The sequence below is a fragment of the Puma concolor genome, chromosome C2 (assembly GCF_028749965.1).
Source record: "Puma concolor isolate L17-30 chromosome C2, mPumCon1.1.hap2, whole genome shotgun sequence".
NCBI lineage: Eukaryota > Metazoa > Chordata > Mammalia > Carnivora > Felidae > Puma > Puma concolor.
The window spans coordinates 45529101-45601189 of NC_141675.1; the positions used below are offsets into that span (position 1 = coordinate 45529101).

General features: G+C 44.2%; 1 protein-coding gene across 1 annotated transcript; it reads right to left on the bottom strand.

Annotated features, from left to right (window-relative positions):
• Positions 1-34959: 34959 nt before the first annotated feature.
• Positions 34960-56100, bottom strand: SIAH2 (siah E3 ubiquitin protein ligase 2). Its single transcript, XM_086674524.1, has 2 exons — positions 55167-56100; positions 34960-36541 (listed from the first exon to the last, which is right to left on the bottom strand). The coding sequence occupies exons 1-2, from the start codon at positions 55581-55583 to the stop codon at positions 35984-35986; spliced, it is 975 nt and encodes a 324-aa protein (XP_086530650.1). The 5' UTR covers positions 55584-56100; the 3' UTR covers positions 34960-35983.
• Between the last annotated feature and the right edge of the window lie 15989 nt (positions 56101-72089).

Below are 72089 nucleotides of genomic sequence, written 5' to 3' on the forward strand. Positions count from 1 at the left end.
AGCAGGGGCTGTGGAGGAAAAAAAACATGGCTAAGTAGAGAGGAAAATATAGGTCATTGAAGTTCTTTACTAGGGATGAGTTTAATTTGGAAACTTCCTGAAAGTTTACATGTCCCCTTATTTAATTTTATTAGCTATCCACTTTCTGTCACTGTCATTATAAAGCTTTCGGGTGGGCAATGATTGTTATTGGTGACCCGACATTCCTTGTCTCTACTCGTCTTTCTTGAGGAGAACCCATGTCCTGGGATTTCGGTGGGGATGACCTCAAAATCTCTCTCCATGATCAGGAGTCAGCCCACAGTTTCCTAATCCTAGGACATCCCGAATTCTTTTTGGAAACTCTAGAATTCTAGAAATTCTAGGAAAAAAGAAACAGACTCTGCTGTGTCCTTTTTTATATTTTCAGATCCCCTGTTGAAATTCAGCCTGCCTCTGGTCTCTGTTAACCTTGTGAGCATAGTTATTTTTAAGCTTATGTCCAGTAGCTCCAATATTCAGAACCCTCCAGGTTTGTTTCTGTTGTTTCTTTCTCTCCTCATTTTGTTGTTATCGGTCATATAGTCTTGTCTCTTTAAGTACCTGGGTTTTTTTTTTCTTTTTTTACATAGTTCACACACATTACATTAGTTTTAGGCGTACGATATTACTATATGTTCAATATACTATATTCAATATACTATATATTCAATATACTATATGTTATGTTATGCTCCCCACAAGTGTAGCCACCATCTGTCACCATAATACCCGGTTATTTTTTTTTTTTATCATGTGCCAGACATTGTTATTTGACAACATCGAAGTAATGTGAGGTTTTTATATAATACAATCTTTCTCTGGAGAGGAATTCCGTTTGCTCCAAGAGGGAACCTAGGAATGCTCATAATCCAGGATTACCTTAATCCAATTTCAGTGATTATGGTGATTCAAAGCTAGATTGCATCGCTAATGAGGAGTCTTCTTTTTTTTTTTTTTTAATGTTTATTTTTGAGAGAGAGAGGAGGAGGAGGGGCAGAGAGAGGGGGAGAGAGGATCTGAAGCAGGCTTGCACTGACGGCAGAGAGTCCAATGGGGGGCTTGAACTCACGTACCATGAAATCATGCCCTGAGCCGAAGTTGAGGTTTAACCGACTGAGCCACAGAGGCACCCTTTAACAAGGATTATTCTACTTCCATTTCATCCTATGCTTGGAATGCAGCCTTCAGCGTCCCAGTCTCAAGTGTAGGAGTTACCAGCACCTCTCTCCCATACTTGATGGGCTCTCTCACTTTTTAAAATTTCCTTAGTCCATTCAAGGCTATCAGAAATCTTTAAAAAAAATTTTTTTTAATGTTTATTTATATCTGAGAAAGAGACAGTGCCAGCAGGGAAGGGGCAGAGAGAGAGGGAGACAGAATCTGAAGCAGGCTCCAGGCTCTGAGCTGTCAGCATAGAGTCCGACACGGGGCTCAAACTCACGAGCTATGAGCTGAACTCTGAGCTAAAGTTGGATGCTTAACCGAATGAGCCACCCAGGTGCCCCCAAGGCTGTCAGAAATCTTTCTCATCCTCTCAGTCACCTCTCCTAGAATTGGCAAATGCTCAGGGAAAAAGCAAGCCCAAAAGTACTACTTTGGATTTCCCCCTTCTCCATTAACTTAGTTATTAAACTGCCTTGTTATTGTTACCTCTTTGGTGACTTTAAGTAGACTTTTAAAAAATTATATGGACATGTCTGGCTTTTGTAGAGGTCCTCAGTGGGCAAGTTGGTCCAAATTACCAAGCCCGTCATTACTAGAGGAGGAAGTCCTTTGTGTAAAGTGTCAGCTGTCTTGGGTGGGAATATATATGTGGAAGGTGGATTTATGGGATTGAGTGCATGAAGTCTCAGCCTTAGGAAAGGAAATAAGATTAAAGCTCTGGGAAGGAAGCCCTACCCACTGAGGAAGTGCAGACTAGGTTGTAACAGAGAGAAATACAGCAGTTCAAATAAAAATCACAGTGTATTTATTTCTCTCTCACACAATAGTCCAAAAGAAGGCAGTTAAGGTTCTTGAGGCAGCTCTGATCCGGAAGCATTCAAGGACCCAGGTGTTGGGTACCTTGTTGCTTCACCAGAGCAATGTGGTCCTCACCCTCAGAGCCAAAGAACCATATTAGCATTCTGATTGGGGATGGGGGTGGGCAAGAGAAAGAGGAGGGCAACCAGGTAGTTGGGGATTTTTTAAAAAGATAGAATCTGGAAGTTGACTGCATCACTTCCATCCATGTGTTCTTGATCCAAACTAATTATCTGCCTAGTCCTATCTAGAGGTAAGAGAGGATTAGATATGTAAGTTCTTGTTGGAAAGCCCTTTGGCTGGTTAAAAGTTGTGGTGGAATGGGGTGGGCGATGATTGTAATAGTAAGAGGGATAAGGAAGGAATGGATCCTGAGGAACTGTTAGCAATTTCTGTCATGGTCCTAGTTAAGAGAGGCAGAGAATGACATCTCATACCCAGGTAGGGCTAATGGGACAAGGAGGAGATATACCAGTATGACTTCACACAAAAGTAGGGGTACCTGGTGTTTCTGTGTGTTAGGGGAAAATGAATTCAAGTCAAACTTGAGTATGCATCAGAATTACCTAGAAAGCTTGTCAAAATCTAGATTGTTGGACATTACCCCTAGAGCTTTGATTCTGTGGGTCCGAGGTGGTTCCAAGAATTTTTATTTCTAACAATTTGCTGGATGATGCTGATGTTACTGGTCCAGGAATTAAACATTGAGAACGCTCTATCTGTGCCAACACGCTTGGATTGGTTTTGTTTGTAAGAATTGACAAAGACAAGTGTGTATAGCAATAATAATATAATTGAGCCCTACGTTTTCAGTTGTCAAGTTCTGGAATCCTTCACCATTGTATTACTTTGGAGATAATTGTAGTTTCGACTCGTTCAACTCCTTAACAAAGATGAGCGTAACCCCTTTACTTTTGATTTCCTAATACTCTTTTTCTTTCTCCAGGCTAATTCCAATAGAATATCTTGGAAAGCCATTTAAACCCCTTCACTTGAAGTATCTCTGATACGCAGATTTCACTGTTTATTTCACAAATATACGTGCAGTGTGTTATTTTTATAGCTGTTTATCTATATTTTAATGAGAATTTTATGAATAGAGGACTGGGTTCTTCAGGACAAAAAGGAACACGATTGATTTATTTGCTTCCTCCCTTTCTTGAGGTAGCTGAATTTCTACATACCAATTTATAGAATGAAATAAAAAACAAAGGCAGATCAATTTGGAAATAATTATGTTTCCTGAGGAAATTACCAAAAACTGGAAGGAACCTATTTATAGGCTTTATTTTTTATTTTATTTTTTTTAAGTTTATTTATTTTGAGAAAGAGAGAGAGAAAGCACAAGTAAGGGAGGGGAAGAGAGAAGTAGAGACAGAATCCCAAGCAGACTCTGCAGTATCAGCACAGAGCCTGATGTGGGGCTTGAACTCACGAACTGTGAGACCATTACCTGAGCTGAGATCAAGAGTTGGATGCTTAACCAACTGCACCACCCAGGCGCCCCTTAGCGGCTTTGTTTTTGATGATTGATAGGTAGGTGCAGCTTAGCTGAGTGTGGATTGTTTTCTTTCCAGTTCCAAGTGGCATTTAGCAGGCACGCAGGGGAAAGAGAGAGGGGACATTTTTAACCCTGTAGTGTCACAGTCGGCCCCAAGCAGGACGTGAGAAGACGTACCTCGGAAAATGGGAAGGAGAGCAAATATTAAGAGTACAAGAAGTGAGGGATCAGGAGAGACAGAATCAAGACCCAGGGAGGAGGCCACCCCTCAAGTCAAGTCCCAGGCAGCATGTGACTCAGCCAGTGCAGTTTTTTTTTTTTTTTTTTTTTAGTGTTCATTCATTCATTCATTCATTCATTTAGAGACAGAGAGAGAGAAGGTTGGGGGTGGGGGTGGAAGGCCAGAGAAAGGAAGATACAGAATCCCAAACAGGCTTCACACTGTCAGCACAGAGCCCAGTGCAGGGCTCAAACACACAAACCATGAGATCATGACCTGAGCTGAGATCAAGCATCAGACACTTAACCGACCGAGCCACCCAGGCGCCCCCCCCTCACCCCCCCACCCCATGCAGTGCAGTTCTTATTTTCTGAGATCATAGGGGTTCCAGTATGGTGGAAACAAGCTGAAGGAACAATTTGTGAGAAAATTTGGTAAGTATCTTGATATTAGGTTCAGAGCTAGGTCACTCCAATCATTCTGTCAGAAATCCAGGCAAAAGCTCTGAATGAAGAGAAAAATAAGGTCAAGAGACCCGGGCAGGAGAAGGTGAGGTGGGGCTATGACTGCTCCTCAGCTTTGTCTCAGAAACATTCAGGGATTTCCACGAGAGACAAGAAGTGACTGTCAGTCAAGCATGCCATAGTGAGAGGGTCAGCAGTTAGAGGCTGGTTCAAACAAGTAGGTGAGACTGCGGGGCTTCCACTGTGACTCTCCCTGAGGCTGAGTCAGGAAGACGCTTCCTTTAAAGCTACCCATCCAGAATGTCCGGAGTAAATGAAAGACCTCAAATCCTCAGAAAACATGAGAGATTTTCCCTCTGCAAAGTGGCGACTCTTAAACACCTTTCATAGCGTCTGGGGTCATTGCCTTTGTGGGAACAATGCAAAAACTGTTACTGCTTTGCGTTTCAGAATGTACATATTTATTTCACCAACCCGATAAAGGAACTTGAACTTGAAAGATGCCTATAGAGCATATCCAGCAGTATTTTTTCCAAATAGGTCCTTTATTTAATGTTTTCTTAAAAATTAGGATTACAGTACATGTTAGCATCCCCCCAGGAAACCCCCTTTTGTCTAAACCTCCCCCACTTCTGGTCACTACCCACCCCCAGCAGAAATCCCTGTCCTGGTAGCTAACAGTGTTGATTAGTTTTGTCCATTTTTGTCCTTTATATAAATAGAACCATACAACATACATTCTTTTGCACCTGGCTTCATGTTCACTGCTGTGTGTCGTGGTGGATTATGTATTCTCGTTGCCTTACGGTATTCATTGTCTGAATATACCAGCTTATTTATTGGTTATTCTGTTGATGGGTATTTGAGTAGTTTCCAGTCTGAGGCTGTTGTGAATCATGCTTCTCTGAACGTTCTAGTTTGTGACTTCTGGTGAGCATATGCTCACATTCTGTTGGTGCTTTATTTAAAAAAAATTTTTTTTTCAACGTTTATTTATTTTTGGGACAGAGAGAGACAGAGCATGAATGGGGGAGGGGCAGAGAGAGAGGGAGACACAGAATCGGAAACAGGCTCCAGGCTCTGAGCCATCAGCCCAGAGCCTGACGCGGCGCCCCAAGGTGCTTTATTTTTAATTGTAGAAACAGTTTACCATCACCCCCTTTGGATCAGGATTTATCTGGTAGTTGCTGCGGAATTTCTGAGGGAGCAAATGGGGGTCTCTAAGAGCAAAGCTTAGGTGACTGGTGAAGATGGTCAGTGTGGTTCCGACATCCTGCGTTGGCAAAGTGACTCTACCCAAATATCATCCCTCTCCGTAAGTGCTCTTATTTAACCCTCCCAACAGTAGTTCCGTTGTTTCCCCCCTACATTTTAGAAATGAGGAAACTGAGGCACAGAGAAGCCAAAATACCACTCAAAGCCACACAGGCAGCAGATAGAGGAGCCAGAATTGAATTCAAGAGGTCTGGCTTCAGAAACCGAACTCTTCGTCGCTCAGCTTTGTCACCTCTGTGCCATCATCCTCCTGTCTCTGTCAGTAGGGTGGGTCCTTCTCATCCACATTTAAATATGCCTCAGCTTGCCATCTTAAATGCGACCCTCCATGACCACACATCTCCTTTGAGCTGTCCCCTCTCTTCTGCCCTTCACCCCCTTCGTTCTTGAAGGAGTTGCCTGCTTGTCTCCTCTCAGATTCCTCACCTCACTCCAGCCTGACTTCAGCCCCTGCCACTTAACATATTGAATCCTGCTAAGGTCACCGGTGACCTCTGTGTTGCTAAATCCAGTGGTCATTGTGTTGTTTCTAATATTGTTGATCATTCTCTCTTGAAACTCTTATTTCATGACTCAAGTAACTTTCCCAGTTCTCATCCTACCTCTTTAATCTCTCCTGAGCCTCTTCTGCTGGTGAGTCCTCTTCCATGTGACTTTGAATATTGCAGTGACTCTTGCCTCCTCAGTGGGATCCTTCTCTTCTAATTCCACACCTTTCCCCTAAATCAGCTCATCTCCACCCAAGGCTCCACCTTTACCATCTGTACCTTGAGTGTCCCACGTGAGTCTCTCCCTGAGGAGATCTAGCTTGGATCTTTCCTCTGAGTTCAAAACTTGTATATCAGACTGTCCACTCCACCTCTCCACTTAGTACTTCCTGGGCACCTAACTTTAGCTTCTCTGGAATAAACTCTTGAGCTCTCCCATCTGCAACCTGCTCCTTCCCTCAGAATGTCATTATCAAGTCTGTGGCGCCATTATTTATTTATTTATTTTTTTAATTTTTTTTTTTAACATTTATTTATTTTTTTGGGACAGAGAGAGACAGAGCATGAACGGGGGAGGGGCAGAGAGAGAGGGAGACACAGAATCAGAAACAGGCTCCAGGCTCCGAGCCATCAGCCCAGAGCCCGACGCGGGGCTCGAACTCCCGGACCGCGAGATCGTGACCTGGCTGAAGTCGGACGCTTAACCGACTGCGCCATCCAGGCGCCCCTGTGGCGCCATTATTTATCCAACTGCACAGTCATCCTTGACATCTTCCACTTCCTGGCCCCCGAATCTAATCGTTGACTAGGTTTCTTCAAAATTTCTCCTAGTTACTTCTCAAATATCTCCACTGTCCCCAATTCTGGGCTCGAGTTACCTTTATCGCTGACCTGGATTAGTTAAAATCACTTCCTGAAAGGTTTGCTTGCATTCCTTCTTATCTTTGCATTCTTTAAATGGCAGCCAGAGTGATCATTTAAAAGTGCAGATCCAATCCTATCACTCAGCTCCCCAACTTAACACCCTTCAAACAGTGGCTTCTTATTGCTTTCTGGGAGAAAGGTCAAAACCCTGAACACAAGTTGTCATACCTCGTATGATCTGGCTTGTGCCTCTGGCCTCCTTCCTCAGTGTCTATACTGTGGCCACACTGCCAGCTCTCAGTCCCTCACACTTGTTCAGCTTCCTTGCCCCACATGGCCCCCACCTCTTCAGCACCTTCTATGCCAGCACCCTCTCTTGTGACCATGAACTCATCCTGCAGATCTCCACTCAAACTTCACTTCCTCTGAGAAGCCTTCCCTGAGCCCTCAGACGAAGTCAGGACCCTCTGTAATGTCTCAGAGCCTCCCCTACTTGTCTTTCACAGAGCCGTTCATGACTATAATTACTTCATTATGTAAATAGTTGCTTGGCTAGTGTCCCCTGATAGAATGTTAAGCTCCAAAAGGGCAGTAACTATTCTGGGTGTGGCTGCCGACCTTGTTTCCAGCACCCCAAATGGTCTCTTACCTCCAACGGGCTCAAATAAATGAATAAGTAAATGAATGACCTGTCATCTTAAGAATTTTCGACTCCATCTCTCCTGATTGTTCCTTACTCCTATTTTATCAATATGTTTAGGCTGTTCATAAAAATCAGACTAGATTGTGTGAATTTGGCCTGTGTGGCTATTGTACTACCAGTATCAAAACCAGATGGTTTTAGGGGCACCTGCGTGGCTCAGTCGGTTAAGCATCCAACTCTTGATTTCGGCTCAGGTTACGATCTCGCAATTTGTCACTTGGAGCTCCACATCAGGTTCTGTGCTGACAGTGCAGAGCCTGCTTGGGATCCTTGCTCTCCCTCTCTCTCTGTCCTTCCTTTGCTCACGCTCGTGCTCTCTCTCTCAAAAAATAATAAATAAACTTAAAAAAAAAAGAGAGATGGTTTTATACATTCAACATCATTAGCCATCAGAGATATGCAAAACAAAACCACGATGAGATACTATTTCACACTCACTGAGATGGCTGCAGTCACAAAAACACGTGTTGGGAGAATGGAGAAGTTGGAACTCTTCTATACTACCGGTGGGAAAGCAAAATGGTGCTGTCACTTTGGAAAACAGTCCAGCAGTTCCTTGATATGTTAAACACAGACTCACCATACATCCCAGCAATTCCACTTCTAGACATAGGCCTAAGAGAAATGAAAACATGTCCATATGAAAGCTTGTGCATGAATGTCTGTATCAGCATTATTCATAATAGTCGAAAAGTGAAAATAATCCAAATGTTTACTTTTATTTAAAGTTTTTATTTATTGATTTGAAGAGGGAGAGGACACCAGTGGGGTAGGGGCAGGGAGAGCAGGCGAGAGAGGATCCCAAGCAAGCTCCCTGCTGTCAGCGCAGAGCCTGGCACGGGGCTGGAACCCAGGAACTGTGAGATCATGACCTGAGCTGAGATCGAGAGCTGGACGGACACTTAACCAACTAAGCCAGCCAGGCGTCCCAGTAACCCAAATGTTTATAAACTGGTAAATGCGTGATCAATGTGAGGTATATCCATACAATGAAATATTATTTGCCGGCAAAAAGGAATGAAGTACCTACGCAATGCTATGACGTGGATGAACCTTGAAAACGTGCTGAGTGAAAGAAGCCAGTCACAGAAGACCATGTAGTATGTGACTCCACTGTTAGAAAATGCACAATAGGCAATTTTACAGAGACAAAAAGTAGATTAGTGGTTGTCTAGGATCAGCGGGGGCTGGGGAGATGGGGAGTGCCCGCTAATGGGCAGCCCTTGAAGTGGGTGAATTGTACGATATGTGGATCATATATCAATAAGCTGTTAAGAAGAAATAGATGGCTTACTTTTGCGGGTAAACGGAAAGCACATCATCCAGGTAGCATCAGCGACAACGAATGTGACGAGATTATGGAACACAGCCCCGGCCATCTGTATGTGGCTCTTCATTCCTGTACTCTCTCTGCGGGTCCTGGGCCCTTCAGCCTTGTTTGCTTTGTTTTGATGTGACATTTCATGCCTATATCCTCCCTTGAATTGTGAGGTACTGCACAAGCTCAGAGCAGCTAATAGTTTTCCCCTCTTAGGATTGTTGTGAGCATTAAGTGAGTTAATATATGCAGTACACTTAGCATCGTGCCTGGCACATGGTAAGTGCATGCTAAATATTACCTGTTATTATCCGGGTCAAAAACTAAAAGATTTAACATTGTTACAGGAAAAAAAATAGAGCCACGGATTATATTTTGCTTAAATATAAATGGCTGTTATTTGTGTACCTTGGCAAGTCCTATCACATATCCACTACATTCATTTTTCCCCTTCTGGGGAAGTCAAGGGCCCAGACCTCCCTCCACCTCATCCTTGCCCTGTTACAACAGGGTGCAATAATATCAATGAACACGAGGGGGCAACATGTAATTGCAATTAAAAAAAAAAAAAATGGCACACTTGAAAGGCAGACCGGATCTAAACCATCTAGTATAAAGGAAAGTGAAACATCTTTCTTTAATAGAGTGTCTTGTAGTATTCTTCTACAGGAGGGAAATATTACTGTATCAGAAGGGTATTGCCGCTAGAAGGCTGACCGCAGCATTACTCAGATTCCACCTACATGTGTCTGCCATAAAGAAGCTTCTAGACATTTTCTCCCATGCTGTACACTCTATATGCTGGCTGGCCTTCGTGAGAAGACTTAGCTTTTCCTGTGAGCTGGCCCCTCTGAGGGGAGGCTATGACGGGAGGCATTTGGGAGCCTATGTTAGTATAGAGCTGCCTTTCGTATTTCTATTTTTTTTTTTTTAATGTTTATTCATTTTTGACAGAGAGAGAACATGAGCAGGGGAGGGGCAGAGAGAGAGGGAGACACAGAATCCGAAGCAGACTCCAGGCTCCAAGCCATCAGCACAGAGCCTGACGCGGGGCTCGAACCCACAGACCACGAGACCGTGACCTGAGCCGAAGTCGGACGCTCAACCGACTGAGCCAGCCAGGCGCCCCTAGAGCTGCCTTTCAAACACTTTAGTGTAGTATCTGATCTTGGGGGATAGGGACAGTTGTGCTTGAAATCGTAGGCTTCCCTTGGATTTTTGATGACTTCTTGTTAAGGTATGTGTGTTCCCACTTGACACGAGTTCTTCAAGACCCGGAACCATACCGCACCATCACTGCTGTGTGCCCAGAAATTTGTATTTGGCATGTCCTAGGGAAGCTGGATGTCTACTGGACTAAACTATTCCATGAGCGGAGCCTGGAAAAAGAGAGAAATGCTGATCAGCTTGTACATGAGCCATGGGACTCCCCCCCAGTAGGACTATTCTTTAATTATTCTTTCTATAGTACAAAAGCAGTTTGTGCTCAGAATGGGAAAAGGAACCAAAGAGAACATCTAAACTACTCATAATCCCATCTCCCCAAATCTGAGGAATACCACAGATTGTTTAGTTTTCACTTTATGTCCGGGCATGTGTGTGTGTGTGTGTGTGCGCGTGTGCGTGTGTGTATGTGTGTATGTAAACACACAGTGTTTACATTTATGGCAGCATGGAACATAGTATTCCATTGTATGGTGATACTACCTTTAGCTAATCCCCTTCTTTTGGGAATCTATGTTGCTTCTAAATTTTCTTTTAAAGAGCACTCTGGTGAATATCCTTACAGCTAAATCTTACCCCAGATTCTTGATTAGTTCCTCAGGATAAATTCCCAGAAGCAGACTTTCTGGGTGATGGGTAACTTCCACTGTCACCAACGGTGACCGTGCCCTTGATCAGATATAAAGTTTTGATTAAACGTCACACCAGAACTCTATAATCTTGTCTGCATAGTGTCATCACCACTGAAAACATTTGGTGAACTCCAGGCTAGAACTCATGTTCAAAAAAAAAAAAAAAATCTTAATCTTTCCTCTTGCCTTTGATCTTGGACTATTCAAGAGAATCCAATTTATCTCAAAAGAACAAAGAAAGCAACTCTGGAGGAGATTCATATGAATGTGCCACCAGAGTCAGGAGGTAAAATAGAGAAACACCGCGAACACAGAGTGTAAGTGTTATGTGCCCCCCAAAGCCAGCTCTCATTGTCCTGATAGAATTGCTTAAGAAATTGAAAGAGTAGGATCATGGCATTTGCCAGGTGTATTCTGCTTGATTCTTTACCAGTTGGAAGGTGTTTTCTTTTTTCTTTTTTTTCCTTTGACCTAGCATGTTTTTCTAAACCTTTTTGGAAATTAGAATAGAATTACTTCCTCAGTAGCTAAAGACCCTGCTGGGTTGCAACAAGGAAGCCTCTCGTGACTGACTTTTTTCGTAAAGCCTCCCAAGCTTCTCTTTCTTTAGGTCTTAAAGATGCACAACACAAAGAACGAAATATTTAAAAAGTATGTTTATGGGGATTTTGTCATGGGAGGAGGGAGGGAGGGAGAGAGAGATGGCCGTACAAACTGGCGCTTAGTATTTCTGACTCAAGGGGCCTGCCTGGGCTTGGCTATGGATCGACGGGAAGAGGAGTATAGCAGTTGCACTGGTTCTTGCTAAATTCTGTTCATTTGCAGAGGTCTGGGGAGAGGGCTTATTGGTTCATGGAGGGACCAGACCACAGCTAACTCAGGCCACGCCTTGGTGCTGCCATATACATTACTGCGTTGTATAGAAACTCGTAACGGCTCTGGGAAACCTACCTTGTTACACCGTAGGCTGATTTTCCAGACCCTCCGCAGGATAACCTTCGCCCTGCTTTTCTGGCCTTAATATCTACGCCTTCTGTAGACACGCATGGATGCTTGGCATCCTTTTTGGCAGTTGCCACTCTAGCCACTGTTGTGGTCAACAGCTCTGTGCACGTGCGGCCCAACAGCTCTCACTTGAACCGTGCTGGGAATCACACACTTGCTGCCTGACCCTGCAGGGTGGACACGCTTGCCTCCTGGTTGCCCTCTGGGTATGTGAGGGACTCACCATGCTGCGGGGCAAACTTTGGTCAATGGGGGATGGGAACTGAAGGGCGAAGGCCCCCCTCTTCTGTCTGTCAGGTGGGTAATTTTCAGGTCCTTCTACATGACTCAGAAGCCTCCAGTGGGATTAGGCCCCAGATATCCCCACGGTGACCAGCTGATATCACACCCTTGTGCTGGCTTTCTCTCCTTGCCTGTTCCCGCCTCCCCTCTATTCCCTGTGGGAAACAACAGTCACCCTCCTATCTATCTGCTACTTTCTGGTTATGTTCCTAGCTCTTCATCTATTCATTTCTTTAATAGCACTTGGGGACCATCTAATATGTTCCTGGTCTGGGGAAGGGCCCTAAAATATAAAAAGGAATCAGTCACTAGCCTTGTTCGTGAGGAGCTTGTGGTTTAAGAGGAGACAGACAGCTTAAAACTGGCAGTGGGACATGATGAGTATTGTTCCAGAAAACCAAGAAGTCGGGGCACAGGCGAGGGGACAACTGATCCAGTTTGGAGTATCTGGGGAGGTTTTCTTGAGTGGAAAGTAATTTGCTGGAGGAAAGTGGAGAAAAACTTTCTAGGCTGAGGGAAGGTTATGAATGCTTTATGTTTGGAACCTGTGGAAAGTTCAGAGACACCGGAGTGGAGGGCGCATGAGGAATGTTCACAGAAGAGTGTCTCAGAATCTGGGGGCTTGCGACACCCAGAGAGGTCAGAGAAGGTACAGAGAAGAGAAGGTCTGAGTGGCTTCTTGTCTATCGCCAGCCTGGTTTCGTCCTTCTGTACAGCTGGCCATCCACTCTGGCCATAGCTACTGCCTGAGGTGGACTTCTACAGGGATGGACTTGGGACAGGCCTGAGGCCCGAGTCTGCCGCCATGCTCCTGAGAAACTAAGTCTGGCCTCACCTAGCTTGTGGTAGTATACAGGAGTTATTTAGTATCAGCTTCTCATTCTCAAGGAGAGCCAGCACATGACCAGTGTCTCCAGAACTGTTAGAAGTGGTAAGAAGGTCTATCCTTCATCTCCCACGGGAATGCCCATATCTCTGCCCTGGCAGAAGGGCTTGTGTAGGTTTCTGTTTTCTCAGCCACGAAACAATCCCGCAGCGCAGCTGATGGTGGCTTTCCACTGACCCCCATCCCTTTGTGGTGACCATGCAGCTCCTGACCCAGGGCCAGGCCAGTGACTTTCAGAGTGGAACAGACCACCTGATTAGTGGCTGGCCCAATCAAGCAGGCCCCCTCTTGCGGCGGGCAGTGGCAGGGGTGGGGGGGGGGGGTGGGTTGTGTCAGCAGCAGGTGGTGGAGGTTAGAAATTAAAGGGCACGCAGAGAAGGCCCTGGGCAGAAGCGCTGAGGGCAAGAGGAGAGCAGAGAGGGGCAGGGTGCTGGTGACAGGAGGGGCAGAGACAGTGTGGCTGAGTCACGGTGATGTGGCAGTACTGGGAGCTATGAGATAGGGAAGGATCCTCAAAGTGGCCTGGAGGGTCTTTCTGTTTCTGAACGACACTCCAGACTCCAGAAGCCTATGTGTATGGCTGGGCCTGTGCTCTCAGCAAAAACAGACACATATGTTCCTATTCCCTTACATATCCTAACACAGAAGAGCATCAGGAGTTAGACTGCCTGAGTGTGATGCTGGCCCTGCCGCTTACTCCTGGGTGCACTTGGGCAATTAATTGCTCTCTCTGTGCCTCAATTTCCTCTTTTGTGAACCAGGCTAATACTGGTATTGGTATGTACCTCATGGGACTGTGATGATGACTGAATGAGTTAACGGATAGAAAAGGCAGAAAGCAGACAGGCCCATGTTGAACGCTCTCTAACCAGGTAGCAGTCTGGGTCTGGACTGGACCCTCATTTGGCTAATTGAGAGTGTAAGGGACCATTTACAAATGGGCGTGGGTGAGACGCAGGGATACCAACAAAGGATGGTGGAGCAACCTGGGGCTAGTGCCTGCAGGGGGCCTTTACCATTCCTGGCTTGATGGGGTGGGGGAGGGGCAAGACACCCAGCAATCTCTCAAGAGGATGGCGGGACAGGAACTGTGGGCTCCAGACAAGGGTGTGGCTGGGCCAGTTGGCCCTACGGGGAAGAAGCAGAGGGGTCACAGACCCCCAAGCCCTCTCCTCCTTCACTCTGAGCTCCAGCCCATGCCACTCAAAGACCAATCCAATTGGAAGCCAAAGTGCAAGGCATTTCGGCGGATGCACAACGTGGAAATCCACCTGCCAGGGCCCAGAGCAGATGGTGAAGGGTGGGGAGAGGACGGACAGCCCGTGGAGTCTCTTCGGCACAAATGCCCACTGACACAAACACTGCTGTTGTGATGATTGCAGTAAATGCCTGTCGCCTAAGAACTCAACTGATTTCTATTCCTTGCAAGCCAAACAGCCCAGCACCATCAGAAAACAAAGGCGAGGCCTATGGGGCCACCTGGTCTGGTGGCGATCACAACGCACACTGCTGTTGACAGCTGCTCCCCTCACTAGTTGGTCAAAACTCTGCAGGCAAGGCCAGAGGCCTTTCGGCTTTATAACTTCAGCGCATAACACAGGACCAGGCACATGTCACCAAGCACTCTGATGGGCCCTACCTGAAGGAACCTGGGAGAAGCATCAGGACGTTTTTTTTTAAACCACAAGCTCTCTGATTCACCCTCAAAGCCAATACAGAGGGATGAAAACTCTTACAACCAATGTCTGACTGTACTTATCTTTCAAAGTTGATTTTACCCACTCAAAAAGTACCCTTTAATCCCCCACTTTGGGAAGTTAAAAAAAAGGATGAAAAGCAAAAGTCAAACTGTGGCAGTGGGATTTTTATTCTGCTCTGTCGGGGCCTCCGGCAGATAGGAGTGGAGAGGCAGCTTGCACTGGGAACGCTGAGTCACTGCGAGAGGGCGCTGGCTGCTGGGCTGATTTACTGAAGCAAAAATTCCGTGCGTGTGTGTGAATATAGCATTTACATTACACAGGTCGGAGAGAGGAGGTTGAAGGCGTTGCCTGGTTTGGGTGGGGGAGGAGGCCTAGACCAGCCCAGGCTCCTCCCCCGGTCCGCTCTGGAGGCTGCGGCTTTGGTGCCCGGCCCTGGGCTTCCCTAATCTCACTGACTCAGGTCCCTGCCGACACCGAGGCTGTAAATTCAAAAAGCCAGTGGTCATTTGGAATGCCTGAATTGGAGCCCAGGTGCATGTTTTCACAGCCTGTGTTCTTAGTCACTGAGTTAGTGTTGCCCAAAGTGGTTAAGTCACTGCAGCCCACCATTTGGATTTTTGCCCCTTCTGTGTTTTACCTGTATCCTTCACTGAATGGTTTTCTTTTGGAAACTAACCTTTTTGGGGGTACTTCAAACGATTTGTGTTTGAAAAGGAAACTGTATCACTACCATAAATGGAGAGCTAGACTCACCTACCATAAAGTTACCATCCGTAGAAATGCAAAGAAATTCCTGGGGTCCAGCCTGGCTAACTGAATTTTAGAGCAGAATGATTTCAAAATAACTCCATCCCTTTCAGCTGATTGGCTGTCCTGAGAAACCTCTCTCCCTTCTATCTGTCGGTCCCTATGATCCGTAATCACTGATTCGAAGTTGGATTGGAGCCAGAGGGGTGCTGGGAGCTGGTAAATGTTTAACAACCAACTCTCCAAAAATAAATATAAACACACACACACACACACACACACACACACACACACACACACACACTTAGTACACATCTTACTGTTACCAATGACCTGTGGCATACAATTTACAAAGAAAAATGTTTGTAATACTTTTCATTGTAAATTCTATATAGTCCGTTGATTCCCTCAGAATGTTTTCATTGTTCTTTGATGCACTCACTTATCTGTACCAACCTGAGGTTGTAATTGACGAACAAGTGTAGTTACAACACAAACCTTGGTTGATACTAGCAAGGTCAAAGTGAAGAAACAAAGACATTTGGCAGCATTTCACTAGTTTATCAATGTCACAAATGATGTGAGTGACTTCTTTGCCAAATTGTGTAATAGTTTTCAAGTACTGGAAAAATATTTCCTATTTTGCTGTATTTACGATGCAATGATTCCAGATATGACACACTTTTTAGTTAAAGCGGTATGACTAGTATTTTTTCTTCACTTCTTTAAGCCTAGACAAAACAAAACTATAAGTCAAGGGGCAATTTGGAGCTTTTGCCGATTTCTGTGGTGTAAATACTCTGACCATGATCCATTTCAAATTACCTATGCGCCATCACACTGAGCGTGACGTAGAGTTGAGAGACGTACCCCAGCTCACCCTTTCTAGGATTTCCACCATACAGACACAATAGACACAAATAACCTCAGCAACCTGGGTGCTAGTTAATGTAGAAAAATAATTGGAAAGGTGGGGGTATTTAATGCTTTTTTAAAAATTTTTTTTAATTTTTACTTTTACTTTTTTATTTTTTTAAATTTACATCCAAATTAGCATATAGTGAAACAATGATTTCAGGAGTAGATCCTTAGTGCCCCTTACCCATTTAGCCCATCCCCCCTCCACAACCCCTCCAGTAACCCTCAGTTTGTTCTCCATATTTATGAGTCTCTTCTGTTTTGTCCTCCTCCCTGTTTTTATATTATTTTTGTTTCCCTTCCCTTAGGTTCATCTGTTTTGTCTCTTAAACTCCTCATATGAGTGAAGCCATAAGATTTTTGTCTTTCTCTGACTAATTTCACTTAGCATAATACTCTCCAGTTCCATCCACGTAGTTGCAAATGGCAAGATTTCATTCTTTTTTCATTGCTGAGTAGTATTCCATTGTGTATATATACCACATCTTCTTTATCCATTCATCCATCGATGGACATTTGGGCTCTTTCCATACTTCGGCTATTGTTGCTAGTGCTGCTATAAACATGGGGGTGCATGTGTCCCTTCGAAACAGCACACCCGTATCCTGTGGATAAATGCCTAGTAGTGCAATTGCTGGATCGTAGGGTAGTTCTATTTTTAGTTTTTTGAGGAACCTCCATACTGTTTTCCAGAGTGGCTGCACCAGCTTGCATTCCCATAATGCTTTTGTTTTTAATACAATTTATTTAATTGTAATTTTATATGAATTGGTTTTTAATAAAGGCTGTTTATCAACTGGATCTCTGGACTCCCCAAACATTTGCTCCCAACCGTGTCAGTTTCAGTAAACTGGTGATTGTAAGTTTAGTAATTGTAGCCTTATCTTGAAAACAGGCAAGCTGCCTATGCACCCCTCAGAGGACCAGTATCCAGAATAATCTCTGCTCTCCTTTGATGTACACACTCCATTTGGCTCTACCTCAAAAGAATAGCAGAGTTTGTCTCTCTCCTTATTTCTCTAACTTTGTATCCTCTACTTTCCTTCTTTTTTTTTTTTTTAATTTTTCAAAGTTTATTTATGAGACAGAGGGACAGAGCATGAGCAGAAGAGGGGCAGAGAGAGAGGGAGACACAGGATCCAAAGTAGGCTTCAGGCTCTGAGTTGTCAGCACAGAGCCTGACACAGGGCCTGAACCGTGAGATCATGACCTGAGCCAAAGTTGGATGCTTAACAAACTGAGCCACCCAGGCACTGCCCCCTCCATCTTCCCTCTCATTGACTCTGCCCCCAGATATTCCTCGAACATACCAGGCATATCCACCCCAGGACCTTGGCACTTGCTATTTTCCTTGCCTATAACATTCTTCCTCTAGATGTGTGCATGGTTCACTCCCTCACCCCCATCAAATCTTTACTCAAATGTCATCTTCTCAGTGAAGCCCTCCCCGACCACCTAGTTACAACTGCAAACCCTCCCCTTTACCATTCCCCCACTGACCGTGCCATAAAAATATGTCTTCCTTGGTTTATTTTTCTCCATAGCATCAATTACTTCCGTATATTGAGCTGTATAAAATCCTCCTGTATATTTTGTTTATTGCCTATTTTAATTCATGACAATGGAAGCAACACAAAGGCTAGGCGTTTTTGTATGTTTTGCTGAATCTTCTGTGTATGAAACAGTGCCTAGCACAAGGTAGGTAGTCTATATATTTGTTGAATAAATGAATGATTCAATAGTGGTTGCCTGGGAAATATGTATTTTTTAATTTTTTTTTTTTAACGTTTATTTATTTTTGAGACAGAGAAAGACACAGCATGAACGGGGGAGGGGCAGAGAGAGAGGGAAACACAGAATCGGAAGCAGGCTCCAAGTTCTGAGCCATCAGCCCAGAGCCCGCCGCGGGGCTTGAACTTGCAGACCGCGAGATCGTGACCTGAGCCGAAGTCGGACGCTTAACTGACTGAGCCACCCAGGCGCCCCGGGAAATACGTATTGAATAAACAGATGAATGAATGAATATTGCTTCAAGTCCTAGAGGCACAAAGTTACCAGGGGGAGATGTGAAAATATAGATATTGATACACTTATGTATAGATCAATATTGATCTATATATATATATATATCATATACACACACATATATATATAACATATACACATATATAATATATCCATAGATATAACAGCTTTATTAAGATATAATTCATATGCCATATAATTCACTCATTTGAAATATACAATTCAGTGGTTTTTAGTGTCTTCAGAGATGTGCAGTCATCACTAATATCAATTTTAGAACATTTTCATCACTCCAGAAAGAACCCCATGGTCATTAATAGTCACTCGTCTCTGGTTCTCAGTATCCCCAGCCCTAGGCAACCATTAATTTATTTTCTGTCTCTGTAGATTTGCCTAGCCTTCAATTAGTATAACATTTTCAAGATTCATCTATGTTATAGCATGTATTAGTACTTTATTTCTTTATACTGATGTATAATAAAACATTCTATGAATAAACCACATTTAATTTACTCATTCATCAGTTGATGTACATTTTGAGTTTTCCTACTTTTTGGCTATAATGAATAACGCTGCTGGGAACATTCATGTTTGTGTGGGCATATGTTTTCATTTCTTTTGGATATATGTCTAAGAGTAGAATTGCTTGGTCATGTGATATTCTATGTTTAACATTTTGGAGAACTGCCCACCAGCAGTGTATGAGATTTCAAATTTCTCCACATCCTCATCAATACTCATTCATATCTGTCTTTTTTGTTATAGTCATCTTAAGAGGTATGAAATGACATCTGTTTGTGGCTTTGATTTGCAGTTCTTTGATGGCTAATGATGCTGAACATCTTTTCATGTGCTTATTGTCCATTTGCATATCTACTTTGGAGAAATATCTATTTAGATTCTTTGGGTTTTTAAATTTTTAAATTGTTGGGTTGTCTTTTTGTTGTGTTATAAGAATTATTTACATATTTTGAATTCTAGACCATTATCAGATGTCAGATTTGTGAAAAAAAAAGTCGTGAGCTATATTTCACTCTCTTGAGGGTATCTTGTGAAGCAAAAACATTTTATTTTGATGATGTCCAGTTTACCTCCATTTTCTTTTGTTGCTTGTTCTTTTGATGTCATATCTAGGAAACAATCCCCTCATCCAGACTCATAAAGATTTATACCTAGGTTTTCTTCAAGAGTTTTATAGTTCTAGCTCTTACATTTTAGGTCTTTGATCCATTTTGAGTTAATTTTAACATGTGGTATGAGGTAGGGATCCAGCTTCATTCTTTTGCATGTAAATCTCTAATCATCCCAGCACCATTTATTGAAAAAGCTATACTGTCCCTATTGAATTGTCTTGATATCATTGTCCAAAAACAAGGGAAGATTGTAAATCAGATGTGTGTGATCTAATTTGTTTCTTTGTGATTAATTTTGTTGGAAGCATTGAAAATTCTAGTTAAAGAGTATTTGGCATAAAATCCATTCAAACCAGTTCAAGAATAAAGGGAATGCTCCTACTTCCCAGATTGTGATTTTTGTTTAACATTTTACTTTTTAAAAATTATTATTGAGGTATAATTGGCATATAACATATTAGTTTTAGGTATACAATGTAATGTTTTGATATTTGTATATGTTGCAAAATGATCACCACTATGTCTAGCTAACTAATCTGTTACCATACATAGTTATATATAATTATGTTTTTTTTTGTAAAGAGAACTTTTAAGATTTACTCTCTCAGTAACTTTCAAATATGTAATACAGTAATGTTAACTATAGCCACTATGCTATATATTACATTCCCATGACTTATTTATTTTATAACTGGAAATGCATACCTTTCACCCTTTTCACCCACTTTACCCCCATCTCTGGAAACCACTGATCTTCTCTCTGTATCCATGAGCTTTTTTTTTTTCCTTTTTTTAAGGTTCTACATATAAATGAGATCATGCAGTATTTGCTTCTCTCTGTACATTGTGTTTTATTTAGCATAATGCCCTCAAGGTCCATCCATGTTGTTGCAAATGGCAACATTTGATTTCTTTTTAAGGCTGAATAAATATTTCATTGTATGTAGATATACCACATTTCCTGTATCCATTCATCCATCGATGGACATTTAGGTTGTTTCCATGTCTTGGCTATTGTAAATATAGGCACACCTCATTTTATTGGCTTCATTTTATTGTGTTTTAAAGATACTGCATTTTTTACAAGTTGAAGGTTTGTAGTAACCCTGCATCAAACAACTCTTTTGGTGTCATTTTCCCAACAGCACTTGCTCATACATGTATCTGTGTTACATTTTGGTAATTCTTGTGATATTTCAAACTTTTTCATTATTATTTGTTATGGTGATCTGTGATCAGTAATTATGACTTGTTGAAAGATCAGAGGATAGTTAGCATTTGTTGAAAGATTAGATGATAATTAGCATTTGTTAGCAATAAACTATTTTTGGGGGGCGCTTGGGTGGCTCAGTCCGTTAAGCCTCCGACTTTGGCTCAGGTCATGATCTCCTGGTTAGGGAGTTTGAGCCCCGTGTTGGGCTCTGTGCTGACCGCTCAGAGACTGGAGCCTGCTTTGGATTCTGTGTCTCCCTCTCTCTGTGTGCCTCCCCAGCTAAGATTCTCTCTCTCTCTCTCAAAAATCAATAAATGTTAAAAAAAAAATTTTAATAAGAAAAAAACTATTTTTAAGGTTATTTATTTATTTTGAGAGAGAGAGCACGCACACACAGGATAGGGACAGAGAGAGAGGGAGAAAGACTTCTGAATGGAGAAAAGGAATTAATGAGGTAGAAAAAATTAAAAAATATTAAAATTTAAAAAAATTAAACACACACACACACACACATACACAAACCGAATCAATGATGCTAGATTCTAGGTGTATTTTGGTCTGGGTGTTGAGAGTGGCTTGACAGATAAGAGAAAAAGGGGAAAAAAAGAAAAGAAAAAGAAAAAAAAGGAAATCATTTGAAAATTTGGAAAAATGAATATACTAAAGTAGACTAAAATGAAATGATGGAACTAAAATAGAATCTGAAAAAATTTACACAAAAGTAAAAAATATAGTAGAAAAAAATTAAAGAAAAATATTTTTAATAAAAATTAAAATTAAAAATGAATTTTTTCTCTTTCTGTTGAATTCTGTGGTTCAGGTTGTACAGATTGTTGTGTTAATCCTCAGGTCAGTTTTCCAGGTGTGCAGGATGGCTGTATTTCATGGACGCGAGACACATAAAAAACTTCCATGCTGTTCCGCCATCTTGGCTCCTCTGAGGGAGAAAGACTTCTAAGCAGTCTCCATGCTTACGCAGTGCAGAGCCCAATGTGGGGCTCGAACTCATGAACCGTGAGATCATGACCTGAGCCAATATCAAGAGTTAGATGCTTGTCTGACTGAGTCACCCAGGTGCCCCTGGCAATAAACTATTTTGAATTAAGTTAGGTACATTGTTTTTTTTAAATACCAGGCTATTGCATGCTTAACAGACTACAGTATAGTGTACATTAGAGTGTGATCTTGAAATATTATTTCCCATTAAAAGAAATGAAGATTCCTTGGAGAAACAGTTGATTCTAGGTTGAGGACAGGAAAAGAATGGGATAAGTCTGGAACATCCAAGACTACTATTTCAGTCATATGAAAAGGACCCAGGAATCAAGCAGAATAAGCTTTCAGCAGACCAAGATGGAATGGTATGAATGTCAGTAAGGATAATAATGATAATGGGTTGAAATACATACAAAATACTTAAATTCATGCTCCATAATGATATTTTTAAAAAATGTTCCCTCGCTGGTTACTTCGGAGGATGACAAAAAAATCATCTCACTGTTGTGTAAACTCATGAAGGAAAATAAGCATATATCTTACATTGCCCTTCTAAAATGTGCCTTCAAATAGTTGAAAAGGGGATGTTCCTAACTACAGACATTTTCCAGCTAATAAAGTTGGAGTGATGGATTTGAAATCTGATTCTGTAATACCCAATAAGTGGCTCAGTGGCTGATGAGAGAGAGAGAGAAAGAGAGAGAGAGAGAAAGAGAGGGAGAGAGATTGATTTTGTCCTTCCTGTTATGGAAATACACAATACCCCCATCACCTATGAAGCAGCCTTAATTAAAAAAAAAATCAAATCTGAATTCGATCAAGCCTCTTGTCTTAACTCGGATTTAAAAGAAATACAAGGTGCAGAAGATTATGTTAAATGATAGTGTGAAGACGCAATGAAACTATAAGAAACCTGGATTCTTGAATAAATAATTTCAGAGAAAGAAAAATGATGGAGAGAGAATCTATAGGTTAAGAGAGATGTAACCTTTCATCAGTAATGATATAGGATCTCACATGGATTCCAAATCAAACAGAATACATCAACCAGAGAAATATGAAATCTGGGTATGTGATTCTATTACGGAGTTATTAATTTTAATAGGTGTGACAACAGTATTGTCATATAAAAATTGCAATCGTCAGATATTCTGTACTGAAGGAGAGATGAAATGATATAAATACCCGAGCTTTGATTTTAAAAATCCACCTGTGGATGTAGGTGAGGGTATAGATGAAGCAACATTGGCCAGGGGTTGGTAATTGTTGGAGCTGGTGATGGTACATCAAATTCACTGCATTATTCTCCCTTCCTTATTTTGAAAATGGACATAATAAAAGATTTTAAAAACATTATAAATCTCCACAACAACAATCATAGAATTAAAATCAGAGCAAGAAACTGTGTCACTTTCTGTAACAGTGGGGGGGGGGGGGGCGCGTCAATAAATACAGTCTAAAATTGAGAAAGGGAAAAAAGTAACATGGGACGCGGGATTAATTTGGAAGGCATAGCAGGCTGTCCCCTAGGTAGCTCAAAACTGGAAAAGGAGTTGCTGGGCCTCCTGGCGCTGAGGACTAGGCCTGGAAGGCTGGGCAGTGCGGCTCCTCCCTCCTCCTCTCAGCCACTCCCTCTGCTTCCATGTCTCTGCTTCTCTTACTACGCTCACCTTGGCACAGCCCCAACTTCCCAGGGGTGTGTGGGTACATTGCCCACACCACTGACAGTATCCTACTCTCTCAAGAGGATCTGATCAGTTGCCGCTCAGCCAGTGAATGGGCTGGCCTTGGGTTAGGTCATATCAACTGAGGCAAGCTTGTGAGTTTGTGGGGGTGTGAGTTCTTGGGCGGTCGCATGGAGTTTTCCAGAAACTGGGCAAATTCTCTAGAAGGAGTAGGTTTAATGGTGGGCAGGGTTAGCCGTGAAACCTAGCTGGTACAGGGATGGTTGGGTAAAGGAGAGACTAGAATTAGGAGATCAGACAGAACATCTTTGAGCTCAACTAATATTCACTAGGCACCTTCTTGGTGCATGACCTTGGGCTAGGTGCTGGGGACGGAGGGATAAAGGAAATTGAGATAGAAAACCTGTAACGGGGATGGGGAGGTGGACGAGGCTGGGTTTAGGCACTGAGTGCATTGGGGCTGGTCAGAGACAGGCTGCTCCTTTCTCTTTGCACATCCTCCCAACTGCCTCAGCCCTGCAAAATCCTACCTAACTCTCAAGGCCCCTTGCACACTCTGCTTCTTCCAAGAAGCATTTCTCATCTCCCTTTGAACTCGTAGCAATGTGTATAGCCTCTGACTGTAATTTGCTTTATTACTTTTTAATGTTTATTTATTTTTGAGAGAGAGAGAACGTGCAAGCAGGGGAGGGGCAGAGAGAGAGGGAGACACAGACTCTGAAGCAGGCTCCAGGTTCTGAGCTGTCAGCACAGGGCCTGATGTGGGGCTTGAACTCATGACTGTCAGATCGTGACCTGAACCAACGTCAGAGGCTTCACCAGACTCAGCCACCCTGTAATTTGCTTTATAATGACATAGTTTATGTCGTCGTAGTAATTGCACATTTTGTTATTATAATTTACCTCTTTGTCTTCTGCTCACGGACTTGTGCTAGACTGTAGAGTCTGTTTTCCAGCCACATTTGCAAGCAGGCAGGTATGTTGGAAGGGCCACAGTCTTGGACTTGAATCCCATGTTCACCACTTGACAGCTGTGTGACTTTAAGCAAGTGACTTAGCCTCTCTGAGTTTCCCTTTTTCATTTGTTAATGAAAATGATGTTCACCTCAACGTGTTTATGAGAATTAAATGATATCACAGATGTAGAGCACAGAACTGAGCACAGAACAATTGATTGATGTGTGTTGAATGAGAAGGACCAGGTTAGGCCTTGAAAGGTGAGTAACATTAGCATAGCTGAAAAGATGAGAGAGAGGAAAGTACATACCCAGAGGTATGCCCTCCAGTCCCTTAGGGGACAGGGGAGGAGGGTGGGTTGGCTAGGGAGAAGGGCAGCAAGTGTGTCACATTCTGGATGGGACATGACTTCTTGTCAGCAGAAGCCTCTGTAACTCTAGGAGTCAAGCAGCCCCACACACTTGTCCACTGTAATGGAAAGTCTGCCTTTGGGCTGTAGCGTGCCTCTTACTTGATATCACTGTCCCAGGGAGCGGACTCAGTAACTGGGGCAGTACTAAGGGTTGGTCAGGCAAATGGAAATGGACAGTCATGTCAGAGATGTTCAGTAGCTGACCCCTCTGTTCTACTTGAACCTGATATTTTCGTGGGGGGCTTGTGATACCAGATCCTCTAGGGTTTCCCCCATCTTGGCAGCCACTCTTAGAAGTCTCACTTCTGGGCTCTGGTTCCTCATGCTGCTGTTGTGGGACATAGGTCTGAGTCCCACTCTCCTGCTCTGTCTAGATTATCTCCCCAAGTCTTCTTGTCCTCTCACAGCTTAGACACCATAAATATGGTGGTGGCCCCCAAAGTGACACCTCCAGCTTGGCCTCCCCCTGCCCCCCCCCCCCCCCACCAGAGCCAGATTCAACCAACTGCCTGTGACTCTCTAGATTCTCCCCTAAACCAGTTCTTTCCCTGGTCTCATTTATCTCAGCAACTGGAACTCACCTTTTTCTGAGGGTAGAAACCTAGGAGTGATCACCTATCGTTTTTCCCTTTGCCTTCCCCATCTCCCCGTCCGACCTTTTAGCAACTTCTGCCAGCTCTACCTTTAAAACTCAGCCCAAATCTGCCCACTTCTGTTTACATTGCCTCCACCCATCCTTGTCCAAGCCATAATTATGTTGCACCTGGACTAATGCCATAGCTTCCTAAATGTTTCCATCCTTGCCCATGGCAACCATTTTTCTTCTCTGAGCAGCTAGAGCCAGTTTAAAAAACCTAAATCTGATCATTTGTGCTCCTTCTTAAAATTTTCCAGTGGTTTCCCATGGCACCTGGAAAGAAACCCAAACCCCTAGCTTTGGCCTCATGGGTCAAGGATCTAGCTCCTTACTGACCTGCCCTCAAACCATCTTCCCCATGTCCAGTGTGCTCTGGCCACGTTGGCTGCTTCTGCCGTAGGCCTTCTGTAGTTGGTATTCTCTTTTTGCCTCAACACTTCCCTCCAGGTGGTTTTTGTTTTCATTTGCATTCTTTGGCCTTCTGTGGCCCCTCAGTCTAATGTAGGCACCTGGTCATTTCTAGCACATCATTCCATTTATGTTGTCTGCAGAGCACTTCTTACTCTCTGATATTTTCTTGTTTATTTTGTCATCTATTGTTTGTCCCCCCTACTTGAATGCCCATTCCTTGAGAACAGGCATGGGCCTGTCTTTGTACACTGGATCATCCTCAAGACCTAGTATGGGGCCCGGCACACACTAGGTGCTGTCGGGTCTGGAATTTGGTTTTACCCAATTTACAAGCTAGTACACTAGCCTTTTACTATTTCATGGATGCTAGAGGAGACATGAGACTCTAGGGTCAGAAACACAGGAGTTTATTACTCCCAGGACAGCAAGCAGCATAGCATCAGCATGCTTGCATCAGATCCAGTTCTCACGGGAGACATGATATGGGCCAGATGGAGACTGTACATGCAGTGAGTTTATTTTGCAGTGAGGAACATTGAACTTGGGGAATTCGTGACTTTTAGAGTAAGGAGGAAGCAAGCTCTTTGTTCCTAAAGAAAGCATTACTTCATCCCTCCAGGTTGCTTGCTGGCATCACCACCCTGAGAAATGGCCCAGGTAAAGAACAGTCAGGCCTTGTACCCCTGGTATACTAAACAAGGTATGTAGGAGCATGAGAGTTCCATAGAAGAGTGTCTCCCCAAGAGGTATGTCGCAAATATTAGTTACAGGAATGAATGAAAGAAACCTAGTCTTGTGCCCAGGTACTACTAGGTTTTGATGCCTGCAGGTAGACTCACCTGAGGTCAATATCTCCCTGGATCCCTGCCTATCATGTACTCTTGGATTCCCTTCACCATTACTCTTCTCAGCCCTCATGACACCTCACACTTACCTGCATTAACTGAAGCTGAATGCACGCTGAACTGGTAGCACCTTCCGCTAATGCCTGAGCCAGATACCATCTGCCTGCTGGGTGGGATTTCCCCCAGTGTCCGTGACTGGGTCTATCTCCTCAGAACCTGCCCTGGCCCACCACCACATTGCACTGCTGTTAAATGGCCTAAGGTTGGCCCTGTCTAAACACATGACCTGAGGAACAATGGTGCTAACAATGGCATTTTCTGGTCCATATTGGACGTGTAAGACCAGGATGTCTGTTGTTGTCCTCCTACTTCTCAGCCTAGAAAGTACTCTAAGGAATGGCATTCAATTCACTTTTCCCTTAATCCAGAGTCCAGACTTACGGATTTGTAAAGCAAGTTCAAATTGACAGTATGCTGGGTTGACATAATTTAGTGATGCTGACTGACCAATAGAGCTCTCAGAGAATGAAGAAATATTTGGAAACCAATTAATTTAATTGGCAGAAAGGCTTAACTGTCAGTAGTTGGAAAATTTATAGTAATCTACCCAGAACAATCTCACTCTGTAAGCAAATTACACGGGAAGTTAAATTGTATTCAGAAAGCTGTCTGGCAGGTACAGAATTAGACCCAACACTACCACACTGCTAGGTGATAGGAAGGTTTAATGACCTCCTGGTTTAAAAGCCTGATGCATCTGTCTTTATATTAGAAACATACCTATCGGCTTGAGCCTTATTGTTTACCCTAAAGAGCTCTTGGTTATGAGCCAGTCTTTGCCCCTCGGGCTTTCCTTTTTCAGTGTTTCCAGGTTGACAGTTCTCCCTTGTTGATCAATTTTTTTTTTCTCCTCTGGATTTTACTTCCAATTATCTTCTATTCATTTATGCACAACTAATTCGTGAATACGTCTATTGTAAAAGATTCAAGCAACATATACATATAGAGAGAACAAACACATAAAAGTTCTCATCTTTCCCTGTCACATCCTTCTGCCTCCCCCCTCTCCTGTCCCATCTTCAGTGGGACACCAGGGAAGTAAAGGTACTGGTATACAGGAAGGCCTCTATATGGATCTGTGATCATTTCTGGGAGAGGAATTTGTGAGTGATTTTTGTTTTCGCTACATTCTTCTGTATTAAAAAGGGTTTTTGTTAAAAAAAAATAGCTCATATAATTTATAATAAAAAACATATTTCTTATTAAAAGGTAAAAACAGCATGGCCTTTGCAATCTCACAGATAAGAGTGTAAATTCTGGCCATAGTCCTTTCTCTCTCTGTGGCTGTGTATATGCTAATTTACCTCCTTGAACCTCAGTTTCCTAATCTGTAAAAAGTGAATATAACACACTCTCTCTTGCTTATATGTTGTTGAATATGTTGAATATGCTTATATGTTGTTGAATATGTTGAATAAAGTATGTGAAAGCACCTGACACATGACTGTCACCAAATAAATTTCCTTCCAGTGAGAAGAAAGTGCATGTCGCCCTGGGACCCCTTTTCAGATCATTTCTAATTATACAGGTGAAACATTCCAAAGCCCCAACATCGTGAAGATATTGTGTATGTATATGTGTAGGTGGGCGCAAGAAGGGAAGGAAATGTAAGAATAAAACTGTTAGAAAGATGCCCTATTATGTGCAGGTACCTAGTATCACTGAACTGTACCCTTAAAAATGGTTAACATGGTAATCTTCTGTTGAGTATATTTTACCACAAAAGTTAAAAAGAAGAAAGAAAGAAAGAAACTAACAGGAGAGTGAGAACACCTTTCCTTTCCCACACTCTTTGAGCCCTGGACTTTCTCAGGTAGAGATGCAAGCCACATTTTGTGTTTTCTTAGTTTCAGCCACAGTGAAGGCATTTTTCCCAAGGGGCTATTTCCGCCCATGTTAATTTCCTGTTCTAATAAATACAGGTCAACATGTGATACAGAAAGTGGCTTTTGTTTGTATGTTTTAAAAATACTAACTAAATGAAGAGACGTGTGATGGCTGGCACATGCAGGTTCCGCAGTCAGGGCAGCAGACTGGCAGGTGGAACCGTCGGGGACTAGAGGCGAGGACTGGGAGTGTGGGGAGCACATGGAAGAGGAGACCCCTTTTAAGTTCCTTCCCTGCCGCCTGGCTTTCCACTGCTTCTTCCCGCATGCCTTTCATCATAGCCTTAACAAAAGTTATTTGAACACATTGGCTCCACACTTGGAGATGACTCTGAGGGAAGGAATTTCAGTGCTTCAGCACTTTGTTCCTCGGACAGCCATCTGCTGCCCAAGCGATCTGACGGGCAGTCAGAGTAGCCGCCATTCATCAGGGTCCATCTGTGCACCAATGTCTTCGTCTCTGAGCTTTGCGTGTATGTTTCTCACAGTGATCCTGTAAGGTGGGTGTTATTATCTCCACTTTATAAATGTGGAAGCTGAGGCCCAGTAAGGCTAGTGATTTGCTGAAAGTCTCACTGCTAATTAGTGGCAGAATCAGGATCCAGATCTTGATCTGTTTAATCTCTAAAGTCTACACTCTTCATTATACTTGGTAGGTCACTTTGCTTTGCATTTTAACAGAAGTATAAAACAATGGAAAAAATAAGATGGGGGTTAGACCAGATCAGTGGTTCTCAACTCTAACTGCTGTTGGGTTCTCCGGGGAGGCTTTAGAAAGCCGACAGAAACTCAGCCCTACTGCCAGGGATTCTAACTCTGGTGCTCTGGTCCCCAGGTGATTCTGAGGGGCAGGTGGGTTGAGAACCCTGATCTACACCAGTGCTGCTCAAACTTGGGATCCAGATCAGCCAGGATTGTGTAAGAATGCAGATTCCGATTCAGTAGGTCTAGGGTATGATGGGAAATGCTGCATTTCTTTCTTTTTTTCTTTTTTCCTCTTGTCCTTTTTCTTTTCTTTCAGATCCAAGTTAGTTAACATACAGTGTAGTGTTGATTTCAGGAGTAGAATTTAGTGATTCATCACTTACATATAACACCCAGGACTCATCCCAATAAGTGCCTTCCTTAATGTCCGTCACCCATTTAACTCCTCCCCCTACCCACCTCCCCTCCATCAACCCTCAGTATGTTCTCTATTGTTAAGAGTCTCTTATGGTTTGCCAGGAGATGATACATTTCTAACAAGCTCCCAGGTGACGCTGAGGCTGCTGGTTCATGAACACACTTTGAGTAATGAGGGTCTGAATGATCTCTAGGTTACTGTCCTCTACTAACATGCTGTGACAGTAGAGAAAGCAGTTCTCAAGCACAGGTGTTCTGTATCCAGCAAACATCTGCCTCCCTATGTCCTGGTCATCGCTATCTGTCGCAAACAAGCAGTATTGCTTTTGGTGGTCAAAATGTGTGAAAGCCAAACATCAGTAAGGGTGCATCGTGTAACATGGTGAAGGGTCATGGACTCTAGAACCTGCTCATATCCCGGTTCCGTTGCTCACCAGCTGTGAACTTAAGCAAGTTGCTTTGTCTCCCTGAACTTTAATTTCCTCAACTTCAAATTGAGGCTAATAAACTCTTATCCTCTTTGGGATATGGGGAGGATTTGATGGGTTAAACCTAGATGAAGCACTTGGCACAAATAGATGCCCAATAAATGGCAACTGCTGTTATCTTGGTGAACTTTGCAAGCTGATCTAATCTTCTAACACAGTTCCTGTAGGTCAAAGGGATCCTCATCTGTGTCCTCTGCAAGGATCATCAAACACTTTGATATGAATGTCAGGTGACACTATGACGTAAGAAATTTTATGATACAGGCCCTTCAGGCTAGCATTTCTGCCGTTGCCTAGGGAATGACTGGGACAGAGAGACTATTTCCTCCCTTCTCTGGACTGTTAGATTATCTCTCTATCTCTGTTGCCTGCCTGTCCGAGGCAAATCCCCCAGTGATTTTTGCTATAAAAACAGACAACGTTAACTCTTGAGGTGTTTTCTTCAATGCTGTCATCAGACTAATGTTGGTAGTAACTTATTCAATCAGATATTCATGATGTGCCCAGGTACCAGGGATACAAGGATGAACAAAAGGTTCACAGTTTGTTGAGGGGAGGCAGACACTAAGCAAACAAAATATACAATTATAACTGTAGAAAGTGCTATGAAGGAAAAGAACAGGGCACTCTGAAAGAAAATATTAAAGAGCTTGTGCCACTAACCAACTTTCATTTAAAAAGAGCCTCTGATTGCCCACGTGTATGTGTAAAATGGACTGGACCGGGGCAAGTGGGAGGACAAGCACTTAGAAGCTCTTAACAGGTGTCCAGGCCTGGGTGCTGGCAGGGGAGCCTGGGAGAAGTTGGTGGGATCAAGACTTGGAGCAGGGGCGCCTGGGTGCCTCAGTCAGTCAAGCGTCCCGTCTGACTCTTGATGTCGGCTTAGGTCATGATTCCAGGGTTGTGAGAGCTAACCCTGCAACAGGCTCCACGATGAGCTTGGGATTCTCCCTCTCCCTCTCTTTGTCTCTCTCTCTTTCTCTAAAAGACTTGGAGAAAATTCCCTTCATTTGCTTTATCATAAAATGTTGGCTTGTAGGTTTAATAGTTTTATAATTTTTCCCCGTTTGCTCAATGTAGAAGACACCATATTGTCGTCATGAAAAATTCCAACCGGTTCTGTGGCTTTCCCTTTGTAGGCCCCTCCCTCCCTCCCTCCCTCCCTCCCTTCCTTTCTCTGTTTCTTCTGTAAAATAGCGGTGGTGATAGCAGGCATTGGTATCACAGGGTCTAACATTTTTCCTTGCCCTGTCATTTGAGGACTCCAGGACAAATTAAAAGAATGCACAAGTACAAAATGTAAAGCTTCAAACTTAGTAGCTGAAGCAGCTTTAACAATACAGAGAGTTGGATTTCCTATTCTTTAAGAACTCTTGATTTCCTCTCTTTCAGGCCAGCATAGGTCAGTGAAATTAGAATCGTACTTCAAGCACAGGCTGCGTGAGTCAGGAAAGGTCAAGGCCACAGGATGCTCAAGCCAGAACTACAAAGCAAAACAGGTCTCTGTCCCCAGGCACCGTACCTGGCTCTAGACTGTGGGAATCCAAGAGGCAGCTGGAGCATGAGTCACCAGCTAACACCAATTGACACATGCTGGGTCACAATTATCCTAGAATCACCTCATATAAAACCTGGCTGGAATGATTTACACACCCTAAATAGCTCAATTGTCTCACAGAAATGAGATAGTAGAAACATTTCTACTAGACTACTATGATCGTATATTTAGTAGATATAGAGTAGAAACATTTAAAAAACAAACCTTCTAACGTTGCAGGTTAGGAAATATGGGACCAGAGATGTGGTCCCAAATGTGGGACCAACCTAAGGTCACACTGCTGTCACTTGGCAACACCCAAGAACCTGAAGTTAGGCACAAGGAAAATGTCCTTGGACAATATGGTAGAGAAGTTGCGTAATTCTGCTGACAAGACAGAGACGCTCAGCCATTCGTTTGAATCTGTTGGTAGTTCTAGGTCCAACTCAATTGTTGATGCCTCAGTGGCCTCTCCTCGCAAATTCCTGACAATGTGCACCGGATAGTTCACTGTAGGGACATCACCTTCTTAATCCCCTAGGTGTTAAGGAATCAGGGAAACCAAGACCTCATCCTGCTCACGGAAAGGCTGAGAGCCTCTGATCCCAAGGTCAGTTGGCTTAAAAAAAATTTAAGTATAGAATAACGGAAATAGAAACATGACATACACTCAGGTTCTTGCCACCCAGAATTAATAACTATGAACATTTCTCCCAAAGAATTTTGAGCATCTCTTTTTCTTCAGAATGGCTCAGGCATTGGAAGGCACAGGCCGAATTTACTATCTTGCTTGATCAGCCCGATTTCTGTCAAATTAGAATATACAACTAGGACATGAAAGGGAAAGAGATTCTTTTTTTATATGGTGCAGAAGTGGACCATGTGATGAGTTTTGACAAATGACTACCACTGTGTTGTAAATTGCGTTTGCAATTGGAACTACATAAAAAGGCGCTTTAATTTACATAAACTTTTTTTGCTGTTTTCACTTCCTCTTAAAACAGGGAATAACCTGGGGATTTTTGTTTACGGGCAGAAAATGCTTACTTTCAAAAAAGAGAGTAAAAGTTAAGTTTACAGATTTCCAGTGACAGAGATTCAAGGGAGCTAAGTAGCTCTGGAAAGTAGATGTTCAGAGTTTTGTTGCCTAAAACTTTAATTTGTCAAGTTTTGGAAACATGTTTGAACTGGGAGTCAGGAAATCTGAATTCTAGAATCAGTGTTGCCACTAATGCTCCGTTATGGCCGCTAGCCCATCACTTTACCTCCCAAGGCTGAAAACCTAACGTTTTATGCTTTAGGAAGAACTTGATTCCACAATGTCCGTCTTCACAGGGCTTTTGAACGTAACTTTCTTTACCTTTGGTACCTTGTTGACCAATTGGTCCTGATTTTCCCCATCACACATCACAAGAAGGCTTGGATACGGACACGAGTGCTGGTGAAAGAAACTAGTCAAGCTGATGCACAAAACACATTGCCTGGGCATCATGTACACAATGGACAGCCAATCTGGACCAGCTCCAGCTCTGAGAGTCAAAGTCCACCTGCTCCTGGATCCTAGTTTTGCCTCCACAGATCCCCCCCGTGTAGTAAATGTGATTTTCTTGGTAACAAGAGCTATAGTTTTCATCCATTTACCAAACACGTTGTAAGCACCTTCTTTTTGCTAAGGGCACTGTTTCTCACCTTTATTGGAAGAATGGCCTAGAAGAGAAGTTACTTTAGCAATTCCTTAAGCGTGTCTGGTATTTTTGCTGTAAACATCTTTGCCACAAGCATTGTTGTCATGTAACTAATTGTCCAGAAGGCAATTTTTCTATAAAAGCCCAAATAACTGGTTTCATTCCTCCATTGATGAATCAACTGCCTCTGGCAGTTAATGTATTGAAACTACTTATCAGTTTCATTTCATTTCTCCATTGACAAAGTTCTCCTATAAATCTTAGCTAGCCCTCATAATGGTCCGTACAGGGCAAGTAGATGAAATAGTGAGCGTAACAAGTACATGTATTGACTTAACAGAAAGTATGGTGATAAAACTTACAGGAAATGTGAAATGAGCATAAAGCCAGATGACATCCTAGTTAGAAAGTGATAGCCTATCACGCTGATGACAAAGCTCATTTACAGTGCATCACAACATTAGCATTTCTTTAACATTTCCCATATAACTTTGGAAGGTCGGTCGATGAACATGTGACAATATGCCAAGAACAGACAACAGCACAAGGCTTTCAGAACACAACACAAAGCTCCATTACAAACATGTAATCCTAGTATTGGGAAGCTGATACATTTCTTAATAAAGGAAGAAATTTTAGCAAAAAAAAAAAAAAGGAAAGAAAAAGCACAATGCCAAATGAGGAGACTAATCAACAAGCAAAAAGTATTAATAATACTATGAAAGAAAGACTTGGGGACAAGCGTTTAGGTATAATCCACCAAGTAAAATCAGTTATTTGCACAGTATTGCCATGAATCTACACACATTTTAAGGGTATTCAATTATTTTGTATTCCACAATGAAGTCTCCTTAATTTTGTTATTTTTCATGTTTCATTATGTCCTTTTTAATGAATGTCCCGCTTTAATTTTTTGTTATTTTTGTCTCTTATGGCAAAATTGCCTAATGGCCAGTTAGTTATGCAGTGAAAATGTGGCAAAAACACTTGTGGCAGAAACGTCTATGGCCATGCTGTGTATGGTGAAACTTTCTAGAACCTTCCTTGCCTGCCAGAACTCTACCCTGGATAAAAACCCAATACCACATCTCACCTAAAAAATCGAAACAACTCTAAAGCCATCCCTTCCACGAGGTGCTACTCTAATGCCATTGGGCTGCTAAGTTCAGGCAGTCTTTAGTCCTCATCAGGCATTTGGGGCTAATATTCCGAATTCCTTGGAGACTTCAGGGTCAGGACCGAGGGAGTGGATCACCCTGGCTCAAACCCAGGACTCTGGACATCAGCCCTGGCCAAGCCTCTTCTTCTGATTCTGTAAAGCAGGAGAAATACTCTTCTTCCACGGTGCTGGCACCTAAAAGAACATCTCCAAGGGAGAGACCTGCAACACCAATGGCAGTCCATGGTTCAAGGAAGTGAGTTTGGACCCCAGTTCTATCTAATATGGACCTGTATCATGACCTTGGGCAAATGGCTGTTTCTTCGTGTGGAAATAGCGATAGCTCCAAGCCCAACGTAGCTGTGAAGTTTCATGTGCCTGCACGTGGTAGGCACCCACTAAATAAACATTATTCAACGGGGAAAAGAAAGCCGAATATTCATTTTTGGAAAATATTTATTAAAAAACTAAAGTGAATGTGGCAAAAAAACAACAACAACCACCCAACACATACCTTTAAATAGCAAGCATATGACACTGGTTATAAAGCTTTTCCAACTCTACTGATCTAGTCTTTCCCACCAGCTACAGTCAAGGATGGCCTCTGAGGGAAGCCACGTGTAAACAGGTCATCTGTACTAGTGATGAGCAAAACCTAATTAGGTGAGAACTATCAATGGCCATACCATTCGCTTTCCTAGGCAATCCACCCCAAACACAAGACAGTGACCAAATCTCAGGAGTGTGCTCATGGGGATCTGCAGTTCTGGTTTTAATTTGGGAGCGGCAGCTCGGGGGTGAGGAGGGAATGAAGCCGTAGAAAGACAAACGGTATCAGTAGAGGGCAGTCGTAAAGCACCTTTAAAATCTGGACCCTTTCCACAATTTAACTCAGTAATTCTCAAACTTTATTGTCGAACAGAATCACTTGACGAGATTGTTAAATGCACAGGCTCCACAAATCTGCATGTTTAAGATGAGTACTACGGGGGGCTCTGTGCATATTGGTTAGCCATCAGCCATCCAGTTTGAGAAAGACTAAAACAATTCCTACTCCCTAAAAACAAGATAAAGGTTAAGGTTAAGGAATCTATCGACAGTCACTGTGCTTTTGTCAACTTGGCGAGACCAGTAGAGAGAGTCAGACAGGAAGGAGCCTCCAATTCCTAACATACTGGCCTACAGGAGCCCTGAGCAACCTGTCAAGTGCTGTTCAGGAAGTAAGTACAATTTCAGAAGAAAGTTGATTTCAGATCACAGAACCGACTCCAAATGACTAATAGGCCAACCCCATTCGTTCCTGTTTAGTGAACTTTGTTGGGCCAGTGCCAGATGGGAAGCTGCTGTTCAAACAGAACATGGGGGGTAACTGTGGGTCTTGACTTGTGAAGACACAGTGAATAAAACATCTATAAAAACCTTTATTAACCACAGAGCACTGAGCCCAAATAACCTCGGTGCCTCATGGACAACATGTAGAAATGGTCACGTTGATTCCAAGGTTGCCATTATCTGCAAACAGATGCGCTATGGCTGTGTCAAAAACAAGGCAGTCGCTGTTCATGATGGCCGCGGCCACCCCGTCGTGGATGGACCGGGGCGTGGCCTCCCAGGTCAGTCTCCGCCGGTTCCCGTTCAACTCCAGTCTGTAGGCAAAGTTCTCGGCTTGCTTGCGGGTGCCAATGAGCAGCACGATGGCGAAGAACTGCTGGTGGCCCTCGTACTTCTCTTGTTTCTCCAGCACCAGCATGAAGTGATGGCCAAAGCACGACTGCATCATCACCCAGTCGACAGCCCCCGGCAGGTTAATGTCTGTGGCTAGAAAGACGATGTCTTCTCCCTGGAGGGTGGTAATGCTTTTGTGGGCGTGCATGAGATGGGACATCACGGCTTCCAAGGACCCCTGCCACTTGCAGGAAGCACCGGGACAAGGGCAGGAGTAGGGACGGTATTCACAGATGTCTTCGTGTTCTGGCTTCTCCGTGTGGTGCAGGGTCAGGGAACAGCCCGTGGTGGCATACTGCAAGGACAGAAAGATTAACACATTGAGCCATCACGCCTTCTCAAAACTCCTACTGGTGCAAACCTCTAAGACGATTCACTCACTTAGGTTTCCGGGGCTTAAACTGAATTCTTAACTACTTTCGCTTGAGAGGAGTTAAGACCACAAGTCTCAGTTCGTATTCATCCTCAGTCTTGCCATACATAAAACTGGGAATGTCCACCACCAGGAAGGGACGGCGGGCCACATCCTCACTCCCACATTGTTGAAAACGTGAGAACTGAAGTGCTCCTTACTATTAACATCTCAAACGGCATTGCTGAGCCAGCCCTAGGAAACCTGGCCTTCCCTGTATTTTCTGTGAAACCTAAAGAATTTTTGAGAACTTCAAATTGCTTAGGTGTACGGCTGGGCAAGGAACAGGTTACCTCCAGACTAGTTTTCACCCAGAGACAATTATGAAAACAGTTTAATTCCTCTTGGTTGTCCCCTGCCCCTTCTTCCTAGCTCAAGCTGGTGACTGAGAGGCCGGCTGCCCCCGCAGTTCCCTGCTCTTGCCTGCAGGAGTGAGCAATCAGGACGGAAGGGGGCTGAAGGCCCCCCACATCGCTGGAACTATGACCTCACTCTCCTCACCTTTTACCCATCCCCAGTCCCAAGGGGCTCCACATACACTTTTTGGGTGATGGGAAATCATACCCAAGAGCTACTGTACCAGCTCGGGAACCTGCCGGCCAGGTGGGTTCCAGCCAGTGGAGGTTAAAATGAGGAGGGCCCAGACCACTTCCTCAGGTTCCAGGGCAGGCACTTGTCCCAGACGAGCTTTCTGATAGTCAGTCTGTCCCTCAAATGCTGCCTTAATAGGGTAGGAACAAAACCTTTTTCTCCCTTGCACTTGGGATGACAGTCCTGATGAATAAATCACACCTATCTTGGGAAAAGACCACATGGCAAAGAACCAGACTTCTCCCAACCCTCCCAAGAATGACACTGTTAACTCCTAGATACCAGATGGGGCACCAGCCCACAGGTAGACACTTCCCCAGAGAGCTGTGCTGGTGTGTTGTAACAAATCAGGAAACCTGAATCACCTTTCTGGGTGAAACTAGAAGCCGGCCGCATCCCCCTCAAGCTCGTGGTGGCAGGTACATCGGCTGCGTGACCCCGCTTGGATTCCCCCAGCCCGCTACCGAGACATAAAGACAGCGAAGGTGGGCAGGGCCAGGCCATGTGTCTAAGACGCCGTGCCCATTTGCTAACAAAACAAAGCCCCGTGTCTGTTTGGATGGTCACTACACTGCCCAGGGGTAAACCCCTTATAAACTTGAAGTCGGTCAAATCCTAATCTCCGCAGATGAATCTGTCACTAGCAACAAGCAGGCACTGGGGACCTTCTCCACACAGGACCCTAAACTGGACTCACTGAGAGGAGGGCGAGAAGTCTCCCCTCATGAGGAAGTGGGTGGCTTAAAGAAAGAAATGCAGCTGGTTTCTCCCCCACACCTAAAGTGGATTATAATAACCTTCAAGAGAACTTGGCAGAAATGTTTTCATTATTTACTTTGCCCATAGGGAATGCTTATTCATCTTTTTAAACCATGGTCTAATTTTAAAAGCATGGGTATAAAAAAACTTTATAATCAGAAGGAGAAACAAACTTATTTATCCATATGTATTTCTACTTTGTGTTCTTCACAGTTTAAGGCCCCTAAAAAAACAAAATCCCTACTGTGTTTTAAATCTAGGGTGTGGTTAGGAATACAGAGCCTTCTGGTGTTTTTCTGTGAGTGATGGGTAAGGCATTTCTGCCCAGCTTAAAAACACACATTACCCACAATAAAAATAGCAAGAATTAGTCCAGATTCTCTGGCAGATTCTCTGGCGGAAACAAGTCCCCGATCCTTGGATCTGAAGAAGTTTCGGAATGGGCCATTTATCGCAGCTGCCCACGAATCATTCCAAAAACGAGATGAACTCTGGCAAAGAGTGTAGGGAAGGATACCACCTGTATCCCTGACCCAAAGCCCCTGACCCAAAGCCCCAAACCACTCCGTGTTCACGAACTCAGATGTACAACAAATATTTATCGTTTAGCAATCATTTTAGAACTTTTTCTTGTGTGGCTCAGGTAGGAATTTTTACATTCTGAATTATTTGGTTTGCCTTACAAACCACTCACTCTTCCTTCAGCCCAATATAGAGAACAGGGAACCTCCCCAAGCTACACAAATAGAAAAGGCGCTACTTAGCATTCATGTGGACAACGACCTTACAAAAAATATCTTGCTACAGCCTCTATTAACTTAAATAAGTATATTTTTAAAGTGTTAGGTGCTTACTCTGCTTTTTCTAAACAGGCTGAACTTTAAAGGCAATCTATTCCTTCTCTTTTCCATCATGGGCGAGGGCGTGTCTTCATGACCACTGGTGCCACTTTTATGACGACTGGATAAGAGATGATCTCTAAAAAGAAAAGATCTAAACTTTAAATATGCGTGCACTCACACGCACACAGACGCATGCGCTCTTGTGCTACACTGCATACTTGTTGCGGCATTGTTCTGGAATAGGGGCTCGCATCCAGGGATCAGAGGGAGGGTTCACAGTCTGATTCCCTGACGCTGTAGGCTCTGTAGGTGCCTCTGAGCAGCAAACCCAAATTGTACCGGCCCCTCGCTTGTGTCTTCCTGACCAGCTCCGAGGGTTCCTAAGGGCTGCCAACCTCTGTCCTGGAGCACACAGAGGGAATCCGCTGCAGATCCCACCCTCCTGGGGTTTCCGGTTGAGAGGGGCCATGCCATGCAACAACAAATAACTCAAGACTATCAGAAGTACAGACAACTATGCAAACAAAGATTGGTGGGGCGGGGGTGGGGGGGTGGTGGTGGTGACAGTCGATTTCAAAGTGGGGATGGGCTGAGGAGGAGATTGGGAAAGCTTCACTGTAGGCAAGGTGGACTATGGCTGGAACAGCTCCAACCGGTTCTAGCACTGGGGGAGAGGAGCAAACAGTGGGGATAAAACCTAAATGAGAAGGCAGGTCCAGATACCCTCGGGGACTTTACTGGCAATTTAGTTTGTTTTCTGGGTTCCTGTACAGTAGCACTCCAGGTTTTCCCCGCTATCTGAACGTACAGTGTTTCTACAAAACCCTTTGTGAGACAAAATGGCATAAAGCAAAGAAGCAATTGCCATTAACTTAGATGAAAAACTTTTCCAGCATTCCTAGTGCCAAGAAATAACCTCTCTTGGGCTTCTCTGATACCTTAGGACACATCTTGATAACAGATGCACAAAATCAATTGAGATAAAGCACAGATGCTCACAGATGCAGTTCAAAGCTATGGAGTCCTGATGCTGAGTGTAGGTCCCAGGGAAGAAGCTAGGTGAGGCCACGCCTGCTGCTCAGGATGTGCACTGCCCAAGAAATGCTGAACGCTATTTTCCCTTCCCACCTTCTTTCGTAGATGTGTAAATCCTCTTTGGATTTCTTTTGGTTAGCAAAAACAGGTCTTTTGTAAAAGCAAAATGATGTCAAATGGACTTTGAAAAAGTGGGGGATACCTGTACTGACATTTTAGACCAGATCATCCTTCATGGTGGGGGCTGTGCTGTGCACTGTAGGATGTTTAGCAGCATCCCTGGTCTCTACCCACTCGATGCCAGTAGCAATCCTTCCCCATTGTGACACCCAGGAATGTCACAGGCATGGCCAAATGTCTGGGGAAGGGCAAAATGGCCTGGGGTTGATTTTGATGAATGACAAAACCTAGCTGGGCAGCCACAATGCCAGTTGTGAGAAGGGGCCCACACCAGTAAGCAGGTCAGGCTGGTCATTCCCCACCCAACGGGCACTACCCAGGACAGCTCGGGAACGCCAGCTGCCAGTGACGAGACACACAAGGAGAGCCTGGTGGTTTGCAGATCCTGGAGGTAGGCCAGGGTGCTAGTTCTACCCGTTCTACAGACTGCCTGACTCATCATGGCCATGTGGCCATTTCTGACCACACTCGGGGCACAGCCCTGCATTCCCGTGCTCCTCCTCGAGTGCTCTTTCAAGGTAGGGGGTATAATTCTGGAGTCAAAGAATCAATGTTCTCAGTAAAAGAAACAAAGAACTTACATCTGCCTTAACCTCCAGTCCCCAACCCGCCCCCCAACCCCCAAACCCAGGGTCTGCAGACACACTGCTTCTGGAAGCAGGCAGGTCCTAATACTAACTTCTTCCTTGGATTGCAAGGAGAAAAAACAGCCCTTCGTGACAACGCTTCTCCCTAAGGAATGAAGAGCAGAGCAGCACGTCACGAATAAGTAACCAGTAAGGAGGCCCTCCCATCTTCTCTGGTACCTGGCAAGAAAGTCCTGAGGTTTCACTTTTCACACCCTGGCTGGGGCTTGCCCCACCAAACAGTAAGGAGCCAGAGGACGCCAGCTTTCCTTGAGATCCCCGATTCTTGTTGCACACTCTCCTTCCTGAGACAGAGCCCTGGGGCTGCCTGTGTGTCCTGGGGACACGTCCACACCTATAAACGAGATTTCTCCACAGGGCCACAGCTGCTCATAGTCTCCCAGGGGGTGGGGTGAGGTGAAGTGGGAATTCCCTTTAAGCAAACCTCTTTTGGGAGCGAGGGCACAGGGATACACTCGCACACGGAAGCCCCAAGCTAAAGCAGAATGTAGGGAGGGGGAAGATGACCCGGCAGAATGAGAAACAAATGCTGACATAACATTTCTGACTGCTCTTTAGAAACTTTTCAGGTTGCGGTGGCTCAAAAGTCTTGTGCAAACATGTTCTGCCGTGAGAGGCAACGTGTGACCTGGTGCCTCATTTTTAAGTCTTTGCAGAAAGCAGGAAATAGTGCCAATTCTTTCCCTGGGCATGGGGTTTGAAGGGTGTATTTAAGTTGGAATTTAGGTAGGGTTTTTCCTTTTCTGGCAGAGGAACCCATTCACACGCAAATCTGATGAGATACGCCAGAAGACAAACACTAGACACCTGTTATTTACCTAATAAACGCAGTCACATTGTATTTGTTTATGGAATGAGCACATAAACAGAATAACCCTGCTTAGCCAGAGTGCTAGTCAAGGTCATGGATCCTGTGACTGGTTTAGAACACGTTACTTAATCTATTTCATTAAATGTGAGTCCCTGCAATTCAAGAACAATTTCCTGAGCTCCAACAACCAACAAGTTACTAGAATGGAGGCACCCTGAGCTCCGGCAGAAGCATGTCCCTGCTCAGGGACTGTGGGGTCACCGCCCCACCCCCGCCCACTTACACCTCCTAGGAAACTGAAGTTTATTAGCAAACCATCTGCCGGGGCCTCAAAGGAGAGTGTCTCAGGAAAAACAAAGCACAATCAATATTTTGTTGTTGATGCTCGTAAACGTTTGAATTAAATGCAAGAAACGACCTCGTCGTCTTAGAGTAAGCAAAAGCAAAGTGCGCTCTTCTGTCCATCTAATAAACTGTAATGATCACAAAATGCACACAGACGGCTAAATGCAACGTAGGACCCCAGACCGGGAAACCAGCACTGCCACAAAGGGCATTACTGGGGCAGCAACTGAAGTTTGAATATGAACCGTGGATTAGACAACAGTATCTACTGCAGGTCACATTTCTTGATTTTGATAACGGGACCATAATTATATAAGAAGACCTCCTTGGTTTTAGGAGAAACAGTGCAGTATTTGGGGGAAAGGGGCAAGATGTCTGCAAATTATATTAAAATGGCTAAATAACTGTATGTATGAAGTAAGAACACACAAAATGAAAACGCAAATGGGGCAAAAAGGAAACAACTGCTGAGTCTGGATAAAGGGCATATGGGACTATTTTTGTACTATTATTACAACCGTTGTGGAAATCTGAAATCATATAAAAATAAAAATGTGTTACAGAATTCAGGGACTGAGTTAGCATATTTATCCTCCATGGGGCAGAGATTCTTTCTGCAGGGTTGGTTGAATGAATTAAATTTTATCATACTAGGGTGTTGTTTGTTTTTTTTTCAAAGAATATATACTTTTAACTGCATACCTACTGGTAAAAGCAACTAAGTTACTTAATTTTTCTTTTTTATTTACTAGAAGCTCTCGGGAGTCATTTTAGTGAACCAATAAATTTTTACAATGAAGACATCAGTTGTTATAATAACCAACACTTCTTTGCCCTCTCTGCCCCTCATGGAAGACAAAGCTTTCTGCATTGCTCCTCTGATCCTTTAAAAGTTGTTGGCCCTGGACTACAGTCTCACTGTTATCCTAACTAGCCACTGCAGGTTCATTATCTACCACACTTAGTGGTCCAAGGAAAATTCCTCTACTTGATTCCAGACATGTCAGAAAGAGGCTCCAGGACGAAGCTACCCATGCCCCCTTTTTCTTACACAGGTAAACCTCTTTTACTCCCGGGGAGGTGAACTCACACATGGAATCTGGGTTATACCAGTTCAGGTGGAAGGATGATCTCTTGGCGGTATAACTTACTATGTATGATCAGCAGATAATTAGGGGACTATTGGTAGAGGTCTTTCTCTTCTTGACATTCTTTCCCCCCGCGCCTCAACATTCTTAAGACTTGTTTGAATGAAAGGGGTGCCTGGGTGGCTCAGTTGGTTAAGCTCCTGGCTTGGGCTCAGGTCATGATCTCTTGGTTCGTGGGTTTCAAGCCTGGCATCGGGCTCTGTGCTGACAGTTCAGAGCCTGTAGCCTGCTTTGGATTCTGTGTCTCCCTCTCTCTCTCTGCCTCTCCCCCACTCATTCTCTGTCTGTCTCTCTCAAAAATAAACATTTAAAAAAAATCAAAAAAGAATTTAAAAAAACTTGTTTGAATGGCAGTTGTAGTTAAACCTCATATAGAACCAAAGCATGGTGAAATTACATTTTAACTGGCAGTTAAACTTAGATTTCACCACTTTTTCTTAATGTTTATTTATTTTGAGAGAGAGAGAAAGTGCAAGCAGGGTAGGGGCGGAGAGAGAGGGAGAGAGAGAGTCCCAAGGAGGCTTCACACCATCAGTGCAGAACCCAATGCAGAGCTCAATCTCAGGCATCGTGAGATCAGGACCTGAGCCAAAATCAAGACCCTGATGCTCAACCAACTGAGCCGTGCAGGTGGCCCCAGATTTTACCACTTAAAAAAAACTTTTTTTAAGAGACATAAACAGAGTACAAGCAGGGGAGGGGCAGAGAAAGAGGGAGACACAGAATCCCAAGCAGGCACCAGGCTCTGAGCTGTCAGCACAGACCCTGACGTGGGGCTCGAACTCATGAACCACGAGATCATGACCTAAGCCAGATGCTTAACTGACTGAGTCACCCAGGTGCCCCAATTTTACCACTTTCTAAAAGGACTTCTAGCAAGTCGAACTAGCTCTTTCATGACTAAAAGTCTGTTACTCTGCCCTCAAAATATCAGTGGATGATCACAGGTTATTTTCTAGTTAATTTATGGGTCTATTTATTTTGTTCATTGATTTACTGATTTGCCTACTTCCTGCCCACCTGACATTTGTTGGTAAATGAATAGACATTAGGTTTATCTGCAGATGATTGTTCTCCACCGTATTAATTTTACTTTAATTAAAAGTCTTACTATGGAACTTAGAATTTAAAAAAAAAATCAATATATCTTGAGATCAAGAAGGAAAAATGTCTTTATTAGACTTCGGTCACTATGGGTTTTGTTATTTTTCATAAAGGCATTTCACATATTTTATTTACATAAACTATTTGGGGTGGGGGTGTTTGAAGCTTTTCTGAAATCGTACATAGATGGGGAAACGATACGGTTGTCATTTGAGCGGCTCTATATCCCTCTTGTTTAAAATGAGTTTATTGGGGTGCCTGCGTGGCTCAGTCAGTTAAGCGTCCAACTTTGGCTCAGGTCACGATCTCACAGTCATTGAGTTCGAGCCCTGCGTTGGGCTCTGTGCTGAAAGCTCCGAGCCTGGAGCCTGCTTGGGATTCTGTGTCTCTGCCCCTCTCCCTCTCCTTCTCTCTCCCCCCTGCCTCTCAAAAATAAATAAACATTAAAAAAAAGGGGGGGTTACAACCACCAGTTAGAGTTCAGTTACCTTGCGTTCCGTGTAGCACAAATTGAGCCTACCATGTCACCTCTGAGTGGATCTACAAAACCGTCGACCACTCATCCGTGGACTCTCATTAAGGTTAGACTTGGGCAACAGGAGAAAGTGAACCCTCTTCTTGTGCCTCAGTCACGATGCTCAACCTGCATCTGTCTAGCCACCATCCTCTAAGAACCTTAAGGGATCTGCACTAACCCAGAGGGCGGATTCCTTACCTCCACTGTGAGGCAGCGCAAAGAAAGAATCCTCAGCCAAAGGTTCCGTAACGGTTCCATGGATACTGATTATTATGAGAAGACGGTATCACTCAGGGCCAGAACCGTCAAACGGTGGCGAGACTAAGAAAACACGGACCTCTAACTTCATGAGCTTTCTGCTGGAGAAGGCAATGCTAATTAAAGTCGTGGGCTCTGGGGCGCCTGAGTGGCTCAGTCGGTTAAGCGGCTGACTTCGGCTCAGGTCATGATCTCGCGGTCCGTGAGTTCGAGCCCCGAGTTGGGCTCTGTGCTGACAGCTCAGAGCCTGGAGCCTGTTTCAGATTCTGCGTCTTCCTCTCTGGCCCTCCCCTGTTCATGCTCTGTCTCTCTCTGTCTCAAAAATAAATAAACATTAAAAAAATAATAATAATAATAAAAAAATAAAGTCGTGGGCTCAAGAGTTCCTCTGTTTGCCTGAGAGAACACTGACAAACCCCATGGTGCAGACGGCTTTTTTACGACAGGTGTCCTGGGGGCAGACTGGGGCGATGTTAGCCCAGTCATCTGAGAACATCCTGCCGTTGGGGAGGGGAGCGCATCTGGCCGTACAAAGCCTCCTTGGGCTGGCAGGGGGTTATTTTTAATCTCAGAAACTTTAAACAAAAGTTGACGTTTGACCAAACACGCTTCTCATCTGACCATGGCCAGACCAGAGTCAGCAGGCAACGACACAGTCTCCCGGAGAAGCAGTTTTGTGAGGTGCCTTCAGAGCGTGGGTTCAAGCAAACAAAAGCACCTCAGGGTCAGAGCCGGAATTAAAGGCTTTCTGCCACCCTACCAGTGCCTCGCCTGCTCTTTGTCACTACGCCCTTACCCCTCCAAGCCAGGCTCCCACCTGCATAATCACACTAACTGCTCCGACCCGCCTCCAACAGGGCTGCATCCCTCTGCAGTCTTTATTTCTCAACTAAAGGAATCGCATTCACTGGAAGACTTAAGTGGTAGGGCTGCTCGATCTAGCAACTAAAAACACAAGATGCCCAGGATGTCCCAGGCAACATTTGGGTTATACTTGCACCAAAAGAAAATTACCTGAAATTGCACCAAATATTGTTGATCTAAAATTCAAATTTAAGTGGGCACCTTGTAGTTTACCTGGCAACCTTAATAAGAGGGCCCTCCTGATAGCAGGGTCATCCCTCCAGAAGCCATTATGTGAATTTGGAATGGGAGGGGGGATCGTTGTCCCTCAGGGAGGGGTGAAGCGGATAGCAGGAAAGGCAGGAGGCTGAGGGGGAAAAGACACTGTGTGTGTAATTACAAGGCCCGTCCTGGAGTTTCTGTTCCCTGAACTTACAAACCGTAGGACTTTGGGCAAATCTCTTAGGCAGGATACTAACTGTGTCCTGTTTCCTTTACAAAGTGATGAGGAGGAGATAACATGAGATAATATGCCTCGTTCAGACAAGGTAAACAACACTCTGTACAAGCAGCTCTGCTGGCCTCCCTACGTAACCCCATCAGGACCTTCCATCCCTTCCTTCTTTGTGGGTAGATAGCTGCTTATCCTATATAATGCAGCTCTGTCCCCCAACACTGCTGAGAGGTCTCCAGACTCCTCTGCTCCTGCTGCTTGAGGAGGGCTCTGCGGGCACATCTGTCTCCTCTGTTAGACTCGTAGCTTCAGAAGGAGGGGGTTTGCGGGGGAGGCAAGGACTGGCTGGTCAGATGGTTTGTAGGAGGGAGAGGCTGCAGGAGATTCCCAGGTACAGGGAGATATGAAAGTTAGTTGGTAATCAGGAAGAGCCAGCTCTGGCCCAAGGTTCCATCAGGGAGAAAAAGCAGGCAGTAGTGTTAAAAAAAAAAAAAAAAAAAAGCCAAAAGGATAACACCCATTGTAGGTGATGCTGGAAAGAAATGGACACTCAATTGTGAAGGATTCCAAGTGAGAAAGCAGTTTGGCTCTGCTATCAAAAGCTTTTTGATTTCTACACATACCCTTTGGCCCTACCATCCAACTTCTAGGAAGTTACCGTTAGGAAATAATTACTTTCCTATGCACAAGAACTGCTCTAGCAGTACTTAAAAAAATTTTTTTTAACCATAAAAAACAGAATGATTTAAATGACCGCAAATGGGAGCTTGCTTAAACATCTCTGGTACTATCAGAATACTATGCAGCCATTAAACATGAACTTAAAGACTATTTACCAATGTTGAAAAGCAGTCATGATGTTTTAGATGAAAAAATATGTTATGACATTGTGTGTGGTTTATCTTACCTGCTTTTCTTTGAGTGAAAAACCCCACTGATGTCGATGTAAGTTTGTAAGGACAAATGCAAAAATGGTACAGTGGTTATTTCTAGGTGGGAGGATTATAAGAGATTTTAACTGCATATACATATTATATATAAATATATATTTTAACTATATATTATATTTTGAGAGAGAGTGCAAGTGGGGGAGGGGCAGAGAGTGAGGGAGAGAGGGAAACTTAAGCCCGTTCCATGCCCAGGTCAGAGCCTAATGTGGGGATCGAACTCACAACCTTGAGATTATGACCTGAGCTGAAATCAAGGCAGATTCTTAACTGACTGAGCCACCCAGGCGCCCCTAATTTTATATTTTTATATGTTCTACATTTTAAAATAATGATCATAACTTTTAAAAACATACTTTATAATGTGTAAAATAAAATATACACGTTAAAAAACATAGCCTAATCTAACCAGGCTTTCTCCTCTAAAAGCATTATAGAAATGAAAAACACTAAGCCTTGTCACTGAAAAACCGATGCCAGGGCCAGAGTAACTCAGCTGTATGAAAACCTACATGATAAGGAGGAGGGAAGAGAAACTCAGTAGGAGAGTATGTGGGAGAAAAGAGGTTCTTTTTTTTTTCTTTTTAAAGTTTATGCCTGGACTTGACCTCACACACTGACCATTTGTTTTCTGCTAGCTTCTAACCGTGCTGTGGTTCTTCAGTGCTGGGGCTGTGCTAGGCGCTTTGCATGAATTATTACCATGTTTGATGCTCACAACAACCCAGTGTGCACCGTATTTTACCAAGGAGCTGCTGAGGTTTGGAGAAGTCACCAAACCCCTCATGTGGGGATGCAGCGGGGATCTGGACTAGGAGGTTCGAGAAGGGCCTCCCTCAAAACTACTAGCAGAGGGGCGCCTGGGTGGCTCAGTCGGTTAAGCGTCGGACTTCAGCTCAGGTCATGATCTCACAGCTCATGAGTTCGAGCCCCGCGTCTGACTCTGCTGACAGCTTGGAACCTGGAGCCTGCTTCGGATTCTGTGCCTCCCTCTCTCTCTCTCTGCCCCTTCTCCACTCGCACTGACTCTGTTTCTCAAAACTAAATTAAAAAAACAAAACAAAACAAAAAAAAAACTACTAGAGGAGAAGGCAGCCTGGGGATAGCAGTAACCCAAAGACACTACTTTTGTCCATTCGAAGTTTTTTTTTTTTTTTTTTTTTTTTAACATTTATTTATTTTTGCGACAGAGAGAGACAGAGCATGAACGGGGGAGGGGCAGAGAGAGAGGGAGACACAGAATCGGAAACAGGCTCCAGGCTCTGAGCCATCAGCCCAGAGCCCGATGCGGGGCTCGAACCCACGGACCGTGAGATCGTGACCTGGCCGAAGTCGGACGCTCAACCGACTGCGCCACCCAGGCGCCCCATTCGAAGTTTTAAAATAGGGCCCAGGCCCACACATTTAACACAGGTATATCTTTCATCCGTCTACAGTGTCTGTGGCTAAACACTGGGAAGGGGTAATCTTTTATCTCACAGACACCATATAGTCTAAAAATCACTACAGAAAACCTTTACCCAACTGGAGATGAGACCAACAGTTTCCCAATGTTTAAGAAAAGCTAATGGAGCTAGATGAGGACCTGGGTTAAAAGTGATGAAATTCTGCTAGAGAATTTTCACTATCTCTAGTAAGCCTTAGAAAGCACATTCTCAGGTTTAACATAAAGATATATTTAATCAGGAAAACTTTTTAGCTTTCTTATTTTCCTCTTCAGGATGTGCAGAGCAGAGTCATATTCTGATGCCCCATGTATGATCCCACCCTGCACAACTTGCCAGTAATACACCATGTATTGCACTGGGCGTTCGCTTTAGCAAACGTGTACCTACTGTGTGTCCCTTTCAAGGAGTGAGGACCTTATTAGTTTGCATGAAAAATGCCATCATTCACAAATTTTGTCTGCACGAGTCTGGCTCTTACATTTTATAAGGTCTTACTGTAGTCATACGCATGCGGTATTTTGTAGGAGCTTCAAAAAAAAGGGATCTAACACAGAACAGGAGGATCTAATCCAGTCTCAGGTTAGGCATTTTACAGACTAGACCTGCCGTACCTTTCAGTTCTCCTCCCTTCTGGTTGTCCCAAATGTCAACTTTAAGTCACAGTGATTTACTCCTAGTTCTAGAAGGTGGTGACCTGTGAAAAATGCCTGCCAACTATGTGTAGAATCAGCATAAACTTTAGGGCTCCTACCCAGCATTCTAGTGCTTCAGTTCTTTTTTTTTTTTTTTCTTCCTTTTTTAATTTTTTAAATTTTTAAATTTTTAGTTTATTTATTTAACATGAAATTTATTGTCAAATTGGTTTCCATACAACACCCAGTGCTCATCCCAACAGGTGCCCTCCTCAATGCCCATCACCCACTTTCCCTTCCCTCCCACCCCCATCAACCTTCAGTTTATTCTCCGTTTTTAAGAGTCTCTTATGGTTTGCCTCCCTCCCTCTCTGTAACTTTTTTTCCCTTCCCCTCCCCCATGGTCTTCTGTTAAGTTTCTCAGGATCCACATAAGAGTGAAAACATATGGTATCTGTCTTTCTCTGTATGACTTATTTCACTTAGCATAACACTCTCCAGTTCCATCCACGTTGCTACAAAGGGCCATATTTCATTCTTTCTCTTTGCCAAGTAGTATTCCACTGTATATATAAACCACAATTTCTTTATCCATTATCCATTATCAGTTGGTGGACATTTAGGCTCTTTCCAGAATTTGGCTATTGTTGAAAGTGCTGCTATAAACATTGGGGTACAAGTGCCCCTATGTATGAGAGAGAGCAAGAGACAGAGAGTGGGGAAGGGGCAGAGAGAGAGAGAGACACAGAATCCGAAGCAGGCTCCAGGCTCTGAGCTGTCAGCACAGAGCCCAACGCGGGGCTCGAACTCACAGACCATGAGATCATGACCTGAGCTGAAGTCAGACGCTCAACTGACTGAGCCACCCAGGTGCCCCTCTAATGCTTCTGTTCTTAATTTTACACTCAAAAATTCTGTCAATTTGGTTCCTGAAAATCTGGAGCCTCACCGTAGATGTACGTGGACTCTGGTGCTTGCCTGCACACGCTTTCAAGAGTAAAGCTAGCCAACTTCGGTCAGTAGTGAAGACCACAGGGGAAATAGCCAAAGTAAATGGTCTTTGTCTTAGAGGAGTTTTCAAGATGAAGAAAAGACCTTTGAAATGGTTTTGGCAAAGTGGCTTATCCTCTCAGACTTCTGGGCAACTGATCATCCATCACCCAGCAACCGCCTTGATCCCACCCACCTTCCATTTGATCTTGTGAAGCAAAAGACTTAGCAATTCTAGTCACATCTCGGAGCAACCTACCAGCTTGGTGTTATCTCCATTCTTGTTAACTGATGAACAGACAAGCTCAGGGAAGTATGTGACTGGACCAAGGTCATACAAAACCAGGATGAGAACCCAGTTCTGTCTTTTGCCTAGTACTCTTTTCCCTAGATTGTGAAATTTTAGGGGGAAAAAAATTTTCCCTAATGGTATAATGATTTAATAATGGTAAAATGATTTAGTCCAACTCTTTCTCTTAAAGACACTCAGGTCCAAAGACATAAACTGACCTGTTCAAAGTCAAATGTCTAGTCACTGGGACAAGAGTTCAGGCTCCCCAGGGGGCCAGGATAGACTATTCTCTTGGCAAAACATAGATGAAAATAAGCTATAAAACCACCTACAGTTGGGACCGCTCAGAATTCCAAAGTTCATGGAGAGTAAGAGTTAAAGGCAAACTTCCAGGCTCAGCGAATGCTTTCTAAAAGAGAACCAGACCAGAGGTTGCAAGCTGGCAGCTGGAATTTGGTCTGCAGACAGGGGTGGTTTGGCTTGCACGTTCTGGCCTTCAATATGAATTTGGCCAATGTTAAAAAAAAAAAAAAATTGAGATACTTCACATTTAAAAAAAAAATCCAGATTTCTGGCTTTTCTTGAAAAAAAAATCCAAAGGTCTGGCAGGCTGCACCCACACTCTCACCCCTGCCGATCAGCCAGGGCTGAGCAGAAAGTGTCTCGACTGCTCTCTGAGGTCTCCTGAACCCTTGGCCACGGTCAGACACCTCTCTCCCTCACTTCACCTGTCCCCGCTGCCTTGTAGGTTTGTCCACACTGAGGGGCTTTTAACTTTCTATTTTCAGGAACAAAAGCAACACTGTCACAACCCAACTGCAAGGGGAGACTTGTCTGACTGAGGCTTTCCAGTTCAGTGATTATCTGGAGACACGCTGTTAGAAACTTTTAGAGAAAACAAAGAAAAAAATGGAGAGAAAATGCTTCAGAGTGTAAGTGGGCTGGAGTGGTTTAGCATTCCCCACCTTTGTGGAGAGAAATACTTGGCTGATACTCAGATAACATACACTGTTGAGTGGGGGTACAAATGTGTCAACCTTCACTTCTCCCCCTACACCCACGCTCCACTGAGAGCTGGTGGGTTTGAGATATGGGAAGAGGATGTCAAAACTTCTCAGGCATAGAGCAAGCCATAGAATGGACTAAAAATAGCACAAGTGCAAGAGAGCCCTACTTTGATAGAGATCCTTTTCTTAAAAGGAGACCTGAGCTAATAATGCATGTAGTTCCCTCTGTCAAAGGTGCTGGCAACACTTTAGCCTTTAATTAAGTGGCCCCATACCTATGTAAGGAAGCTATTTGGCAACAAATCCATTTGTGAGCCAACTGAAGCATGAGCAGTTCAGAGCTGTGATGAAATACCCCCAAATGTTAGATCTGTGGGCTATTTCCCCCTGACTTGCCCATCCCACGTCCTACAAAATTCCTACCAGTGAATTCCATAGCGAACATGTATGTTGTCTCTTTGGGATGTTCCCATCAGAGGCCCATCTGGTAAACGTATCCGATCAGATGGTTTTGTTTGTTCCTGGTGGGTGCCAACCTTAAGTTATAGTCTGGGGCCTTGGAATAAAAGGCAAAAATCCCTACATAGCACAAAGGATGTGTGCCTTTGGGATGCAGGTTCATGAACAGGCCTACTGATCTCGACAAGTCACTTAACCCTAACCTCTCTATAGACATTTGTTTCTTTACCTGAAAAAAAAGAAAGGCAAACTAATAAATGACCCTTGAAAGATAGCTGGGACACAGGCACCCAATAACCATTCCACATAGCCTTCCTTCTTTTCATGGTATTCTAGAAGCTACAGGTCCTTGGAAGTCAAGCAGTTCAATCCCTTTATTTACAGATGAGGAAATCAAGGCCCCAAGAGGTGGTCTCTCAGGCAAACAATGGCAGCGCCCGGCTACACTTGAGATCTGGGCTCTGGTATATCATCCAACATTGTTTTTCTCACATGAGCCAGCCCATAAGAGAAGTTCTGAGAGCAGGTAGGGGCAGTGACAAGGCAATCCCTATGATTTCCAGGAGTAAGCGCAAGCCAAGGGCTCGCTACACAGACCTATCTTGCTGAAGTCTGACATAGGTCTGATCACTCCCTATTGCTCTCAACCCTCAACTGACCTATCTTTGGTGCTTGCTGTATAATATCCAAGTTTGGTTTATCTAAACTAATTGGCTGAGCTGTCCTGTCAATAGTTTGCATTACTGGTCAAAGTTGAGGCATGCATTCTCCAGCTTTATGAATCTCTCACACAAGAGTGACTCCAAGATCACTTTCTAAACTTGGTGCCTGGTCTGTAGGGGAATGGTTGACCCTGTTTAGTTTCAGCTTGCAACGTGATGGCTTTCCTTAAATGCATTCAAATAGAATAGGGACTTGGAAAACCACTGACATGTCTAGAAACACTGAGTACCCCTGATTCCCAAGAGAACTGTTCTTCAAGAAGGGCTTCACTAGCATATTACACATTAGGAACAAAAAACATGCTTCAATAGGAACCAGAATCCTAGGTCCTCAAAGTGAAACTTCACACTTTATATAGCATAACTGCTTCCTTCCCTTCTTCTTGGGAGCAACACAATGCTCTTATGAGATTGCTTTTTTTTTTTTTTTTAATTTTTTTTTTAACATTTATTTATTTTTGAGACAGAGAGAGAGCATGAACGGGGGAGGGGCAGAGAGAGAGGGAGACACAGAATGGGAAGCAGGCTCCAGACTCTGAGCCATCAGCCCAGAGCCCGACGGGGGGCTCGAACTCACGGACCGCGAGATCGTGACCTGAGCCGAAGTCGGACGCTCAACCGACTGAGCCACCCAGGCGCCCCGAGATTGCTTTTTAAAAATAAGTTATGGAATACTGACTGTCCCTCTGTGAACTGTAATTCACCTAAAGCCATTTCTTCTGTAAGCCACTGAACGTTTGGGACAAAGCGAAGAGCTGAAAAGGTAGCTCCTCGGAAATCCTATGGGACACCCCCTGCAGTCCCCACGATATATCTCAAACATCAAATACCCACTCTTAATGTCAACTATCACCAAATCTTTTCTTGACCACAAGGCTTCCATCTTCTTCATCGCCCTAAAAAAATTATAGAAACATCCAAATTTCATGAGAAACAACTACTGGGCTGGATGAATTAGTCAACATTATATGAGAGGTGGTTGAAAGCAGAGTAATTTATTAAGGTTAACTGAAAACCCACAGCCCAAACACGGATTCAAGCCTGTATTTGAATATGCTATTTTAAACTTGATTTGTGGCAGGGCACAGACCAAATTAAATCACTCATTTTACTGACTTGAGTCCCAAGCTTCAATTCTCTGGTGGATTATTTTTAATTTAAAAATAAGCTCTTGCCCTATAAAAATAAGCAGCACCAAGGAGAAATGCAAGACAGCTTAGATGGCCCAAGAGGCAGAACAGTTACTTTAAAAAAAAAAAAAAAAAAAGACTATTAATGACATGATTTCCATTTCTAAGTTTAGAAAACGAACTTTATGGTCCAGCTCTAGATGATCATGAGGTACTATAGACAGGTATGTCTCAGAAACTGCTCCTGAAGATTTTTAATTACTAGATGTAAGTAAATAGATGCTATATAATATGTCCACACAACGAAAAACTAGGCAGCCATTTAATACAATGAGGTAGAGCTAGGTTTCAGACATAGAAAAAATACGTATAATAATACGACTTTACAACAGCAATTTGCACAAGTTCTTTCTGGAGAAGAATTTATGTCTGTGTGTGTTTAGGAAGCTTCTTGACACACGCTGACATCCAGGATTCTATATTCAGCTGTGAAAGTGTAAACGTGGCTACACAAATCCATAAAGATACACAGTAAGCCTAACAATGGTGGGAAAGGGGGTGAGAGGTCTTGGTCTTTCATGTGACTTTTCTTCAGTGGTTTGCATTTTTTTTGCAAGAGCATTGCTAACTTTTTAAACTAAATAAATAAAGTCATGGGCTTGGGAGAACTGTAACAGCTCCTATGTGCCCTTCCTGATAAATTCCTGATCAACTCTTGTTTTCACCCCACTTAGTACAAACACACATCTCCCTACTCCTTGGAAGGCTAGGAGAGGGAAAGGCGTGGTTCGCAGGGTTTTCGTGTTGCTGGAGGAAAACAGGCTGTAGGCGCCCTTTTTTTAGCTACACTCCCGAGGGCTCCCACGTGTCAGGCGTGCGCAGAGGGCAGGCGCGGGGTGCAGGGGGAATCCAGTACCGATCCTTACAAGCGGAGCGCTGGTAAAGGGTGCGTTTAGCTCGCTTATTTCTTCCCTCCCCAACACCAACCCCCCCCCCCCCCCCGCCCGCCAGCTTCCTGGTCCAAGTTTTACTTGTCCAGTCTAACCCTACCGAGCACACCAAGCACAGAGTCTACAGAGTTCGCAGGCACCTGGAGGGGAGAGCTGTGATGCGTTCTAAAAAACGATCGCGTGCCAATTATTCCGGGGTCAGCACTCGGGCAACTGTCAGCTCAGAGTTATCCCAAAGTGGACAGGTGGGCGTGGGGGAGGGTGGACAAGTGTAAACATTTCTTTTTTTAAAATAAGAGAGATGCCACCTGCCTCTCAGCTCATACGAGTGGGCTGGAGGACACAGGAGTTCTGGGAGGTCGCCAGGCGGAGGTGCGCGGGTGGCACCTGGGCTTACCTTGCAGGGAAACAGGACTGCCGAGGCCACCTTCTCCATAGCCAGGTTCCTGATGCTGGGCGTCAGGGCGCCCCTGCACGTCGGGCAGCAGCTCAACTTCTGGCGGCATTGGTTACACACCAGGTGCCCGGCCTGGCACTGCAGGATGGGGGGCAGGACATAGTCAAAGCAGACCGGGCACTCGAAGAGCGAGGTCAGCTCGTGGTGCTGCGGGGACACCGGGCCAGCCCCGCCACCGCCGCCGGGGCCCGAGATCACCGCCGCCGCGGCGGGCACCGCGGACGAGCCGGGGCCCGCAGCCGAGATGGTGGCGGCGGCCGGGGGCGCAGCCGGGGACGGAGCGTGCTGAGGCTGCGGCGGCGGCTGCTTGCTGCAGGGTTTGTTAGCGCTGGGGCCGGTGGAGGACGGGCGGCTCATCGCGCTCCGAACCAACCATGGAACTGCGGGCGCCTGCCTGCCGCGGGGCCGCCGGGGTCAAGGCGGTGCGCGCCCCGCGGGCGGCAGGCTCCGAGGCAACGCCACCGCGCCCAGCCCGGAACCGAGCAGCAGAAACGGCCGGCTCCTGCAGGAGAGGGACTGGACTGCGCCGACGATCTCCGCGGCCCCCGGCGTTCCAAACAGTCTTCCGCGCCCCCAGACTCCTCCTCCCGGCGGCGTCGCGGGCCGCGAACCCGAGCGGTGCGCAGAACCCCGGCCCACCAGCTTCTGGAGCGGCAGCTGACGCAAGCCCCGGGGGCGCGCGCGGACGTGACGCCTGGACACGTGTGCGGCCGCTCAGGCGCGCGGGGACTGGCAGAGCCACCCTGCGCTGGGGCGCCGGCTCCGCCCGAGTCCAGCTGGCAGCGCGGGGGACCGCCTAGCGAGGGCCTCTCCTGCCCAGGCTGCGGGCCGGCCCGCGCCAGTGAGCATGCCCGGCTCGCCGCGGCCGCGCGGGGTCTGCCTTCCGGGTTGGGGAGGGGGCCGCCCTTTGGCAAGGCGTCGCTGAAGTCCTGTGGCCACACCCCGGGGAGCCACGCCGGCGCTTCCCGGGCGCAAACCAGAAGGACAACTTCGGGCGGGCGGGGGCTAGGGTGGTGGGCGGGGCGGGACGCGCGCCCCTGCCCAGGTCGGAAAAAACCGAGAGGTTTCTCTTTCCCCGGGTTGAGTCACCCGCGCGAGAGGGGAGGCGGGTGGCGCCGGCGGGCGGGCCGAGTCTGGAACGCTGGGTCAGCTTTGGGCGGGAGTAGGGCAGGGGGCTCCGGCTGGGTCTGCAACGGGCCCAGGACCTGGTGCTGGGCTGTTAAAGGTGGGTTTGGACCACTCCTTAGTCCTGCGTCCCAGGGTGGGAAGGAGGTAAGCTCTATTAATTTACCAGCGGACCTGGCGACGTTGAATTGAGAGCCACTGACTTGCGTAGCAGGCCAGGGATGGAGATCATGGACAGCGTTGGCTAAAAGGAGAGTTCAAGATCACTGGAAGTGCCAGAAATGTGGGTTGGGGTCTTGAGGCCTCAGGAAAACTAGGTGACCCTCCAGTACAAGGCGGTGCATCCTCATCTTTGAAATCCCCCGGAAGTCCAACGCAAGTTGTAGGCGCTGACTCCGCACACCCCGCGAAGCCCTAGAGAGGTGATGATACTCCAGAGTGAACCACATGTTAATTTAATGTATGCTGTATGCGCCGCGTGGAATTGCTGTTCTGCATAATATGAGCCACTGACGCTGAAGCTGGGGAAAGGTGCTACCGAAATGGGAATCGGATGATTCTTTGTAGGAGAGACAGTGAGTGGAAAGGAACAAGTCTGGACTGGGTGAAGAACGGTGCCTTCCATTTACCATCTGTGTGTCTTCGGCCAAAGTCTTTAATTTCTTTGTGCTTCAGTTTCCTCATCTGTAAAAATGGAATAAAAATAGTACCTACCTTATAAATGGGACAGTGAGGATTAAGTGAGTTTGATATATGTGAAGAACTCGGCCTATCCTAAGCACTTCTTCAGTGTTAGCTATTATTTAAAAAAAATTAATAGTGAATATGTAATGAATAAAATCATCCAAAAAAAAAAAAGGCTGTTAGAGCCCAGAAGAAATAAAATGTAATCTTATAAAGACATCTAGAAAGACTACATGCATAGAATTGGTGAAATCTGATCTAAATCTTGAAAAAAAATTAATAGACATGGTGTCATTCAATCATTTAGTGTTTCCTGAACGTTTATTATGTGCCAGCCATTGTTTGGGTTCTGAGAAAGGTTATTATTCAGTTTTCATTCTAGTGAGGGAGCAATGCCAATAACCAGATACTCATGAGAGAAGATTTCGGCTTACTAGGTTGGGGGTGGGGAGTGAAAACATTGCATCAGGAGTTAAAGCACAGTGAGAGAATGCACTTGGGGATTTACTAAGACTTGGGCGAGTGGACAGCATGGGAACCTCAGTCGGCCTCTTAAGACCTTTAACCTCAAAGGGAGGCAGTGACCACAGATTTTTGAAAAACAATAATACGACTGAAGCTGAGTTTGTGGAAGGGTACTCTGGGGGGATACAAAATAATAACTAATATTTACTGAGTGCCCACTATGTGCCAGGCGTGGATGGCTCTAAGGATTTCTCAATAACCCTACGTGATGGGTACTGTTGTTATCTCCATCTTATACTTGAGGAAACTGAGACACAGGGAGATTAATTCGCTCAAGATGAAACAGCTAATAATGTTGGAAAACGCTGCAGAGCCCCATTCTAACTACTCGTCTATATCCCTTTCATTTATCCTCAACTCCTGCTTATAGCCTGGTTAAGGAGTTGAGATCAGCGCACTCAACAGTCAGAAAATAGTGGTAGAGCCTGTAATAAAGCACGAAATTTTGTGGGTACACTTTGCATAAGTTCGTTCCTTAGCTGATCGTGAGCGGAAAAAAAACTAAATTGTATTTATTTTATCTTTATCTTTTTAGAGCACATGGAACATAATAGTGACAACAGAAAAATTCACCCATAGTTTCACTTTTATCTGGGAAAATATAACATTTTCCACTTTTAATTTAAAACCCAAGTGTGTCGAATTTATTACCAGAATTTGTTTTCCTTCCCTCCACCCCTGGCCTCTCAGTTCAGGTGCCCTCTACTCCCAGAGCTTATACTGAAGAAACACGGTCCCTACTCTGGCCATGTTTACGTGAGCCTTCAGTTCTCCAGCCTGCTAGGCCGTGGTTGTTCAAAAAGCAATTTGGTTTTGGAGATGTTGAAACAAAGAACAGGGAAACCAGCTCTCTGCAGAGACAGTTTTTCTAAAAATACAGCTAACCCATCCATTCTTAACCCTGTCAGATGCCTCCCGGGGTATGAAGAAATTTCTTCTTGTTTCCTCCTTTACGTCAATGCATTCTTGATTAAGTCAACTAGGGTGATTAAAGGAAAAAAAAAAAAATCTCCTCTGGGCAGTTGCTAAAGGTTGGTAGGACAAGAGTGGACAGGCCTGCTGGTCGACCCACATTGATCACCTCTCCATGCTGCCAGACTGGCTTTTCTAGTCCTACTTCTTTCTTGCTCCTTCCATGGGGCTTTTGTTTTTTGAAAAAAATTTTCAAATGTTTTATTTATTTTTGAGACAGGGAGAGACAGAGCATGAACAGGGGAGGGTCAGAGAGAGGGAGACACAGAGTCTGAAACAGGTTCCAGGCTCTGAGCTGTCAGCACAGAGCCCGACGCGGGACTCGAACTCATGGACTGCGAGATCATGACCTGAGCCGAAGTCGGCTGATTAACCGACTGAGCCACCCAGGCGCCTGCATGGGGCTTTTGGATCAGAGAAGTGTGGCCTTTGCACAGTGGGCACTGTGAGCTAGAGTACTCTGTCACAAGGGCATGTATGCTAAGATGAACTGTGTTATTTGCCCTTGGGGGTTCCTGTTGTTGCCAAGCTTGTGTTGTATGCGTGACTTTGTGGTCTGGGGAGTGGGGGGTGGGGGGTCCTCAATCTTTTGTCATCTCCTGATTATTGACTCATTTACCACATCTGCTGGATGACAGGCTGGCCTCCTTCCCCGCCCACTGAGCCCCGGATTGCGCAAAAGGGACACGTATGAAGCAGGACACCTCTCCTCATCCCATCTCCCACTTTGTACTACCATTTAAAGATGAGGGCTGGGGTGCCTGGATGGCTCAGTTGGTTGAACATCTGACGTTAGCTCAGGTCATGATCTCGCGGTTTGTGAGTTCAAGCCCCGTGTGGGGCTCTGTGCTGCCAGCCTGGAGCCTGCTTCAGATTCTGTGTCTCCTCTCTGCCCCTCCCCTGCTCATTCTCTCTCTCTCTCTCTCTCTCTCTCTCTCTCTCTCTCTCTCTCTCAAAAAAAAAAAAAAAAAAAGGTGAGGGGTGTGCCGAGAAACCTTTCTTTCCTTCAAATATCAGGATAGGTCTTGTTTAAAAAAACCTCCCAGGTGAGCCCCTAATCTCACCTAAACTGCTGAGCACAATGAAAACTGCTCCAGCTAGACAGACGAGCTCTTGCCCTTCCTTCTGTAACTTACAAATTGTGCGGTTTTGCAAATTGGGCAACTTCGGCAATCAGGCAAACGGTGTGCATTTTCAGAGCGAAGTGTGATTGGCTTCTTCTGTTGAGATTTAAAGATGACTCAGGAGTGCATTGAAGCTTGCTGCGTGGAAAGTTCTGATAAGGGGAAAGCTCGTGGGAAATTTTGAAGGTGACTGTGAGGCCTCTGGTAATTATGGTAGGAACTTTTACTTTTATAAAATACTTTTGTTTCTGGGGTAATTTCCACATGCTCAAACTTCTTCTGAGTAATGATGGGTATTTCTTGAACAACCATCATGTACTTAGTACTGTGTATTGCACAGTGTAGGTGTATGCATTTGCATTATTTTTGTATCCATACTTAGCTAATGTTTCTCCAGTGCTCACCCTGTGCCACTGTTCTGAGCACCTTAATGTTTTAATTCTTTTAAACTTCACCATGACCTATCAGGTATATATTTATAGATAATACAACAGGTAGAGAGAGGCCAGGACTCTGTAGTAAGTGACCTTTAAGAGGGATCCAGTGGTCCCTCCCCTTGGTGTCTGCCCCCTAGGTAATCCCCTCCCGCTGAGTGAGAGCTGGACCAGCTAATTCACTTTAAATGACTAGAATGTGGCCAAAGTGATAGAATGTCACTTCTGAGATTAGGTTACAAAAAGACTAAGACTTCCATCCAGCTCTCTGTCTGTTGCTGAGTATACTATGTGGACGAAGCCAGCTGCCACATTGCAAGTAACCTTAAGAAAAGCCTCACATCACGAGGCACTGATGTGTCTGGCCAATAGCCAGGGAAGATTCCAGGCCTGGCTGACAATTTGATTTACTTATAAGACCCTGAGCCAGAGGACCCAGTTAGGCTGACGCACAGAAATGGTGAGACTATAGACGTGTGTTGTTTGAAGCTATTAAGTTTGGGGATAATTTTTTACAAAGCATTACATAACTTGTACACCTGTCCAAGGTCCAAAAGCTTGTCTGTAAAAAAAAAAAAAAAAAAAAAAAAAGCAAAGTATAGACCCCCTACTTTATCTTAAATTATTTTTATTCTAATGCTACTTAAGTATATAGAACCAAATCTAGGAATAAACTTTTTATGATTATTGTTGTATATAGCTACAAAACAAAACAAAAAAAAGAGAATACCAAAAAAATCCAGAATTCATACCTTTGTTTCTTATTTTGATTTGAATTCATACTTTTTAATGATAATTTCATAGAATGGAAAATGTGTTAGAATGAAATCATCATTTCATTTGGAAACAACCTCAATGTCCACTAACAGGAAAATGGACTATGTAAACCATCCTACAAAATCCTCTGCAACTTGGAAACTTGGACAAGGTCTCAAAGACAAACTGCTATATGAAAAAAACCAATGGGGCTCCTGGGTGGCTCAGTTGGTTAAGCGTCCGACTTCAGCTCAGGTCACGATCTCGCGGTCTGTGAGTTTGAGCCCCCGCGTCGGGCTCTGGGCTGATGGCTCGGAGCCTGGAGCCTGCTTCCGATTCTGTGTCTCCCTCTCTCTCTGTCCCTCCCCCGTTCATGCTCTGTCTCTCTCTGTCCCAAAAATAAATAAAAACGTTGAAAAAAAAATTAAAAAAAAAATAAAAATAAAAAAAAAGAATAACTCGAAGGCAGTTTGTGACTGCAGCCTGGAGACTATGGAGGGAAGAAAATAGGCAGCTGGGGGACCTGGTGTCCCAAAGGACTCTTCCTGGCAGAAGCCAACATTCAAAGGTTGGGCAAAGGTAAAGGTGGAGTTGTGAGCCAAGTAGTTGTGGCCATCGGCCAGCTGAGCAAGTGCAAAGATTTATTTAGTTTGGAGGCCACAGATAAAATTAGACCCAGGCTTGACTTCTGGGCGAGTTAGTAGCCCAAAAGGGGAATAGTATTAATGAGGGCTCACTCTTGCACAGCGCTGACTGTACATCAGACACCCTTTTGGGCACATAACATTTAATTTTTGTAAGAACCCTATGGTGCATGTACTATTATCCCATTTTATAAGTGAGTAAAGTAAGGACCTTGGAGAGTTAATTTCTCGCCCCAGGTCACACAGCTGGTACATGGCAGAAGCAGGATTTAGATCCAGATAGTTTTAGCCCCAGTATCTATGCCCTTCTTAATCACTCAGCCATCCTGCCAGAAATCCTTTTGAAAGTTTCAAACAGGGGCGCCTGGGTGGCGCAGTCGGTTAAGCGTCCGACTTCAGCCGGGTCACGATCTCGCGGTCCGTGAGTTCGAGCCCCGCGTCAGGCTCTGGGCTGATGGCTCGGAGCCTGGAGCCTGTTTCTGATTCTGTGTCTCCCTCTCTCTCTGCCCCTCCCCCGTTCATGCTCTGTCTCTCTCTGTCCCAAAAATAAATAAAAACGTTGAAAAAAAAAAAAAATTTAAAAAGAAAGTTTCAAACAGTGTGATAAAAACCATGGTAGAGGTGGGAAAACAAAGGGGGATGAAACTCATGCTTCCTGGATAAGTATGAGGAAGATATTAAGAAAAAGGGACATTATTCCAGTTGGGTTTTTTTTTTTCTTTATTACTTTTATGTAACATAACTAACAATGTACAGGATTGGGTGGTTTCTGTTCACTTGAGTCTTGAAGCAGGAGTAGGAGTATGACAAGCAAAGAAGGGGGTAAAGAATGCAGTCCAGGGAGAGGGAGCAGCACACATGAACGTATGGAGCTCTTAAAACTTTTATTTAGGGGCGCCTGGGTGGCGCAGTCGGTTAAGCGTCCGACTTCAGCCAGGTCACGATCTCGCGGTCCGTGAGTTCGAGCCCCGCGTTGGGCTCTGGGCTGATGGCTCAGAGCCTGGAGCCTGTTTCCGATTCTGTGTCTCCCTCTCTCTCTGCCCCTCCCCCGTTCATTAAAAAAAAAAAAAAAACAACTTTTATTTACCTGGGGAGGCTTCTGCCCTGTCCCTTTACATACTGCCCCAAATCAGCCACCCCCCCCCATCCCCCTCTTTCTGAGCTGGCTATTGAGGTAGATTTGCACGTCAGCCACCCTCCCTGGACTATTTATTCTCCGATCCCTCCCTTACTGAGACAGACACGGTTTAGTCCTTAGTGAGAAGTGAAGAAAGGCAGAGGGGAGAGACAGTTCTGAATACCCTCCCCATTCTCCCCAACTCCCCGGCATCATTTAGGATTCCACAGAGAGCCTCATTCAGGTAGGGCCCAACACAGAATGTGGATCATTGAGAACCAGCAAAATTGACATAACCTTGAGGCCTCAAATAATACATTCCTCTCCTTCAACATCAATTTCATCAGATTAAAAATCCAATAACAGGCTGTCATTGAGCCTGAGAAAAGAGATGGTAATAAAAGGGAGAATCTGACTCCATAATGGAAAGCAGGTGATTTTTAAAATTGGTTTCGCCAGCTGTCTATGCTACGGAAATTGAGGAAAGGTAGAAAAGCCTGTGCATGTAGGTTCTCCCCAGTTCTCCTTACTTTCCTGCACGTGCTCCTTCCCCTTCTATTTGGTTGGACTGGGTGAGTGGCCTCGTTATGGCCCCTAGTTACCTGGCGGGGACTTGGAGAGTCATCCTCACTTCTCCCTAGTTCTGTCTCCTTAGCCTCCTACAACATACCCCTCCATGCCGTTCCCGCTGCCCTGCCTTTACCGAGGCTCTGCATAATTCACCTGGGGACTCTGCCACCTGCCAGCAGTCCCCCTCCTCCAGCACCTCTTTCGCCACCTCTAAAGTGCAAACCCTGGTAAGTGAATGGCTGGATACCGCGTAATGAGAAATAACATGCTAATCATTTACCTTACTGTTGCATTCACCGAGTGTAAAATTAAGTGCTTATTGTATGCCCTGCCTTAGGTTAGGTCTGCCTAGGCTCTTTGACTGCAGAAGATGGAACTTACTTCGGACTAACCCAGTAGTCTCACATGGGAAAAAAGAAAGGGTAGGCAGTGCTAGAAGGTCTTGACGTTGGAATCAGGAACCGAAAGCCTCCAGGAAGAGGCAACTTGTGTTCTTTAATTCTTCCTCATAAAGAGTCTATTTATTTTTCTTCCTCTTTCTGCAAACTGACTCTCACTGCTTTCCAGAACACAAGGTCAAATGTAGCCAGCCTGTACATTTTTGAGTTTATGGTCTTCTCTATTCCAGCTCCTTCCCCTAAAGGATGAGGCACAGCCAGGTCTTGGATTCAAGCCCATGTCTCAGATGAAAATCTGATTGACTCGGGTGAGGTCAGCTGGAAATATCCTGTCCAATCACCAAGGCCAGCCTGGCACAGCCTCACTCAATGTGAAAATGGCGGCTAGTTGCCCATTCCTGTTGGGGGGGTAGAAAGAATTCTAAGAAGTGCAGTTTGCGGCTGTCTAGATGTTCTAAAAGCTGTCTATCATGTATTGTAAGGAAAAGCATGATCTCTAGCTTCTTAGCATGTAAGCCCCATTGGGGACATTGAGTGGTGAGTTGAGGTTACTTCAAACTAATATAAAATATTTCCTTTTGTGGAAAGAAGTTGGAGTTTGTGATGCAAGTTTTGAACTTGACTTTAAGGAAGCATAGGTTTTGAGTTTTGGAGCGAACGGTTATTGAGTAGAATAGAAGGATCATTGGTTCCTAGCAGGAATGTGTGAGAGCAGTAAAGACTCCTTTTGTAGGGTGGCTTCAATGTTGAATGGAGAGGGTTGAGATTAGATGAGTAAGGTGAGAATATCCATTGGAGGAATTTGAATACCAAGTAAGTTTAGACTTGACCTATTAAGGACAGTGAATGGGATGGTTAAATGGAAACTGAGTATATTGTGGAATCAGACAGATCTCTGTTTGAGTCTGTCCCTTCTTGTAGTTTTATATAATTTGAACAGGTTCTCAACTACAGAATCTTAGTATCCTCATCTAGGAAATAGGCATAATAGTACTCACATCTAGCGAGCATCTGTTGTTTTTGTCTGCCCAGCATCCATTCCCACTCCTGAAAATGCTCCTCAGTGTCACTTTGGATAATCACTCTAGTTTGGGTAGGACTGACCCCACCTCCCAGCTTGAGGATGGACACATGGCCCTGGCCAGGACAACCCATATGGTACCTTCTTCAGAATATCTGTTGTAAATTGTTGCAATTCATATACAGATCTATATCTAGTATGAAGGGCACCTTCTTACAAGTGGTTATTTTGTCTACTGTATAATCTGCCCAACTATACAGAGTTGCTCTGATCCTGGCTGACTAAAGCAGTCTACCCCCTGGCCACAAATCAGGGAAAGGGGAGTGACCCAAGTCTGGCCAGGGGGAGGTAATTGTACCACATAAAACAGTCTGTCTGAGAATAATGCCAACGCAGCAGACAAAAGAGCTCAGAGATAAAGAGAGGTATGAATGCATCATGTGAGCTCCTTGATCCTGAAGCTACAGACTTAATGTCTCTAGAGGAATTTATCAGCTACATTACCTAATACTTGTTGAGAGAGAGGCCTCCGCAGGTCTCTCTCACCACTATACATTTTACGGCCAAGAATACAAGGCCCTGGCCACTCTTTACTGGGCCATTTCTCATAGTACTATTTGCAGTGAACAACCTTGAAGGATGAGTTGGTGTCTGCCTCCGGGACAAAAACAAAACAAAACAACAACAAAAAGAACAAAGACAAAAACAACAACAACAAAAAAACCACCAGGCTTTCTTACTGCTTGCTAGAAAAGTGATAGATTTCCTAAGCTCAGTGTTCCTCAGCTGTGGTGCAAACCTACTGGGTGCAGAGCATCCATCTGAGCCATTTTGTGTAACCCTGAAGGACTCTGGGTTAAGGGAACCAAAGTAAGTGTGCTAATGCTTGTGCTACTTATTGTACCATGAGTAGTAAAGTCCTGTGTCTCTGATCCTAGAGCTTTGTGTCTTCTGCCAGCATCCATGAAATACTAAAAGGCTAATTTATCAGCTTATAAGTAGGGTACAATTAAATACCAGGTCTGACAATAATCCTCTCCTCATTTTTGTGTCTTAAGTCAGAAGGAATTAAGATTCTGTCACTTGCAACAAAAAGTTCTAATAAATTGTCTCCCTCATCAATTGAGCTAATGTATGTGAAAATTTCTAATCTGTACTGGGCTCCCAAGTATCTGTGGTCCTATAGTAGATGGTTTTATCAAACAGCTTTATTGAAGCAAACCAAACATATTTAAAGTTTACAGTTTGATAAGTTTTGACCTATTTATGTACCAGTGAAACTTTATCACAACTAAAATAATAAACCTAAAGATAGATTATTTTCCTTTTTTTAAAAGTTTATTTATTTTGAGAGAGAGAGGAAAAGAGAGAGAGAGTGGGGGAGGGGCAGAGAGAGGGAGAGAGAGAGAATCCTAAGCTGACAGCGCAGAGCCTGACGTGGGGCTCGAACCCATGAACTGTGAGATCATGACTTGAGGTGAAATGAAGAGCTGGATGCTTAACTGACTGAGTCACCCAGCCACCCTGAGAGTGGACATTTAAAAAAAAAATTTTTTTTTTTGATGTTTGTTTATTTTTAAGAGAGAGAGACAGACAGAGTGTGGGTGGGGGAGAGTCAGACAGAGAGGAAGACACAGAATCTGAAGCAGGCTCCGGGCTCTGAGCTGTCAGCACAGAGCCCGATGCGGGGCTCAAACTTGCAGACTGCTAGATCATGACCTGAGCTGAAGTCAGACATTTAACCGACTGAGCTACCCAGATGCCCCATTGTGAATGGACATTTTAAATGTGGTTTATCTGATTTGATATGACTATAAGTATAAAATACCAGATTTCAAAGACTTATGATTAAAAAAATGGAATATTTTATTAATATTTTTATATTGATTGCATATGAAAATGATAATATTTTGGATATATTAGTTACATAGAATATATTGTAAAATTAATCTCACCTCTTTATTGTTGCCTTTTTAAAGGTAGCTATTAGAAACTTTAAAATCACACATGTAGCTTGAATTATATTTCCGCTGGACAGTGCTGGCTGAGAGGCTGAATTAGATTTAGATTCAGTTTTTTTCTTCTTTGACAAGATAATGTGGTATACCAAGATAATGTGATGTACTTCTTCTTGCATCATATCTGGCGACATGTGTCATCCAGCTGCCCTGTCTCTTAATAATGTTAAGATTGATCAGAGGTGAGGTGAGAAAGAGAAAAGCAAGCTCTGTTGGGCGTGGGACTAGTTGGCACTCCCAGCTAAAAGTTTGCTGGGCACGCCCAGCTAAAACATCAACAATTTCACAGAACACGAATATCATGCAAGACACTCTGTGACCATAATGGGGCAAAAGAAAAAGATGACAACCTCATAATCATGTCTGAGCATACGTAAAAGGGAGAACATTACCTAAACCACAAAACTGCCCCCTTTATGGGCTAATATGAGTGGCTGTTGCTTCTTTACTAGTTACAGCGCTAGCTTCATTTTGCTCTTTCTGCCTTTCAGATGAGAATTATTAAAATATCCAACAATAGAATCATCCTGCTTTCTGACAGCACTCAATTAAGTTCGAAGCTCTGTTTCCTTGAGCTATCCCCCAAATCATTACCAAGCCCAAATCTTTCAAGTCTTTTCGAACACCCTCTTACTGAGGGTGAGACCTCATGACGGCCTTTGGTGTGCCTTCTCCCTTGTTGCAATGAGACAATGCGCACAACTTTGTTTGACTGTCCGTGTGTTTCTGTCAGACTTTGGCTAGGAAGCACTGACAGTGGTTTAGGTAGTGTCAACCTCATCCTTCCCCGATCGAGTTTGTTGGGTAGATTTTTAAGCGGGGGTACAACTTAACACAATTAGATATTTGGGGAATTACACGGTTATTTGCTATTTACAACCCTTGTGAAACTGGACTTATCAGCCCAAACAATTATTGAAGTCTTTTTACAAACAGATCTATGCCTATTTGGTCATTGTATTAATTTGCTAGGGTTACCATGAGAAAGTACCACACACAAGGTGGCTTAAACAACCGTTTCACAGGTGTCTCACAATTCTGGAGTCTCGAAGGCCAAGGTCAGGGTATCTTCAGGGCTGGTTCCTTCTGAGGGCTGTGAGACAGAATCCGTTCTATGCCCTTCTCCTAGCTTCTGGTGGTTTGCTGGTAATCTTTGTATTCCTTAGTTTATAGACACATCCTCCTCCTCTGTGCCTTTGGTTCACATGGGTTCTTTCTGTGCCTGGATCTGTCTCCCTATTTCCCCTTTTTGTAAGGACACCAGTCATATTGGATTAGAGCCCACCCTAACGACTTTGTTTTAATTTCATAACCTCTGTAAAGATCCTGTCTCCAAATAAGGTCACACTGTGAGGTAGTGGGAGCTGGTACTTCAACATGTGAATTTTTCAAGGATACGATTCAACTCGTAGTAGTCACTCACAACTCTTAGACTCTTCCTGGTGTCAGTAGCTTCCAATAAGAAGTAAGTGACAGTGGACACTTCCTGACAATCTCACTATAACTAGTTTATATATAAAGTGAGTGTTCAGCCATATTCTACCCACATATGAACATTAATTTAATAAACATGCATTAGTAAGTAGAGTCAGGAAGAGTTCATGCAATCTGTTCCATAATCTTAGGAAGCCCCAGTTCTCTTCTCTTTAGGAGCTCTAACCACATCTTAAATGAAGGATTCGCTGGGGCAGATGTCCCAGCTAGAGGCAGGATTCAGTTGCCCCTACAGTGGTATCAGCCAACCGGAATCTGAAATCAGGGCTGGACATAGGGCCATTTCTGATTCTGGCTCCGGATGCCATCCTTCTGGGCAAAGGTGAAGGGTTCACCTTGTTTGTGAAAAGGTGAGGAATGTCTCGAAAACATTTTCTCTTGAACCTCAGCAATTTTACCAGTGGCGGTCCATTTATAGTATCCATTATGCTAATAAAAGAGTCACTAATTTCACCAATGAAAGCCTATTAATAACATTTATTATAATTAGCAAAGCCTCTGGTGTTGATTGAAGGTAGCTAGAGCCTTGTGATACTCTTCTTCGGTGTGTGGCATTTGGATTAAATGCTAGCTGTGACTTCTTGAACAGGGCAACCAAGTGTCCCCGAGAGTGTGCACTGAGACTAACAAACACACACGTTTATATCACACTGTCTGAGCTAAAGTATTTAAAAGTAAATCACAGACCTCATAACCAGGCCACCCTATTTTCAGACTTGTGCTTGGGAGGGTGCATCATAAATGGATGCATGTTGGGGTGTAAAGACCATGGAACTGGGTCAAGTGTGCCCTTTTCAGCTATCTTTGTGACCTTGAGCAAACCATTTAAATGTTCTGGGTTTCACTGTCTTCATCTATAAAATGAAAGGCCTGGATTAAATGATCCTTTAAGTTGCCTTCAGCACTTAAATTCTGCAATTCCATTCCAAGAGCTAATAATTCAACAAGTATGAAATCCTATAACAGACTGAATACATGACTGCTCAGAGCAAATGATATGAGGGGGAGACTGGATTAGTTAAGGAAGACTCTGAGGAAGTAAGGCAAAGCCAGTTACCAGTGAGTTATTTCACTGGACAGTGTGTGTGTGTGTGTGTGTGTGTGTATTTTAACCCAACAGCCCATTGACCTATGTAGATCTCAATGACCCTTGGCACTCTAAGACTCTATATGAGACATTATGTAGGGTGATCTTGTTAGCATTCAGAGTTTGTAGTTGGTGAGGGGACATAGCATTGGTTTTGCTTGCTTGAAGTTGACAGGTACCTCAATGGCAGATTTGGCTACAAACTGAAGAGAGTCACGCGTCCCCACCAGTTAAGTTTTGTGCCTTCTCTAGGGACAAAGCCGTTGGAGTAAAATGGCTATTTACATGACTAAAGTCTGAACAGAGATGCACATTTCTTTCTGGTCAGTAAGGAAAGGGAAGAATGCACTGATTTCAGTGTACCTTGATTAAAGTAGCCTTCAAAAACTTCTTAAAGTTTATTTATTTTGAGAGAGAGAGAGAGAGAAAGAGAACATGAGCGGGGGAGGGGTAGAGAGGAGAGAGACAGAGACAGAAAAAGAGAGAGAGAATCCCAAGCAGGCTCCGTGCTGTCAACACAGAGCCTGACAGGGAGCTTGATCTCACAAACGGTGAGATCATGACCTGAGCTGAAACCAAGAGTCTGACGCTTAACCAACTGAGCCACACGGGCGCCCCAAAGTAGCATTCCAATTTTAAACATTGCCAAAAACACACAATTTCAAGAAACCCCACAGGCAAATTAGCTGTACTTTGACAGTGTGTATTTCCCAGTACTCCCCAGACTTTCTGCCCAGGGATGGTAGAGGAGAATGTGACAGCTGCCCTTTGTCTGGGATGAAAACACATGCTGGACGGAAGGGAGATGGGGCAAACTGCAGTGTCCACAGGAACCAGGCAAGTAAGGTTAGCAAATGAAGCACAGTTGATATGAGTTAGTGGGATATGAGGGGATAGATGTGGCCCCATGAAAGACGGAAAGCCACCATCCGGCATCTGTGGACAGAAACGATGGCAACTGTACGTTCAAGGTTGGCAGATAGTGTAATATTTTGTCTTTCTCCCAAACTGGAAACCCAGATTTTTATGTGATAATTATTGGTTATGGGACGTTTGTAATGAATTCAACCTTTTGAAGTTTCATAGGCTGACTGACTAAAACATCTCTTTGTGTAGGGTGGACATTTAGGCCATTGATTTGTCGTGGAAAAAAACAAGGGCTTTGGACATACCTGGGAACAGTTTGGCAAAACCACTTGCCGCTTACGTAACAGGGGGTGGGTATTTAAGATGTCTGAATCTCATTTTTCTTATATGTGCAAATGAGGGTATGTTTACATATTTGGTAGGGTTATTGCGAATGTTGAAAGAGACAAGGTATTTGACAAAACATGCATGTCTTGTCACCTGGCATTCAGTCCAACGAATGCAATACTTGTGTCTGCTCTTTTCCGATATACCCTTTGGACCAATGGTTATAAACTGAGTGAACACAGGTGAAATCCAGCCACAAATCATTTTTTTAAAAAATTTGAGATCTAATTGACATATAGCATTATATTAGTTTCAGGTGTACAGCATAATGATTTGACATTTGTATGTATTGTGAAAGGATTGATGCAGTAAATCTAGTTAACATCCATCACCATACATAGTCACAATTCTGTTTTCTCATGATGATCACTTTTAAGATGCAGATCCTTTAAAAAAAACTTTTGTGTGGGGGATTTTTTTCCCCCCTGGGCTTTGGCATGCCCTTTACCAGTCTGCTTACTGCTAAGGCTGAAAATAAACAGAGTAGCTTGTCCAGAAGAACTTCAGTCTTTTCTTCTTTGCTCACCATCATCTGGCTATGTTTTAGGATGTCAATTCACTGTAATTATAGCCGGTCATGTGACATTTGAAGGAAATAGTAGTAATAATAATAACAACAATAATAACAAACCACTACTTAGGACACTGCAGACAGCTACTATGAGAGGTCTAAAATACAGGCACTGCCATTGGACCATCTTAATCCTGATATCAGCGTGTTGAAGACTTCACCCTGTGTCTCCCTGCCTGCATGTAGTTATGCTAACACTTTCGACCCTCTAAATTGTTTGTGACCCATCAAAGTCTCTGAGTGTCTCTGTTTAAAGAGCAGAATTCCATGGCAACTTTCATCTCTGCGTTACTAAATAATTACATTGAGGACATGTAAACTTTGCTGGGAAATGTGGGACTAGACAGTTTACGGTAACCCATCCTTTTCAGAGTTTCACAAAGCATGTTTCAGTATTCCTATCTCATTTGATCTTCAAAGCAACTCTATTTCTATCCCCCTTTGTGATGTGAAAAGTGATATGCAATGGTTGCAAAGCTCACATGTTCCTTTTTAGGGAAGGCTCCCCTTGTCTGGAGTGGAACGTCAGCTTCCTCCCCTGATAGGAGACATGAGCTCTTTGGTTGGTCCTTGTCCCCATCAGTCTGCTACTTTCAGTTTTGCCTGATTCCTTAACCATCCAAATCTGTGACCCCAGCATATAGGATATTCACCCGACCCTGAACGCCGTGTGGTGTATTTCCGATCCCTGCCATATCAAACTCTGTTCGGTGATACAAAGCTTCATACTGCTGACTGTGGAGAATCAATAGACACATTATCATCTGTATAGAGGCTAGCCAGTGCGATCAGGATAATAGCAAATTTCGTGTCACGTCTCAGACTTCTCTGGCTTCTGCTTTGCGTGATATTTAAATAACCTGGTGGATTTATATGGCTTCAGCTGGTCATGCACCAAAGCATAAATGCTCATTTCCCCCAACATATTCTGTGCTGAAAGCATGATACGAAAATCCGGCAAACAATGTTTCCTTATCAAATAATAATTAAAAGGTTATGTCGCAAGGGTTCTGGAAATATCATCGCTTTCCCAGGAAATAGCTGTGGAAAGATTTCCCACTGTGGCTTG

Bases quoted from the DNA above. Each gene is read 5' to 3' on its own strand.
- SIAH2 (XM_086674524.1), bottom strand. From the start codon at position 55,583: ATGAGCCGCCCGTCCTCCACCGGCCCCAGCGCTAACAAACCCTGCAGC. The intron at 36,542-55,166 runs GTAAGCCCAGGT...CTGTCCTTGCAG, and splicing joins CAGTCCTGTTTCCCTGCAAG to TATGCCACCACGGGCTGTTC.